We start from the raw sequence: 71,211 nt of genomic DNA, 5'->3' as shown, positions 1-71,211 counted from the left end.
GCACTCCTAAGAAAGTCGTTACTCTGTCTACTCTGTCTACTCTATTTGCTTTATTATAGATCTTGCAGATTATATAGATTATATAAATCACATTACGTAACTCTACTTACTATTCCTTATTATATAGTTCCATAGGTTCCATCCTAGACTATACTTATATTAACTAACTAGCTTCCTCTAACTTCTCTCTAAGTAGTTATAATATTATACTTAAAGCGTTCGTAACACTATCTCCCTCCTCTCTATCTTCGTCCTTAAAGATACCTAGTATCTCTAAGTTATTTACTAAAGGTGTAATATCCATCTGATTAATTTAGTTAATATTGTTATTTATAATACCTAAAGCACCTTCTTCTTCTTTAACTCTTTATTATACGTATATAGTCTCTTTTATACTATCGCTTGGTGAAGTAATGCCATCTCCGTGTTCTTATTGCGCGAAAGAGGGGTTAGTCTATATTACATTGGCGAGTCCTTTATCTTAGCAGCCCTCTTTTTATATAGAGTATACTAAAGCAAACGTTTAATCGTCCTATAATATTCGCTTAATTTCTAACGCTAAGTATACGCGTTTTATAACTCTTAATAGTCTCTAAGTTTCCTAAGTAATTTATTATAGGGTTTTATATTTAATCTACTGCTGTAAAGCTTAATAGTAAGCTGTTTTTAGCGCTACTTGCGGTCTAATATACCTTAGAAGAGTCCGCATATATTCTTAAAGCTTAGCGTCTAGCTTATACCTGTCTTTAGCGTTTAAAACGTGTTTATAAAAAGGTTTATTTAAAGGAGTAAAAACTTATTTAATAAGGTCTATAGGAACTTAGTAATAAAAGAACGGATTCTCTTTTAATAGAGAAGGAAATAACTCTAAGTAGTTCGGTAGTCGCTCTTTCTAGGTCCCCCTTAGGTGACTTATTCTTTAGCGATTCCTCTTTATTAATATTACCTAACCTTTTTTCTTCTAATACTCCTATACCTTTCCTATAGCGTTTTTTAGGTTTTTTAGTAGTTCCTAGGTAGTCTTATTATAGCCTATCTACTTTACTTTATACTATATTTTATTGTCTACATCCTTATAACTAATAATCTTTAAAACTTACTATTTATCTTCCTTTTATCCTCTATATATATCTACTTTATAAACCAATAGCTTAACACTCCTATATACTGGCTTTAGTATTATAATATACTATATAGGGTAGATCTTTATTCTAGCTAGTAGGTTTAACTTAAATATAACCAATAAAATTTTTTATATAATTTTAAAAGGTCCTAGTCTAATATAGTCTAACTTCTTACTTAATCGCCGACTTTTGAAATTTTTATATAGTAGCCATACTTTATCTCCCTCCTTAAGATCTGGTCCCTTAGATCTTTTAGCATTATAGTACTTTTTTATTCTTTACTATACCGTCTTAGCTATTTCCGTAAGGTCTATATAAAGATTTATTAAACTCTTTATTCTTTACTTAGCTATACTACTTATCTTCTTTACTTAACGTAGCAATAATAAGGTTCTTAGCTTATATCCGTAATTCGCCTTAAATAGTAACGTGCCCATTTCTTTTTATGGTGTTATATTATATATAAACTATATAACTAGTAATAGCGATACCTAATTGTTCTATATATAATTAATATAATACCTTAAATATTGTTCTAGTGTTTAATTTAATCTTTCCGTTTAACTGTCTGTCTGTAGATAATATACAGTAAAAGTTACTACTTAAACTCCTTACTCTACTAAGAATACTTCCTAAAATGCTGCTATAAATCTTAGATCTCTATCTAATATAATCTTACTTAGTACTCTATATCTTATAAATACTTCTTTAATATAGATTTTAGTAACATCTTCCGCTAATATTTCTTCTAAACATGCTATAAAGTATCCCTACTTTATAAGCTTGTCTATTATCACTAAGATCGCGTTATAATCTTGTCCGGTAATAGGATCTTTTAATTTTAGTAACTTAATAATAAAGTCCTATAATATAACCTCCTATAGTCTCTCTAGTATTTTAATAGGTTATAGCTTTCTATATAGCTTATACCTTATTAGTTTATTCCTTTAGTAATCTGGATATTCTTTTATAACTTACCTAGCTAGTCCCTAGATTTTATTAATAATATACTCCTCTTAAAGTCTTAATACTAAGCCTGTAGCTCCGTTATGTCCTTAAGTTAATCCTTTATAAAATAACTTAATAAACTCCTTTACAATAGATCTTAGTACGTATATTACTTCTTAATTTTTATACTACTCTAAGTCTAAATCCTCTATTTATATATCTAGGATCTAAGCTAAAAGGAGCTCTTGCTGCACCCGGCCCAAAAAGACCAAAACCAACCAAAAGAACCCTAAAAAACACCTAGAGAATCCCCCTAAGATGCATGCATCGCAGGGGAGGCACACGTCAAACGACGGTGGCTCGCACTCGCGCGCGACCGCTAGAACTACGCCTAGCAATAACCCTCCATAACAAAGACGGGCGAATACTACACCATAAAGCGGAAATATCTCTATTAAGAAGGCATCTAATAAAATATAAAGCCTATTAGACGCGTCTAGTATCTAGAATTATAGGGAAGTAACTATTAGCTATAACAAACTAATATAGCTAGTAGAATGGCTCCGCTAGTCTAGTAAACCTTAAGCGCCCCTTTAGTAAACCCTTAATTAAATCCTCCAACGGCTAAATAAAATTAAAAATAAGTATAACTCCCCTTTATTAGCGAACCGCACCTAGGCCGCTATAGCTGCGCTTTTACAGCATAGGGAACCTACCCCCCTTAAGTTAATAACTGGGTATATAATTATAATATAACTAAACACGGAATAAGTAGAGGGGCTTAAGGGATAATTAGAAACAGAAGTCCTTATAAAGATATATAAAGAGGTCCATAACGCTATTATAGTCCAACACCTTAAGAGCGGAGATATTAAAGTTACCCTAAAGGACCAATAGGTAAAGGAATGAGCCGTAAGGGTAAGGGATAGGCTAGGAGAACGTATTAGCATAAAAGTACTCCGTAAGGATTACCTAGTTAAAGTCCTAGTGGTTCCTATAAGCCTTAGGGTAGAAAAGGGACGCTAGGCGGATAATATAGCAATTATATAGGAGATAGTAAGATAAACGGAACGCCTTATATTAGGACTCGAAATCACTTAAATCTAATGGCTTTAATAGGAAAATGTAAACTAAGCATATAATAAGAATAATAAGAGGATATAAGGGTTGTTGGAGACTTGCTAGGGAGACGCCGGACGAACGTATGGCTCCCTTATTGTTAGCATATATATACTAGGAATATAAAAACTTTTTATCTAAAAAGGAATAATTATAAATGGCCTTATATATAATACAAGGCTCTACAACCACAGACTACGCCTAAAATAATGTTATTGCTATATATAATAGGGATATACCTAATCTATATACGTAGTATAGGTGTGCTGCGGCCACTATATAGGCCCCTATAATACAAGATATTACTTAAATTAAAACTAAATAAAATGCGTAAACTGCTACCGAAGTATATATAAGGCGTAGGAGAGAGAAGACTATATTAAATATAGGAGATAAAAAGTAAGGGCTTAACAGCTACGGGAATAACTGTATACTAGGTTATATGAATAAAAATAATAGGTAATAAGTTAGGGGGATATAGGTACCTTCCTAGCGTTTTCTACCTTTAATACTAGAGGGCTAGGCTAGCTATCCTAAGCCTTAACGGGCTAGAAGTGACGCCGCGCGACATTACCAGACCAATTAGGGACATAAGGGTCACAGGGGACACAAAAAAGAGGATGCCCTATAGGAAGACCCCTATAGACAGTAATAGTAGGCTTAAAACTAGGACAATTAAGAATTAGACTTAATGCGGCAAATATAATATTTATAGCCGACCTATAAAGGGTATATAGCCGACCAGTAAAAATAGGGGAAGAACTAGTAATAATAATAGATTTAGATATAGAAGCGCTAATAGGAATATAAAACACGGGAATAAAAAGCTCTATATAAAATAAGTAGTAACTAGGGTATAGATATAAGAGATAGAAGCTCTAAATATCCTAGAGAAAGTAGAAATAAAAGAAGTAAGGAATAAAAGAGAGTCAAAGGACCCTTGCCGGGGGTCCGCCACCTATCCATTATACAGTATAACTGCGGTAATATAAACCACCGCCTCGCAAGGCCCCTACTAGACAGTCTAAACCTAGAGAAATACTATATCCTTACTATACAAGAGCCGTATTATAATACCTTTATATAATTAATATACTACCCCTAAGGATTTTAGCTCCTATATAAACCAAAAGCAGCTATACGCGTATACTTTATAATTAGTAAGGCTATCAGCCTATCCTTATAGTCATAGCAGGTAGTTAACCTAGATATTATAGTTATAACAATTTAAAATATAGGGGACCGGTATAAATTATTAATGTATATAACCCTAGGGTTAAAGGGGTCCTATAAACAGAGAATATTATATTGGTAATAAGCTTACTAGAAACTAAAGGTATAGAGTCTATCCTATTAGGAGACATAAACCTCTACTATCTGCGGTAGGGGGGTATCTATATTGCTATAAATCAACAGTTAGAGTGCCTACTAAGAGCTATAGATATCTGGGGCCTTAAGCTAGCTACCCCCCTAGGAGTAATTATATAGCAATAAGGCACCGCTAAAAGTATAATTAATCTTATATTTATAGACGAAGGCCTATATTAGAGACTTAAAAGGTACAACCCTAAAGAAGAATAGGCACTTACCCTAGACTATATCCCTATCCAGATATAGCTAGACCTAGATACTAAAGCGCAACTAAATAGAAAAAGATACGTAATAAGGAAGCTTAAGATAGATAGTTTCCTTAATATAGTTAAACAATAACTCTAAGACCTAGAAGAAATCTACCTAATACTAAACAAGCGAGGCTTATTAGCCACCCCTAAGGAAATTGACCGAAGACTAGAAAGGATCTAGGTAGCGATTAAAAATAGGCTAGAAGAGCACTGCCTAATCTTAAAACTGGGCCCCTACGCGCGATACGTATAGTCTATATAATGCGCAGTTCTAGTTACTAGCTAATAATGAGCAAAAAGGAAATATATAAGTAGCTACAACCCTAAAGATAAAAGATAATATAAAGACATAAGAAACCAGCTAAAGAATACCCTAAAAAAAGAAGTAAGGAATAACTGGAGACGGTTTATAAATAAGTATACTTTTAACCCGAGCCTCCCCTATAATAAGGGCCTTTAGGCTATAGTAATATAGGTAAAGAAAAAGGTAGGGCGCCTAGTAGAAGACCTATACCTACTACCCCTATAAAGAGCAGGAGAATTATAGGCTATAAATAACAATAATAAGAAGGCAAAGATCCTTATAGAAGGTTCTTCCCCTAACTAGCTCTAGCAGACCTTAGTAATATCACAGGTAAAACACTAGTGACTTGCCTATGGGTTAACAGCGACATAACAATAGAGGAAATGGCTAGAACTATTAGCCGCCTTTTAAATAATATAGTACTAGGACTAGATAGGATTTTAAATAAGGCCCTAAAAACCTATAGGCTACTTATAGCACCTTAGCTTATAGATGTAGCTAGAGTATGCTTTGCTATAGGCTACTACCCGCGACTTAGAAGATCTATAATAACGGTTATCCTATAAAAAAAAAGGTAAAGTAGATTACTTAATCCTAGGAAGCTACCACCCTATTGCCTTAGAAAACACCCTTAGTAAGATCTTAAAAAGGGTAATAGCGGAACATATAGTAGACACGGTAGAGGAATACGCCCTACTACTATAAAGCTAAATAGGGGTAAGAAAGAACCGCTTAACACTATTAGTACTTACGCTACTTACTACTACCATTAAATCTGCATAGGCGATGCGAAAGGACTTTGTAATATTAATACTTAGCCTAGATATTAGTAGTGCCTATAATAATATACCCTATAAGCGTCTCCTATATATCCTTAGGGTAAAGGGCTTCCTAGAATAGATTATATAATTTGTCTAAGGGTTTATAGGCCAGAAAGAAACATTACTAGTCTTTAGCGGATACTAGAGCCCCCCTATTATAGTTATAACAGGAATACCACAAGGATTACCCCTCTCGCCTATACTCTTCCTTTTTTTTATAAGCAACCTACTTAACTTCTTTAAGGAAGGGGCGACCTAGGGGATAGGCTTTATTAACGATATAAACCTAATTATATATGGGCTAATAGCCGCAAAGAATTGTAGAATACTAGAGAAAGCCTATAACACTTATATAGAATAGGTAAGACGTTATAAAGTCCAATTCTTATTAGAAAAATACTAGCTAATCCATTTTATAAGAAAACGCAACTAATCTGTAGATCTTTAGCATATAATTCATATTTAAAGCTTTAGGGGTTAACTAGTTTAGGGCCTAAGGGTACTAGGAGTATAGGTAAATAGTAAGCTCTGGTAGAGCGTATATACGGCATAAGCGGCCTATAAAGGCCAAGCATAGTTTATTGCTTTATTTAGGATTGTTAATTCTATATAGGGTCTATGCTTTTAGAGGTCACGCCTACTATATATAGCAGTTGTCCGGCCAACTATAATATATAGATTTAGTATTTAGGCCATTAGAGAAACTAAAAAGGGCCCCCTAAAATTACTCCTTAAACTACTTTAAAAGGTTTAAATAGCCTACCTTTAAAGTATTATAGGCGGGTACAAGCAAATGGCCATAGCACTGCTTAAGAAGGAATCCAATATTCCCCCCCTATAGTTATATATTAAAGCCGCTGTAATATAAAAAATGTAAAATAAACGCAACTCTAATGTTATAAAGTATATTAAGACACGCCTAAGTAAACTATAGAGGGACCTTAGGGTGCCCTATAGGAGAACAAACCAACAATCCCAAAGTAGGGAAGAGATATTAGAGAAATAGGTAAAGAAAGCAGAAGAAGAATAGTATTGCTTTAGGGCCTAGGCCTATATAGAGGAGGAAGGGAGGCGTATAAGAGGTTAGTAAAGATAATAGTAAGATAAAGAAAGGAGCTAAAGTAAAATATATAAGAACGCTAGGAAACCATCTACTGTAATATAATACTGGTTGGACTAATGCTAGAGAGGTAAATAGGAGTTAAAGGTATAGAGGCTAACTTAGGCAAGACGAACCTAAGCCATAGTATAGTTAACGCTATAGGGGGTAAATACCTAAGGGCTCTGAGAAGGCCTAATAAAGGCAGAAAATATAATAGCAATACTCTTAAGAATAGGAATAATAGGACTAAAAGATTGGCTTTACTGGGTAGGTGTTCTAGTAAGTAGCCTAAGATATAAATATGGCTAACTAAAATAGATACTAAAACACGTAATACTGCTATGCCCCCTACGCACTAATTAAGAAATAATACTCTTAGTAGCTGGCATAGAGAACTATAATATACTGCTCTTAATATAAAAAGGCCTTAAGGCGGTTACCNAGTGGCTTATTAGTTAAAATGTGCTAAATNAGTTCNGGGTTNTAAGGGAAATGGTAATANAAGGTAAGGGGGNNAGCAGTAGGTGCCCCCTAGTAACTCTATAGTAGTAGAGTAAAAGTTTATAATACTAGCGCGTTTATAGGCTTGTTACGGGAGCAGTAGTTCCTAAGGAGGTTAAATAGTAAGGTAGTAAAGCACTATAGGCGGCTCGTAGGCGCTAAGTAGGCGAGTCCTAAAAGGCGGGGAGATAAATTACGGGGTTTTCTCATTTTTCTTAAATAGAGTTTTCTCCCTATATATAAATAAGGAGTAGTTTATATGGGCCTAATAAGGATCTAAATCGGACGTTAAGTAATGAATTATTATTATTATTATATCTAGGATCTTTTATATCTAATTACTTTTTAGTAATTTATAGGTCTTCTCTTCTTATATTACTGCGATCTTTAGATAATTATACCTAATTTATTTATTTATATCCTTTCGCAACAAAGCCCCTAATGGCTTTTTATTATTTTATAGTTTAGCCTTTCTGCTTAGAGCGTCTGCTTGTGCATTCTCTATTTCTTTAGTATGCTAAATCTTAAAATAGTATTCTATAAGCATCTCCGCCTATCTAACCTATCTATAATTAAGTTCTTTCATTATTAGGAACCCCGTTAGGTTCTTATAATCCGTCTTAACTATAAATAGTTTTTCTATGCCTTATAAGAATAATCTCTATTTTTTTAGTGCTATAATTATACCTAATAACTCCTTATTATAGATATTATAGTTTAGTTCTAGTGGTATTATCTTTTAACTATAGTATGCTACTAGGCGCTATCTATCTTTATATTTTTATAGAAAGTACACTCCTAGTATATAGTCTAATGCATCCGTTTTAACTACTATCTCTAACTATAGTTAATAGATTTTAAGAACTAGCTTCTAGGTAAACAATTATTTAACTTTCTTAAATAGTTCCTTTTATTCCTCTTTTTATGCCTATAGTTCTTTCTTCTTTATTAATTTTATAAGTGGCTTAATATCCTTTAACTATTAAGCTATAAACCTTTTATAGTAGTTGCAGAATCCTAGAAATAACCTTAACTATATTACATTTTTTGGTTCTTGCTAATTTACTATAGCCTCGATCTTCTTTAGATCTATATTAAATTAGCCTAATTTAATAATAAATCTAACAAAATCTATCTTCTTAGTAAAGAATTTGCATTTCTTAATTGCTACTAGCATCTGTTCTTCTTATAGTCTCTTTAAGACCTATTTAATGTATTCTCTATATTCTTCCTTACTTATTGTAACGGAATTCCCCAGAAGGTACATATCAGATGAGACAGAAGGAGGTCTCATCTATGTTCTAGAAGGAGGTCTCATCTATGTTCNAGAAGGAGGTCTTACCTATATTCTATCTACGTCCCAGAAGACACGGTTAGACAGATAAGGGGTAAAGGGTTTTACTGGCGTCTTAGAAAGATTATATAGGGAGCTGGTTCTCCTNTANAGAAGAACNAGCNATTAGTCTNTNAATAGAAGTNGTTAGAAGCATTTNTNCTTTAATANNTNAAACTNATTCTACCTTTAACTTACCTTCTATTTACCTTTAACTTACCTTCTACTTACCAGTAACACTGTTAATTAGATAATTATACGTTCTAGTTAGACTGGCCTCTTATAATTCTAATCACTTATAATCCGTTAGGAATGTACGGCTATTAATTAATAATAACGAACCATACTCCTATACCCTATAAAGTAACGCCCTCACCGTAAGAAGCTTAAAGAGTCTCCCTAGAGGAGCGCATTCCCTCTTCCTATAAAGAAGCTATGGCTAGTCTGTCTAACCTTGCGAGACCCTTAGGAATAATTACCGCTAGGGAGTCATCGGAGCGGTCGCTATATAAGACCCTATAAAAAACAAAGGAGTTAGAGATATAATTAAGATAAGTATATTAAGACTACTAAGAATAATTATAAGGACAATTAGGGGAAGTATAGACACCCTAGATACGAAGCGGACTCGAAGGGGTAACGCTACACTATACTGTGACGTTAGAAAAACCTAAATTCCGTATAAAGGAACCTAATAAGTACTATAGTGATAGTTTTTGGAACTATAATCGTTTTATCCGACAATATGAAACCAAGTTTTGGCTAGATCCGAAATGTTACTTTAATAAGTATAATTAGACACTGATTGCTTCTACCTTCCTACGTAGCACCGTTAAGAGTTCATAGACACGCTATAAGAAGAAACTTACTACACCCCTTAAATTTAGCGAACTTAGGACCTGGTTAGTTAATTAGGTCCAAGACCCTACTAATTAAGGGATAGACTATAACTAGCAATACCATAACGCCAAATAGCGGGATGGTTAGACTATAGTCTAGTTTGTAAACTACTTAGAAGAACTAGAAGATAATATACCCTACTTAAATCTGTGGGATGACGCTATATAACTTCACTAGCTACTTACTAAGCTACGACCTAAGATTTAACAGGCTATATAAGAGAAGGGCGAAATTCCTACCTCTTAAGAAAAGCTTATCTCTGAAGCTACTCGGATTAAGAGTGCTAAAAGAGACTATCTAGGCAAGCGAAAGGAACGAGACGCTAATAATAAAGAGCGTAGGACTAGACCTAGCTTTAATAATAGGGGTAGATTCCGACCTAACTGCTCTATAGAAGGATAACGTAAGCAGGCCTCGCAGCCCTAGAGTAATGCTAGTTAACCCTAAAATAATAATAGGCAGAGACCTAATCCGTAAAAGGGGAACCGGGAGACACGTACCTATTATAACTGCGGCAAGAAGGGCTATATAAGCCGCTTCTACTAGTAAAAGAAGTAAAAGTCGGCCTAATTGGGAAAAGAGACAGCCTAGTGGATTTTTACTCCCTTATACTAGGCTAGTAAAAGAAGGAGGGAGTAAACTGCTGTATGGTTATTCCTGTCTCTATTTAAGTTAATAATAAATGGGTAACGCGAGACTACCTTATAGACAGCGGCGCGAGTATAGGGTTCATTTCTTAATTACTAGTAAAAGAATTAGATTTAGACCTTAGCGGCTTATAAGTGCGCATTATTTAAAGCATTAGAGGCTACCGGATTTTATGCTACGGGGAATAGGCTTTTTCTATGGCCAGCTAGGACCGCGATGGTCTATAGGACACGCAGGAGATGCGCTTCTATGCCGTAGAAATTAAGGGGTATAACCTTATTTTGGGATACCTATGGCTTTACTAAGTTAATTTGGACATTAATTGGCCTTTAGCCTTGTATTAACATCGGAAGTCTTAACTATGTATTATAGTTAAAGATTAAGAGACTTTCTTAAACTATGTGCAAGAAGAAGGGTGGGCATATGCTATATATGCTACTCTTAATACTAAGAACGGGGATATGGGATATTTATTTTTGGATGTCCGGCTATGCGCAGTTAAGGAATTAGAGATTCCATAGGAATATATAGACTTAGAGGATATTTCTAGTAAAGAGGCTGTACAAACCTTACCTAACCCTATGTTAGTTAAGTATAAGATAGATATAGGGGATAAACAACCTCCTTTTAGACCGCTGTATAACCTATTAGAAAATAAGCTAGTGGTACTGCGTTAATATATAGTGGACAATCTTTAGAGAGGATGGATTTGGCCCTTTATAAGCCTGGTAGGGGCGCCAATTATATTTATACCTAAGAAGGACGGGACCCTTTACCTCTGTGTTGACTATTAGGCGCTAAATAAGATTACTGTAAAGAATTACTACCTATTACCCTTAATAGGGGAGCTTATTAATAAGCTGTTGGGCGTAAAGATATTTATAAAATTAGATCTAAAAGATATATACCATTAAATCCAGATTAAAGCCGGCGATAAGTGGAAAACGGCGTTCTGAATATAGTACGGCCACTTTAAGTACTTAGTGATGCCATTTAGGCTTACTAACGCACTAGTGATATTTCAGGCCTATATTAATAAGGCATTATTAGGCCTATTAGACATAATATATGTGGTCTACCTTAATAATATTGTAGTCTACTCTAATAACTATAAAGCATATATGTACCACGTACAAATGGTACTAGAAAGACTGCGGGAATATAAGCTCTATATAAACCTAAAAAAGTGCACGTTCCATGCTACTAGCATTAATTTTTTGGGCTTTATTGTCAGCGTTGACGGAGTATTAATAGAGAAAAGTCGGGTGGACGCTATTAGGGAATAGCCCTACCCCATAATATTTAGAGAAGTATAGGTTTTCTTAGGTACGGCGAACTTCTACCGAACGTTTATTGTTTACTACTTATAAGTAATACTCCTAATTACCGATCTACTAAAAGGATTTAAGAATGGCAGGAAGTCAGGACCCTTTATATTTAGGGAAGCTGCTAAGCAGGCTATGGACTGGTTAAAGGATTTATTTATATCGGCGCCTATTCTAATATACTTCTGCTAGGAGCTATATATATACCTTAAAACGGATGCATCCGGCTTTACCCTAGGGGCAATTATATCTTAATTAAAAGACGGAAAATAGCATCCTATGGCGTTTTGGTTAAAGAAAATAACCCCTATAAAGCAGCGTTATATAACGCACGACTAGGAGCTACTTGCGATAATCGCAGTAATAAAGCACTGGCGACATTATTATATGGGAAGCAATTATCCTATTAAAGTCCTTATAGACTATAATAACCTAGAATACTTTATAACTATAAAGGTGTTAAGTGGTTAATAAGCTAGGTAGGTAGAGGTACTATTGCAGTATAATTTTAAGATTATATACCGCCTAGGAAAGATAAATCCTGCTAATAGGTTATTAAGACGTCCGAATTACGAGATAGGGAGGATCTAGGACAGTATAGGGGAAATAATCCCTATATTGCAAAATTTGCTTAGGAAGAAAGAAGACTCTTTTTTTAGAACTATAGAATTTCGCGGCAGGGCAGAGGTCCTAGTAATGCAGCTATAAAGCGATATAATTATAGAGCCGTAGGATATAGTTATAGACCAGGTTATAGACTAAGCAGACGTTATAAAGTTAGCGTACCCTAGAATTAGCGAGAATTCTGCGGGATATACTAGAGGTGTCACGGCACCTTTAACTTAATAGCGTATTAGCTGCGAGTTCTCGGATCTAAGGGGGATAGGCGAGATGCTTATCCGCAGCGTGGCATACTATATAACGGCAGGAGAATCTGCTGGCACTAATGGTTTAAAACGTCTTATACCATACCTTAAGTCTATAATAGTGGCAGGTAAAATGGAAGTAAGCGATCTATATAAAACCTTTTTGGATCTTCTTCTTTAAGCTTAATAAAGGGACGCCTTCGCCTTTAGGGAGAGGTAGAAAGATATAGTAGAGACCAACTTGGCCGGAGTTATTAAGAAGCTATAGTAGCAAGACTAAAAGGGTCTGTTGCGCTTTAAGGGTGCTATATATATCCTAAAGGACTAAGCAATTTAAGATAAAATTTTAAAGGTCTTCTATAACAACCCTTTTAGGGGTTACTATAGTGCTAATAGAACCCTTAAGGCTATTTAAAGAAAATACTTTTAGGACGGAATGTCTAAAGAGGTTAAGGATTATATATTAAGGTGTAATATATACTAAAGGATATAGATATCTAGGTATCACCTATATAGTGAGTTATTAGTGCTTTCTATTCCGCAGGGACCTATATTAGAATTAATAATAGATTTTATTATAGGCTTACCCCCTACTAAGATAAGAACTAGAGAGGTTGCTAACGCTATCCTAGTAATTGTTGATAGGTATATAAAGTTTTTAGGATACTTTACTGTTATAACAACGATCATAGCAGTAAAACTAGCAGACCTATTTTTGGAATAGTAGCTCTTATTCAGCATGCTAAGGGAAATCGTATCTAATAGAGGCACCGTATTTAATAGTGCATTTTAGTCTTTATTCTGTCTCTTATTAAAAATACAGCAAAGGATAAGCACTGCCTTTTACCCGTAAATAGACGGGCAAACAGAGCGTCTAAATACGTTGTTAGAACACTACCTTCGCTACTATGTTAATTATCAACAGGATAATTAGATATTGTGGTTGGCTTTAGCGTAGCATATATATAATATAAGCATCCACAGCAGCACAAAAATAACCCCTTATAAAGCATTGTTTGGGGTAAAAGTAAATAACCCCTAGAACGTTAAGGACATTGTTCCCGAAAGAGAGGCACTGGCGGCGTCTAAAAGAATTAAGTAAATAAGAATTTGCAGAGAGGAACTTAAAAAGCACTTGCTAGACGCCTAGGCCGCGTAAAAAAGGTACTATAATGAAAAATATATGCTGAAAGAATTCGAGATAGGAGACAAAGTCTTACTATTTATAAAAAATATCCGAACAAAACGCATTAAGAAGAAGCTGGATTACCGGTGGCTTAGACCCTTTAAGATAGTTAAGAAAACTAAAGAAAACCAAGCCTATGAATTGGAATTACTGAAATCTTATCTAATACATCCTATATTTTATATTTCCTTGCTAAAGCTATACTAGAGAAGAGATAGTGCGGAACCGCCTCTACCTAGCGAAATTAATAAGGAACTGGAATGGAATGTAGAAGATATTCTGGACTAAAGATGGCGCTAGAAGAAGCGCGAATTTTTAGTTTATTGGGAAGAATACTTTTAGGCGCATAATAGTTAGGAACTTAAGGAGTACCTTTGGCTGGGATGCGACACCGTAATTAAAACCTTCCTAAGAACTAAAGGTAAAGACTTAGAAATGGTTCCGGATATACTATAGGTAAAGTAATAGGGAAGACCTCGTAAATTAAAACTATAAAATTAAGTATAGGCATTAAGAACAAAAACGTTTCGCTATTATAACAGGGATCCTAGAATCTTATAAGAGGAAGCCTATAGGGATCTATAGGAGAACTACTAGGGATACTGTTTAAAGAAGACGCTATATAAGAAGGAGTAGTAGCACTATAAGAAGTAGCCTCGGGGATTTAGTAAGATCCCCTAGGGATAAAAGGAGAGTATCTGGCCTGGCACTAAAGATATATAGTAGAGTTAATAGTACAAAAAGGAGCAAAAGGACAGCCTATAAAGAATTAGAAATTTTAAGGAATTATAAGGTACCTATAGAAATACCACCCGTTTATTATATATGGGGATTATAGTAGTGTACTGCGTTTATATAGATTGTTACTAAAGCTTAGAATAAAGGCATCCCTAAAGTATAAAGTTAATTCCTAATAATAGGGCATTCTAGAGGTACCTAAGAGGCACTATATAAAGCTATTCTATAAGAAAGAAAGAGCTAGGTAATAACTTAAATACCAGCAGCAGTAATAGGAGCCTCCTCTTCTATCTTAACATTATTATTAACGGTATTATTAGCTCCTTTATCCCTAGAAGCATTAGCACTTCCACTAACATTTTTTTTAGAACGACGGGTACTAGAAGGATTAGCATAGGCGGGAGACTAGCGAGGAGAACGTTTATCTTAACCTTTATTACTATCCTTAGTATTCCTAAGTTCTAAATTGGCGTCCAAGTAGGGATTAGAGAGATATTAGCTAAAGGAGTTAGCATAGTTCCTAAACAAGTTACTAGAGAAACTCACCTAGCTAGAGTAGCCCGCGCAAGAGTATAAATATTATTATTAATAAGAACAAGCTGTTTGCATATACGCTCCTAGATACTGTATGTCTAAGAACGTTACGTCTCTATAGCAGTGGAAACCCTTATAGAATTAAAGAGTCTGTAAGTAAGGGAAGATACCTTCTGTCCCCGCCTATCACTATTAGGATATTAGCGGAAATCTTAGATAGTGCGTTAGAGCCTATAAGTCTTATACGCATAGATAGCGGGGATCTAGCATAATTAGCGAAATCTAGAATAGGATGGAATGGGAAATACTAGGATGTAGGTTTTTCTCCTGCTACAATAATAGGAGTACTTAGATTTGTTTTTGCTAGAGTAAGGCATCTTATAAACGTGGGAAGGATCCTACGTAAGAGCATAAATATAGCGATAATAGCATTTTAGGGAAACTATTATAGGAGCAACAGATACTGTCTAGGGTATTACCAGGAGATTAACAACACTGCCGCCGGTCTGGAAACCACGAGCTATTATAAAAGAATACTTTAAGAAGTTAGTATTGTTATAAGAAGATAAGGTAGGAATTCTATTGCTTATAAATATATTATAAGAAGAGAATAAAGCAGCTATAAAAGAATAGCTAGAGATATGGAAGCTAAAAGCGGAGATATAGAGGAAATAGTCTGCTAAAAGACGAGATGAATGGTATTATTAATAAAAAGACGCGTAAAAGGCGACAGCTTATAAACTAGAAGAAAATTAAAATAAAGACGTCATTATTAGAATCCATTTTAGGTAAATGGGGATAGTAGCTTATAGACGCATTGTATAGGACAACCTCCAAATCAACTTATAATAAACTCTTATAATAAGAAAGGTAAATCCTATCCAATTTTTATTATTATTATTTTAGTTCCATTATAAAGGTATTATAGGGAACTATAGTGGGAAAAGAGTAGAGGAACTAAGGATAAAGTAAGGTTTTACACTAGTAAAAAACTAGCTATAAGCCGCATTATGGAGTACCTTTTCACTAAGAATTTCCTTAGTGGTTTTAGCTAGAACTCTATAAAAGCTTAGTAGAGGCGAAGTCTTAAAGGACTAAGACCCTTAAAGGGGAGGTAATTGTAATAGAATTCCCTAGAAGGTACATATTAGATGAGATAGAAGGAGGTCTTATCTATATTCCAAAAGGAGGTCTTATCTATATTCTAGAAGGAGGTCTTACCTATATTCTATTTATATCTTAAAAGACACGGTTAGACAGATAAGGGGTAAAGGGTTTTACTAGCGTCTTAGAAAGATTATATAGGGAGCTGGTTCTCCTTTAGAGAAGAACTAGTAATTAGTCTCTAAATAGAAGTAGTTAGAAGCATTTGTCCTTTAATATATAAAACTTATTCTACCTTTAACTTACCTTCTATTTACCTTTAACTTACCTTCTATTTACCTTTAACTTACCTTCTATTTACCTTTAACTTACCTTCTACTTACCGGTGACACTATTAATTAGATAATTATACGTTCCGGTCAGGCTGGCCTCTTACACTTATTAAGTAGATAATAATATTATTAAGGTATACTATAATAAATTCATCTAAGTATTCTTTTAATATATTGTTAATACGCTTCTAAAACGTTACTAGTACGTTTATAAGCCTAAATTATATAACTAGTAGTTTATATAGTCCTTCCTTTAACCTAAAGGCTGCCTTCTATTTATCGCCTTCTTTAATTCTAATCTAATAGTACGCCTATCTTAGATCTATCTTTATAAAGATTTACGTATTACTAATCCTATCTTAGATTTTGCTAATTAAGGGTAAAGAATACCTATCCTTCCTAGTAATGCTGTTTAACTATCTATAGTTAATGTATAGTCTAAGTTTTTTATTCTTCTTTAGTATAAATAGTACTAGATATCCCGCTAATGACTATAATAGTCTAATGTATCCTTTTTAAAGATTTTTCTGGATAAACTTCTTAAGTGCCTGTAACTCTTTTTCTATTAACTTATAAGTTAGGTAAAACCTTAAACTTATTCTTAGTTCTAGCTCTATTTTATAGTCCTATACTATATAATCTAATAGCTTTTTACTTTTTAGTAACCATAGCTTCTTATTATACTTATGGTATCTCTTTAGTATATAGCTTAATCCTTAATTAGTCTCCTTATATATTGCTCCGACTTAGTACTATACTAACTTAGTTTATTATTGCATCTTACGTTATTATATATCTCTAATATTAACCTAACCTATAACCCAATTAATCTTTAGATTATATTTCTATAACTAAGGTATTTCTAATACTGCCTTATTATTCCCTAATAGTAATATATTAAAAGATATCTTAACTTATCTTCCTTTAATAGTTATCTAAATTAGTCCTATTTTAAGATTAATAATACCTCCTCCATAGGCTATTAGATCTCCTAAAATTGTTACTAATAAATAAGGGTGCTCTTTTTGCCTATATAGTAGCTCTATCCTTTTAACTGCTGCTAGTAAGATATGGTTTTATATCGCTTTACTATCTACTAACACTTTAAACTGTTAATCTTGCCAATTAATTCTTAGGTTTAGGTATTATCCTTAAATTCCTTTAAGGGTCTAAGGCTCTACTACTAGCTCCCTCTAGTCCTATAGGCCTCTACTTTTCCTAACTATTAGCTACTTAATCCTATTACACTTAGCTTATTCTTTAGCTAATATTTAGTTCGCTTTTTATCTTTAATATACTATAGATAGGTATTCTCTGGATATTCCTACTATTATTATCTATCTAAGCATTCTTCTATAAGGAACCTTCCTGGTTAAAGTATTAAACTTCCTTCCTCTTAGACTTCTGCTAGATACCAGCCGTATATATACTTAGCATTCCTATACTATTATTTATCTATTATCTAGTACATCCTTATAGGGTATTTCTGGTTCTTTTTCTTTAGATTCTTATACATCTTATATATATCGTCTATGTATACAATCCATAATAGCGTATAGTATGCTAGGTATTTTAGGTTAACTCTTAACTTATCTTTATCTTTAAGTTTAAACCTCTATCGCACTAATCTAAACGTTATAACTTTATTTATAGGTACTAAAACGCGCCTTTTATTTCTCCAGTCCTCTAATTGTTCCTCTAGATCCTTTAATATTATAATTAAGGCTCCCTTAATATAATTTATCGCTTTTTCCGTAATTAGGTGGTTTTGGATAACTTTTTTATCTAACTATATATAGAAATCTTCCTACTTATCATTATGTTGTTGCCTATACTACTTTTAGTATAGCTGCTAAAGTATATATAGTCTGTCCGTAAAGAAGTATCTTCTTATTACTACGTTATAACAGCCTTTTATATATCATTTTTTAAACCTAGTAAGAATCCCTAAATCCTTTTTATTTTCTAGTTTAGTAAGCTACTTAGCTCTTAGTATGCCTGTTCTTAGCCTATTAGTAATTCTTTATATAAGTGCTCTATTCCTTATACGACCTAATATACTAAATCTTATATCTAGTTTTTTTTCTTACTATATAATAATTTTTGCTCTAAACTCGTCTATAGTTTCTTATTATTTACGTCTTATAATTAGATCCTTAAAGTTCTCTTACTTCTTAATTACTGTATTAACTTTCTAATCTTTAGGCTAAACACTATATTTACCTAGTAAGTCTTCTAGGTCTATATATCTATCTCCTAGTCTAACTACTATTTATACTATAGATTCCCTAATCTATAGCGAAGTCTCTTACTTCTTTCTTACGGGTATCCCTATTTATACTCTAAATTCTTAACCCCTTAGATTCTTTAACCCTAAGCTTACTTCTTTCTTAAGTTACGCTTTAGCCTTAGTTTAACTAGGCTTTACTAGTATCCTTATCTTATCTTAAGAGTCCTAGATCTTACTTATCTCGTCTTAAGAGTTTTATGCCTTTAGGAAACTTCGTCCTAAGCTTATTCATATATTACTAAACTAAGCTATTGCTCTATTCTATCGGTTTTCGTCTATTATAGGTCCTTAAGCATACCTCATTTTATCTTAAGAATCTTAGTCGTCTCTTATCTCGTCTTAAGAATCTTAAGCCTTTAGCCTTTTACCTTTATTAAGTGGTAAGCTAGCACTAGTAGTCGTCTATTTACTTAATTATCTTTAGATATTACTCCTTTTATCTTATAAAGCAATAGATGCCGTATCTAACGGTATTATAATACCTATTACCAAACCTTGCTTTATAGCGGTCTTAGTCTCTACTTCTATTACGTTATTAAGGTTTAAATACCCCTAGTTAGTTCCTTTACTATCCTCGTCGCTATTAATTAATAAGTACTCTAACTTTATTATTATTATTACTAATTATTATCCGTATATTACTGTAATATCCTAATCTAGCTTATAGAGTCGATCTTATTCTTTATCTAACTCTTTAGTTCCTTTAAGTCCTCTTAACTCTAGTTCTTATAGCTAATAGCTTACACCATACTTAACGTCTTTATAAATTTAGTATACGTTATTATAACAAAACGCAAAACTTCTAATTAAATATTCTTTTATTCCTTATAGCATACTATTATCCCTCTATATATCTATATTATATACTACCGGTCTAGTTCCCTTTACTATATAATAACTCTAACTACTTCTATAGTCTCTGGCGAAATAACCCTATTTTTCGCAATTTATATAAGCTCCCTTTTTAAACTATTGCTTTTATTATAGAGTCCGCTTAAACGTCTTCTATTACTAAGATCCCTAGTTTAGCCTATACTCCTTAGTCCTATAATTACTTAATTCTTAACCTCTAAGTTTCTATAGTTTTTTACTCTATTTCTTATAGGTTTCTTTAGTACTACTTAAGTCTATTAGCTCTGCGCCATACCATATTTTCTAATTTAGCTTAGGTTATTGCGTACTTTATATCTTATATAACTATAGAACTCTATCCTAGCCTTTTTTAGCCTATTCCCTTTAGTAGATCCTATTATTAATCTTTATCGCTTAATCTATTAGTTCCCTTAGGGTATCCGCATCTTTTATTAGAATAATTATGTTTTAGACTTTAGCCTTAAGTCCCTGTTTATATTATACCATAAGCGCCTTATTATTTTACTTAACTTACGTTACTAGCGTTTAGAACTATATAGTATACTTAATTGCTAAGGTTTGTTATATAATATCTTAAAGTTTTCTTTCTACTATAGTTATTGCCTCCGGATCTCTAAACATTTGTATAAGTTACTCTATAAACCCTTCCTAACTTAAGAACATAAACTATACCTCTTAGTTTATTATTGTTATTCTATTTACTTATATCTCTATAAGGTAAGGCTTAAACTATTTAAGTGCTCTTCCTAATAAGAATAATCCTGCGTACGCTACTTAATCCATAGTTATTACTAGCTTTACTTCCTCTTACGCAACCTTAAAGTATATTTGCATAAGGAATCCTTTAAGCTTTAATCTTTCCCCTAAAAATCTTTTAATTAATAGTAACTTAACCTTTGCTGCTCCTATTCTATTAATCCTATTTTTAAGTACTATATTATCTTCCGTTAACTGGTTAACTATTACTTATAACTATCCTACTGTTATAGGTTATTGCGAATTAGTATCTGCTATACTAGTATCGTTACCTAATCCTAACGTAGTTACCGCCGTTAATGGCGTTATAGTGGCTGCTTTTAGTAGTATATTATTTAACTTACTAAAACCGTAACTATAGTAGTAATTATATAATGGGGCCTTATAGTAGGAACTACAGTGGACTTGTTAATGGGCTAGGTATATAGGTATTATAAATAAGTTAATAATATAATAACAACTGGTAGAGTGGTTGCCTAATAGATTAACTCTAATTATATTCTAAGAATTACTATAAGGGAGGAACTATCTAGGTAGGGACTGAGGGTCCTTAAATACACAACCGTACTCCTAAGAAAGTCGTTGCTCTGTCTGCTCTGTCTGCTCTATTCGCTCTATTACAGATCTCGCAGATCATACAGATCACACAGATCACATCACGTGACTCTGCTTACTATTTCTCGTTATATAGTTCCACGGGTTCCATCCTAGACCGTACTTGTATCAACTAACTAGCTTCCTCCGACTCCTCTCTAAGTAGTCGTAACATCGTACTTAAAGCGTTCGTAACAATACCGTTACCTTTACTACTAGCTTATATAAAATTAATCGAATAATTAAAGAAAAGGAAAAAGAGCTTAGTAAATAGGAAGGCGAGCTTATTAGCGAGGAGCTAGTAGAATAGAAACTACCCCCTTAATACTGGAAATTCAAGGACGTATTCTCTAAGGCGGCGTCCGATATACTCCCGCCTTACTAACCGTACGACCACAGGATTGAGATTAAACCAGATAAGGAAGACACCCTTAGCTATAGCCCCCTTCGTTAGTAGTTTACTGCCGAATTATAGGCTATAAAGTAGTACCTTATTAATAACCTAAATAAGGGCTTTATTAAGCCTAGTTAAGCCCCTTTTAACTCGCCTATTCTCTTTACCAAAAAGCCAAATAAAGGACTTTGTTTCTGCATTAACTACTATAAACTTAATAATATAACCCACAAGGACCGCTACCTACTGCCCTTACTTAATAAGACTCTAGCCTAAATAAGTAGAGCTAAGATCTTTACTAAGCTTAATATCTGTTAGGCTTTTTACCGGATTAGAATAAACCCTAGATTAGAAGATCTTACTATATTTTAGACTTGTTACGGAACATATAAATATAAAGTACTTCCTTTTAAACTAACTAACGGACTAGCTACGTACTAGCGATATATAAACGATATACTCTTTAACTACCTTAATAACTTCTATACGGCCTACCTAGATAATATTATAATCTACTCTAAGAATAAGTTAGAACACAAGGAGTATATCTATAAAGTCCTATAACGGCTCCGCGAGGCCAGCCTTTAGGCCAATATTAGGAAATCGGAATTTAGTGTTAAGCGTATAAAGTACCTAGGGTTTATTATTAGTATAAATGGAATCGAGGCAGACCTAGAAAAGACGGCTATAATTAACTAATAGGTACCCCTAAGAACCGTAAAGGGGGTGCAGTTATTCTTAGGGTTCTATAACTTCTACCAACGCTTTATTAAGAACTATAGTAGGATTACCTAGCCCCTAAGCTAACTTACCCGCAAGGACTGGCCCTTTTACTTTAACACCGCATATAGGTAGGCCTTTGACGAGCTTAAGAAACGACTGGTCTCTGCTCCCTTACTCGCCCACTTTAACCTAAAACGGCCCTTAATGCTAGAAACTGATGCCATAGATAGCGTTATAGCTGGTGTTTACTCCCAAAAGTAGACGGACGGAGAATAGCACCCTATTGCTTACTATTTAAAAACTATAGTAAATGCTAAGCTAAACTACCCGATTTATAACAAAGAAATACTGGCTATTATCTCTAGCTTTTAGCACTGGCGAGCCTAACTAGAAGGCACCCCTAAGTCTATCTAGGTAGTTTCCGATTATAAGGCCTTAGAATATTTTATAATAATAAAGGCTTTACGGCCTAATAGGCACGCTAAGCGGACACCCTATCTTAGTTTAACTTCCTAATTATATATAGGCCAGGCGCCACTAACTGTGTAGATGCTCTTATAAGGTATAAACAGGACATAAATAACCAGATAGCCGTAAAGATCTTATTATAGACCTAGGCGCTACTATAACCAAAGTATCTTAACCCCTAGATATGGGTAGAACTAAATATAAACTCTTTAGACGCCAAGATATACTCTATTAACTCCACGGAACTTAACTTTATTAATAAACTACTGCAAGTAAACCGTACAGCCCCTTCCCTATAGGAGTACCGTAAAAAGGCAAAGAATATTACTAGCCCTTAGTCCCTTGAAAATGGACTGCTAAAATACTAGGAACGGCTAGTGGTAGCAGAGAAGCAGAATTTACGGACTTAACTTATTACCGAAGCACATACTCAAGTCTCTACGGCCTACCCTAGAAAGAATAAGACCCGCAAGATTATTAGTGACCGCTACTACTGGCCCGGAATAGTTATAGATATTAACTATTACGTGCGGAATTGCAACGACTGTTATAGGTCTACAATTCCATAAGATAAGACCCTAGGATTATTAAAATCCCTCCTAATACCCAACCGCCCCTAGCAGTATATCTCTATAGACTTTTATAAGCTACCTCTAGACCGTAATAGATACGATATAGTTATAATTCTAGTTAACCGCTTTAGTAAGCGCCCGTTCTTAATCCCCTATTATAAGAATATTAATGCTAAAAAGGCAGCCTAACTATATATCTACTATGTCTACCAAATCTACGGACTACTAGATACTATCGTATCTAATTATAGGCCGCAGTTTATATCAGCTTTCTAAAACAAGTTTACCTAAATCCTAGGTATTAAGCTAAAGCTTTTTATAGCATACTACCCCTAAATAGATAGCCAGACGGAGATTATAAATTAATATTTAGACCAGAGACTCTAGCCTTTTATTAACTACTTTTAGAATAACTAGGCTAAGCTGTTGCCCCTAATAGACTACGCTTAAGCGACCCTACCCTATAACTCTACTGGATTTGCCCCTATTTAACTAGAAATGGGTTACTTACCCCGCACAAGCTTTAACTAGGAAAGACTAGAAGGACCCCAGACTATACGCGAAAAACTATCTTATAAGAAAGCCTAGTAGTACGCTAAGCGCTTAGAAGAAGCCTAGATAGTAGCCCGTATAAATCTAAAAAAGGCTTAGAAATTAATGCAACAGTAGGCGAATAAGCATAGGCGAGAGCCTGACTTCACCGTAGGTAATATAGTTTGGGTTATAACAAAGAACTAGAAGACAGAACGGCCTAGCTATAAGCTAGACTATTAAATAGCAGGACCATATAAGGTCCTTAAGAAGATTGGCAACTTATATAAAGTAAAGCTCCCGGATTCAATTAAGGTCTACCCTATCTTCTTACTAGATAAGTTATAGAAAGCTATAAACGACCCATTGCCTAGACAAAAGAACGAACCTCCCCTACTAATTTAAGTCAATGGTGACAATGAATAGGAAATTAAAGAAATACTAGCCTGTAAACTAGTAAGGAAAACGCTAAAGTACCACGTTAGTTGGAAAGGCTATAACCCAGATTCTACCTAGTACCCTATATGGAACCTTATTAGCAGTCCCTATAAGCTTTAAGAATTCTATAGCCGTTACCCTAACGAACTAGGACCTCTAAAGTACCTAGACAAGTGGATAGAGTGCTAATATAGCAAAGAAGACAAGCTACCGGAAGAGCATGAGGATAAGAACGCCCTATAGGTGTAATACGGATATACAAAGCCTAAGGGCAGGCTTTACTGAGGGGGGGGGTAATATTACGGCACTGGCAGAAAACGGCAGAACTTGGTTAGTAGAACTTGGCAGAACTTTGCGGTCACGTGACTAGAGGACCATATAAAAGAACCCCACTTCAACCGGCGCTGCTCTTCTTCTCCTTTCCTTTCCCTAGCTTTAGATTCTCGTTTATAGATAATCCAATCGTACAGGCTTACGCGTCCCTCATACCGTGCTCGTGCCTCGATTGACTGAGTCGCTAACACAGAGCTCCTCTTACACGGTAGTAAGGACTAAGCCATTACCTTTCTTCGCACTGCTAAGAGCTACGGGATTTTAGGTAATATTGGCTATATATATAGCGATAATTACGGCTTAAACAATAAGATATATTGCTTTATTTCTACAGCCCTTTAGGAAAAAAAGCTCCCTTATTAGGACCTAGTTTACCACTAAATTTAATATAGTGGCTATATTATTAACCTTACCCTCTAGGCCTTCCTCTATATTAAAGATAAAGATATAATTAATAAAGCCCTTTAGCAAGTTTAGCTTAATAAGAACTTAGTAATTAATAAGAAGCTTATATAAAAGATAAAGGAAGTAAAAGCTGTAGGCTAGAAAGAGATTGGTATATTTAGTAGAGTTTATAACCTTATTATACATATTCGCGCGTTAGAGGCTTACTAGAATAAGTTTAAAACCTTAGCCAGACGATTAATTCCTTTAAATAATATTACTTAGTAGAACTTATAGTATACTATACTTAAAGCTATTAAGAGTAAAAAAGTTTAAATAGTAATTAATGTATACTATCGGAATTAGTTTAAGGAAGTAAAAGATAACTGCCTCTTACTAGAGGATTAGAATATTATTAATAAGATATACGCCTTCTTAAAGCCATTCTATAAGGTTATAATAATAAACTAAGGTAACTTCTTATTAATTAACTAGACGCTATATACTATAGATATACTTATTAAACACTATAAGCAGTTAAAGGTAAGCTTTTATAGTTGTAATTAAGGCTTTACTAATTAGTTTATAGGATTAATATCGCCTAAATTAACGCCTCCTCTCTGCCATTCTTATAAGCTGGTATACCTTTAATAAATACTATAAGCTTACTAACGATACTTCTGTATACGCCGCCTTAATTCTCCTTTACCCCTTACGTCGGAAAACCTATATTAAAAGGCACTGGAATAAGAAGTGGTATAAAAAATTGTTTATAGCAGTAAAGAAGCTTTAGGAGGAGCAATATATATATATCGCGAAGTTAAACTAAAAGCCACTTCTACTAATTGCTCTACTGAGCCTTTTAAAACCGAACTCTATATATACATACTTAACGTTATTAGTAGCGTAGAGGACGAGTATAAAGACTTTATTAACTTAAAGCCTATTTTAATTTAAGGCACGGCGCTATAGTAGTGGCTTAATCTAACTTATAGAGCTGATTACCTATAACTTTCTTAAATGGCAATTAATATATTATCTATACCGTTAATATTAGCAGAGGCCGAGCAAGTCTTTTTAGGTATATGGTAAACAATCTTATAGGACCGCATATTACTAGGGAGTACTAATATTAAATATACGGAGTGCTTAAAGAGCTAGCTACTAAGTAATATCACCGCCGGAGGGAGGCTTATAGCGATGAATGTAGTATAAGAGGCTTTAGAGGCCTTGGCAGAATCTAGAGACCAGCTAACATCTACTACACCACGTTAAGGATCACGAAGGTAACGATAGTAGTGAGAGAGCAGTAGCGAGAGAGTAGCTATTTTAAAGCTCTACTAGAGCCTAGGGGCGTATAGAGCCTACTTTTAAATAAAACAATTCAATATCTTTCAATATTAAACTATTATTTAATATCAATATCTGTCTGTACGAGTAGAGGTTACGTGGTCATGTCTCTGATTAGTCATCCTTACGGTGACTCATCAGCCCCCTATTTAGGCACCGCGATCCTTACGATCCTCTGCGAAAGACACGAATGAATCAAAGAACCTGTTACCTTATATTGCAATTGCAGTACCCCCCCGGGTGATACCGACACTAATTAGTTGATATCACAGATCAGAATCCGGTGTTATTACGAAGAGAGATAACACGCGATCGCTCCTACTAAGGCCCGTCAATCGTATCGCGTTTGCTAAGGAGAACCCTTCCTACCAAGGCCCTGGGAACTCAAAGAACCGACTCCTACTAAGGCTTCGTTCGGTTCGCGTCCATCACGCAAATCAACCACTTAATAAGGAGAACCCTTCCTACCAAGGCCCTGGGAACTTAAGAACCGACTCCTACCAAGGCTTCGTTCGGTTCGCGTCTACCACGCAAAATCAACACCTAGTACAACCTCTTTACTGAGCGCCAGTACACCCAGCAGCGTCAGCAGCACCCCTACCTACACCCCTACCTACACCACGACCTACACTACGACCTACACCACAACCTATACCACGATCTACGCCAGTCAATTATGTCCGATACACGAACCTAACGTCTAAACTAGGCTAATGGAATCACCCTAACCAACGAGACTACTGCAGAGGATATCACCAATTACATTTACTTCAAAATCAATGAGTATACTAGCTACAACTTTAAGGATAAAACCCTATGGGATTCATACCAAGAGGACTTCGATAATTTTGAGGTATAAACATTTAAGGACGCTAATAGGTCTGCAATTAAAAGACTTAAACAACTACTCCGACGTAATAGAGTATAGGTCTTTAACAAAAAGAGCAAGTTAGTACCACAAGCACTATACAACGTCGCTCACGAGGACGACCGTACGGAATGGTCAGATGCAGAAATTCAGCTATATATCAACAGCGAAGGACCCTTCAATTCGTATGCTATCAACTATCGTCTCAAATTACGCCCACTTGCCACCACCCCTAGGACACCTCAACCACCTGCTGCGTCTATACCCCAGCAAGCTCCGTCCACACAAGCTTCGTCCGCGCAATCTCCGTCTGCGCAAGCTCCGCCCACGCAAGCCCCATCTGCACAAGCCCCGTCCACGCAAGCTCCGTCTACACAAGCTCCGCCTACACAAGCTCCGTCCGCGCAAGCTCCGCCTACACAAGCCTCGTCCGCACAAGCTCCGTCCGCGCAAGCTCCGCCTACGCAAGCTCCGTCTACAGAAGCTCCGCCTGCGCAAGCTCCGTCCGCACAAGCTCCGCCCGCGCAAGCTCCGCTAGCTTCACTCTCCCCCTTAACTAAAGCCAAGGACCTACGGCAGCCAAGCTCGTACGAACCTCCGCAACCTGCCCGGCAACAGCGCAACTCAGCTCCAGCTGTCTCAAATAACCTTCCTACGGCCGAGCTCCCCTTACCTACAAACGTCACTGTCTGCTGCCTCCCCTGCAGATCTGCCACGTCGAAAATTACGTTAATAGCGCGCCCCAAATGCCAGCGTGCTCCTCCCCCCCCTACGGCCTTTGCAAGCTACGAATACTACGTTAATAAAGTCTATATATTAGTGGTTTTACGCACAAAGAAAGAACTGCCAGTGTTGGAATATATAGATAGAGTCTACCGACTAAACAATTGTACCGTTACGCCTACAGTCCGTCTAAGCTGGCACCGTACTGCTATATACTTCTCCTTTATACTTTCTTACCTTCTTTCCTTTTTATAAATGTCGCCAGTGTCTGTACGAGTAGAGGTTACGTGGTTATGTCTCTGATTAGTCATCCTTACGGTGACTCATCAGCCCCCTATTTAGGCACCGCGATCCTTACGATCCTCTGCGAAAGACACGAATGAATCAAAGAACCTGTTACCTTATATTGCAATTGCAGTACCCCCCCGGGTGATACCGACAATATCAATACGGCCAAATCCTAATATTGAATATTGATAAGAGCACTGTATCTGCCCTTTCCAGAATCAAGGCATATGTATCGTCGATGCTTCAAGGGGGACCGTCGAGCGCTTTCATAATTTGAGAATTGTTGAGCTGAGCGAAGATAAACTCGAGGTGGTGATTTGCGAGCAAAAACCAGATATAATTCCGTTAGGGCCGACTTAGGACCGGTTGTGTTGGGAAGACTTACGTTCCGTCGGTTCTATTAACAATATTCGATATAGCGATACTTTCGTTTTCCTCTGGGAATCTCAGCCATCTCGATCCGCCCGTAATGCGTTCCCTAACCCTATAACTCAATGTCACGGCGGCTTTTCTCCCTAGCTACATCTACTTGAGTAACAGCGAGTCAATCTAGAGGTAGCGTTCGCCAATCGATCTTGTGATTTGGATGGCATCCTGGAATGATTTAGGTAGGGATTGTAGGGAAAATTTCTCTAGACGCTTGGCTAAGTTGGAGGTCGTTGTAGTCATCTTCGCTTTCTGAACAGTAGGAATAGCACACTAACAATGGGATAATGCGGTATAAGAGCTGTAGGAGTCGTGTTGTCTAGATGTTTCTATCAAGCGTACCATGCACGCCCTTTTTGAGTCCCCAACGTCTATGGGGCGAATAGGCGTATGCATGGAAACCTTCTCACAAGAGACATGATTATTAAGACAATTATAAATCCATAATCTAATGAGCTTAGAAGTCTCTTCTGATTCCGGACTCTAGTCAACCGGCCACCGCCGGCGCCGACCCTGGTTCTCTTCTGTAGAGTGGGTATCCCTGGAAGCGCTGTCCTTATCAATTGGTAAATGCTTCTTCTCAATGCTGGTGTTGAAGATGAAAGTGCAATTTGCAATTGCATCACCTTCAGACGGGCCGCTACTATCTCTCTCTTTGCTAAGGGCAGCTGCTCGGCCTCGTAGGCATCTCTTCTACTTTGGCTGAAATCGTCTCCCTCCGGAGTCTTCCACCAGGGCGTAGGTAATTTTATATTAGTACTGTGGCTAAGCTCGAACCCCACTACAAAGATATCCTTGCTTCGTATTGCATCCCGCTCTTCCAAGCCTTTAATACCTATTCCTTGTCCCGGATACCTTGAAGAATTCTCAGAAAAGATGGCTGAGACTTTGAAGAGAAGATTCAATGTTGAACTTGGAACCCCTCTCCTCGATGCCTCACACAAAGATCCTGCATAGGTTACACCCGGCCTTCTGCGGATGATTTAAGGGAATTGAATGAAGAATAATGTGTATAGCAAAAGTGGGGTACCAGGCACAGGTCCAACGGAACGGAGAGACACACAGGACATAAATACATGGCTAGTCTAGCNCATGTCTTTGGCCGTCTGGCGATGTAGGTGGGATAGGACGTTGATTAGGCTTAGGGATGTTGAAACTTGGCTCGCTTGCAGCGCCAGTCACGGCTCTCCACCGCTCACTCTTAACGAATGCGAAGTCAACGAACGCGAAATCAGGTGATTCACAATGAAGCAAAACTTTAAATTTGATGAGGCCTGCTCTCGATATTGAGTGAATTGGCAGTGTTCATTATTCGAACCTACTTGTACCTATCTTCTATTGCGCCTGCAGACGATGCAGGGTACTTTCTTGGTGCTGTCACGAGTTCCGGGTGATCGTCATGGCTGGGGCATTGCAAATTTAGTACGATAGCGTTGAGGATTCCAAAGTCTACTCAAGGGTCCAATTGCGGAATTGAAACAGTAAAACAGCGAATCCGTTGCTTCGAAGGCGTAACATGAAGGAAATGAAGTTTGGTGCCTTTCAATATCAACGAATCATCCAATGATTGCTCGGGGTTCACGAAGGGAGGCCTTTCTGCGTAAGATTAACGGCTAGCTGAAAGTATTCTGCCAAGCCTCCATGTTTCCCGAAGATTAGCGATCTGTTGCCAAAACACCTGACTCCGTGACACCACATCGTTGCCTGCACTAGACGTGGTGATTAATATATCTAGTTGTTGACTCTCCATCAACCCTCCAAACACTTTACCCGTGTAAACAGTTGTGGTGGGGATTTCTACTGTGTTCTTGTTTGAGGATACCGAATTATCTGTCAAAATCACTATGCCCTCGAAATCCGACGAGCAACCCAGGAGAAGTGGCAGGACCACCAGGGTTCCAGAGAGACTGATAGAGGCACCGGCTAACCCTACAAAGCGACGAAGGAGGCTTCCAAAGCTTAAAAAGAGAAAGAATCGACCTACATTATCAACCCTCGAACAGCTCCCACCTGAGCTCCTCCAAGAGATCTGCATCCTTAGCAACAACCATTTCTTCCCGGGCACAAGCCCTGCGCTCACTTCAAAGCTCTCGTGCGAGTATATATACATGCACTTCTGCATCAACAGCTTCTTAAGATTTCCGTGGACTTACCCTCGGCCGTTAAATACAAAGTATCAGTCCTGGATCTTCGCTCGCCGCTGGATGACCTGGCCGATGTTCCAGAAATACGTAAACCGAGCCTACCATGCTTATATAGAAGAGTGGTGTAACGCCAGCATTTTAATAAAAAATTCGTGGGGGCGGCACATTCAGCTACCAATTATGCCACCAAAACTCAACCCATTAGACCACCTCTTCAGGAGCTACCCATATTTAGTCTATATAAGATGCCGGATACCTCCGAAACTGCTCCACGCGCCTTTCACTCCGGAAAATATTACGTTTTTGCGCTTCCTGATCACATTGCGGAACATGCACTTCTCCACTTTAGGCAAGAAGGGTTATAACTATCGCTGGGCATGGAGAGAGGCCCTCCATCTTGGGCATACGGAGATGGTGTCCCTGATGCTCTCTGAGCGGCTGAATTGTGTAGTTCGCCCGGGGCTCGAAGACCTGCAAAAGGTGATCAGGAAATCGCCTTGTCCAAAGGCCATTCTCAAACTGCTCATTACAAGGATGATACGTAGGCAAGCTTTTGGTATCCAGCATGCATATAGAAGCACTTATATGTTCAATTATCCGTCCTTGGTGACGTTTGTGGAGGACGTAGTAAGAAAAGATGGAGAGAACCGCGATTGGCTCTTAGGTTGGATAGCAAGGGCACAAGACTGGCAGAAAGCTGCGCCACTTTCGCCGACTATCACGAGAGCTGGGTATCTGGAGAGGTTTGATCTTGACGGAGGGAGTGAGGACCAGCCTGTTGCTGTTGCACAGCTTGCAGGAAACAAGAGGAAGCGGCATGGCTCGGATACACTAAGCCTCCAACCCTAAAGGCAGATTTGAAGGGCGGGTTCATATGGTGCATCTTGTGGCAATATGGGTATGCCAAGATGAGGGTTAGAAGATAATCTCACTGAGTGGCAAAACGCTCTGCCCTCCGGTTCTATGCGCTGATTCTATATCGGACTTAATGTTCGCCCACGCTTCTTTTTCTCTATCAGGCTGTCTTCCCCAACCTTTCGTCCATTTGGAAGTATCCTCTCCGTTTTTCTGGCTTCCCACAGCAAAAACGGATATAGAAGATCAGCCACCAACCCAACTCCCCACAGAAAAACCGAAAAAGGGGACATGAAGTATTCATGCGCCTTCCTCCAGTGATACCAACCCCAAGCGTGGTTTAAAACAAAGCCCAAAAATGACACCAGCGTTCTTGCCGCCCTATAGCCATGGAAGCAATCAGCAATCAAACCCTCATCTCGCCCATTACCGCACAGCATTCGCCATAGGCGCATAAGTAAATAAAGGGCTTACCAGATCCCCCATCCCACGCCTCCCGAATGCCCTCTCACCATCAGCTGCGCCAAACTCGCAGTACTTAGATATGACTGACAGAACGCTACGCTCCAGTACCCTAGCTCTGTCATATCAGGCCCCACCCGGCCCATATAGAACTTTCCCTCCCTCTTCCCCATATCATTATCAATCCACCACTTTGCAAACGTCCAATGGCCCACCAACGCTCCAGCAACTAACACCGTGAAAATCTTCCCCAAGTTGCGAGCAATGGCAGGGGAGTGTGACCACTCATGTTGGCCATATACAACAACGCAGTAGATCAGTCCGAGATCGAGGATCATTCATATGGTGAAGATGCTACGCTCGAGAGGCGTTTCTGCAACATAGAGCGCGAAGACTACTTCCCAGGCGAAGTTGAAGGCGAGCGCGAGAATGGGCATGCCATAGGAACGCGTGCGGAAGGAGGAGCAGACGAAAAGAATGTAGGTTATTGTCCAAAGAACTCCGCCGGCTTGGAGAAGGCTGTTAGACACGAGCTGGAAGTAGGCGGGGACGTAGGGGGCGGAACATCGTTGGAGCCCATTACAGACAATGAATCAGTCTGAAGAATGGGAGGATCTTTGGAAGGTTAATGTTTGAGGAAGAACTTTAGTGATGGAGAAACATTAGGGGGCCTTATGGGCACAAGAGGCTTTAGCGCTTATATACAGTAGGTTCTGGGGCCGGAGAACTACATATTTTACTCTGCGCCTATGCTGCTGTAGGCTGTTAAACGGTTCAAAGCCCATTGATGTGGATACTCGGTTTATCATGGATACAATTGATGACTTCTCGAATGTGTGGCTTATTCCTGGGGAGCTCTGTGAGACCCTGCCAAGCCACTAAAATATGCAAGGTCCAAGTCACTAGCCATCATGTCAACTTCAATATCGCGACATCGTATTCTCAGCTTCGTTTATATCTGCTTCAGCCATCCGCATGGCCTCTTCGGACGAGGAAGAAGAGATCAGGCGAGCCATTGCCTTATCCCTTCAAGCAAACAGTGAACCAAATTCTCCAACTGCCCCAGCTACCACAGCTTTGGTGTCTATTCAGAAACGGAGTGAAGATGCAGATGCTAGCACCCTCAAGACGCTTAAAGTCGAGCAGCGGGTTTCAATGCAGCCCCTTAAACGCTTGACACAGCAGCAGCACCAAACTCAGATAGGTATTTTTGGCCTCGATCGCAAGAGAATGGAACAAGAGCGTCTAGCAAGATCAAATCGAAAGAGACAGCGATCCATTTCTCCGCCCCCCCTTCGACGAGGTCAGGAGAGGCCAAAGAAGATGGTTGTACGAGAAGTAATCGATCTTGAAGCTGATTCTGAACCATCGCCTTTGCGGAATAGTACATTGAAATCACCATTGAATGATGCCTCTCGAAATATCTTTGAAAACGCTCAAGGAAGAACTACCCTGGTCCAACCGGACAAATTCACCTTTTTGGAATATCCTAAGGGAGCCGTCAAAAAGACCTGGGCTTTTGGGCACCCTAGAGAAAATGACATCAAGATAGAGGAGGTTCTCCAGAAAGATAAATTGAAGGTCGCGGTGCTTAGTGCTTTTGACTGGGACATAGACTGGGTTCTCAGCAAGCTCAATACACAGACGACCAAGATGATTTTCGTCATGCAGGCAAAGGGCAAGGAGGCTGCAAGTCATAAACCAAGGGTGTGGAATACGGATGAAAGCTAAATCTCGAATAGCAAGATCAATACCGCCAGGATGCGGCAGACATTACCAACCTTCGACTGTGCTTTCCTAACATGTCCGGCCAGATCAATTGCATGCACAGTAAATTGTAAGTTGATTGCATTTCATCCCTCTACCTTTTCCAGGGAACGATTGCTTCTTTTTTTCTGGCCCTCCTGGGCCGTTTATTTCTAGCTGCAAGTACCGTGGACACTTGTACAGAGCATGCTGGCTTTCTGTATCTTGCAAAATACTCATTTACGGCCTACGTCCAATCCCGAAAATTCGAAAACCCAATGCTCTACAACCACCCACTAACAACTCCTAGAATGCTTTTGTTTCAGCAGACACATCTACGAATCGTTGTTCCTAGCGCAAATCTTAACAAACACGATTGGGGGGAAACAGGAGTTATGGAAAATGTGAGTCGCTCGGAACCCTATTTTCAATCTAGCTAAGACAAGGTAGTCGGTATTTTTGATCGACTTACCACGACACCCGAATGGTGAACACAGGTTGAGAGATGACCTAACATTCTTCGGGAAAGAGCTCATGCACTTTGTGGAGGCCAAAGGACTGGGACAAGAGGTGCAGACTGGTCTTCTGAAGTTTGATTTCTCGGAGACAAGCCATTTAGCATTCATCCATACAATGTAGGTGCCCTCCTGATCAAGATATGATGTCCTCTTTCCTAAAAATATGCAGTGGCGGATCTCATTTTGGTGACGACTTAAAAAGAACCGGAATCCCCGGTTTGGGCAGAGCAGTACGGGCTCTCAACCTCGAATCAGATGTCGAACTGGAGGTTGACTTTACGGCTTCTTCTATTGGATCCCTAAATGACACGTTCCTCAAAAACCTATACCTTGCTGCAAAGGGAGAGCAACCTCAGAAGATAATTTCCCGCAGCGTTCCAGAGAAACTACACAACAAATTTCGAATATATTTCCCGCTGCACCAAACTGTCTTAGCAAGTGTTGGTGGTCCTCAAGTAAGTATCGTATTTGACAGTTCAATGAGTGTTGTGCAATTCTTAGCTTTCATTGCATACAACGAAGGATACCTACGACATACTGCAACTCTTGGCTGGGCAATTTCAATACTAGATTTACTGATACGCGGATTTCTAGTGTGCCGGTACAAACTGCTTACAAGCAGGCTACTACAATAACGCCAAATTTCCAAAGGATTGTATGCGCGACTACAAATCAACCAGAGTAGGGCTCCTTAGCCATAACAAGGTAATGGTCTCTAGAAAAACTCTTGGTGGTATTAATTTGACCACGGGTATAGATATTATTTGCTCGAGGTCACCACATCTCGAAGGAGACAAACCAGTCGATCCACGTTGCTTGGGCATATGTTGGAAGCGCGAACGTATCTGAAAGCGCATGGGGAAAGCTCCTCACCGACAAAAGCAAGAAAACCGAGAAACTTAACTGTCGGAACTGGGAATGCGGAGTCTTAATCGGCATTCCTCCTAGGCGCATTGATTTCTCCAGGACCCAAGAAGGGGAAACGCTGCCAATGGACGTCTTCAAGGGCTATATCGATGTGCCCTTTCAGTTTCCGGGTGAAGAGTACGGGTCAAAGAGGCCCTGGTTTTTCATGGAGCGGGAATGAATTAGCTGCACCGGCAAAACTTTGATTCTCAGTAGTATTGGGAGCCTTACAAGGCATTTCGATGGGGTTTGGATAGCTGCACTAAAGGCGGCGAAATTACGACACAAATTTCTTATCAATTCAAGACTATTGGCAGGCATACACGAAGCCATTGTATTAGAAGTATTGTCGGTGAGTAATGATAGAACATTGTATAGATAGAAGTACTGTTGAAGCTTCGTACTTCAGACAGTCGTCGGCCTATTTCCGAGGCAAATTCGGTAATTCGAATAGCAATTTTAGTCCTGGCTTACAGCTGTCAGTAATGTGGTGATAGATGCTGAAAGGCTCCAGAATAGGTATTGCGACTATCGCTGTGAAAAAGTTATAAAAAAAGGTATAAAAACTTAGTTTCTCGCAAGCACTTCCCGAATAGATGACGTGTGATGTTAAGTTAACCATGCGCCTATCATGGCACGGGACGACGGGCGGCTGAACCCTTGGAGCGGCTAAGCCAGCATCCGGACTTTGTAGGGCTACTATGCATCTTTGCGAAACATAATAAGAGTCTTACTCTACTGTTGTCGCTTCCTCCCATGAATTCTTGGGCCCTCGACGACTGCCTGTTTCAACAGCCGCCTCCTGGCTTTCATGGCTCATCCAAGCCTACCAGTAACCGTACCGCATAGTATTCTAGCAACCTCTCCCGTTCGCACTCAACCAAGCCTCGCGCAACGCAGGGATGTTCCCCTAAATCTCCTAGCCCTTATTATCTCATATGTGCGTACTTAATCTTCATGCATGAACACCCTTCTGCTCCGCAATTCCGCCCATTCCGAGCAATCGCTAACCCGAGTTTCTCCTAGGTCGATGATGTCGCAGATTTAGCCAGGCTCACGCGGACCTCGCGACTCCTGTATTACATGACCCTTCCGAAACTCTACGAGAACGTTACCCTCCATGCCTACGCGGAACTACGATATATCAATGGCAGGCCTGAAGGTTATGGCAGTGGGAGCCCCTTCTCCATGGGCCTCAACGCCCTAGTATCCAGAAATGTTGCCAACTACGTCCAAAGGTTCGGTCTAGTGGGGGAGTGGAGGGAGTCAGATATTGACGAGTATTCAAAAGGAAGGGTGCCGGATAACAGCATGATGTTGAACATAGCAATCCGCGCCGCGTTGGATAGAATGGAAAATCTCAAATCTTTCGGGTGAGATGAAGGGACCCCGGATCTCATCCTCATACCGTATACTAATACATGGAAGCTGGGAACTAAACACCAAACCCATGCAGACTATCTACCAAAGCCTGACTTCACGACCCTCTTTGGTATCCCTCACACTCCGCTTTCCTAGCAGACGCACCCCGCGACCCACTGTTATTATCCCTACTCTGCAGAATTTAAGGTCCCTCACAGTATACGACATCGATCCGCTCTGTTATCCAGATGATATATCCCTACTACTAGCTACATCTAAGGAGTTAGAAGATTTAAAGTTGCATTGGAGTCCTCGCATGCGCGACATTGGAGAAGAATCGGTGAGCATGATGACGTATTTCGGTCGTTGTCTCACCGCAAGACACACCATTCAGCTCAAACGTCTAGCCTTCTTCAATCTATACACGCGCAACAGTGGAGACTTCAATGCTTGCGTCGGCCACGAAGGACTTAGAGAGGTTACACTGATTAACTGTGTGGGCTCTGGAGATCCGATGACAGTATTTCTGGACGAGACATGGCGTATGAATCAACCTAGCGATATCCCCAAAAAGTTAAAGATGATGCGAAGCGATACGCTCGATCGTGCTAATGTAAGCATGCTGGCACGCTTCGAAGGGCTAGAAAGGATCTATCTAGTCAACGCGAAACGGAATTCACGGTCTAAATCGAACAGTGTAGTGGCCACACCAGCAACACCATCACCATCCTCCTCCTCCTCACCTACCAATTGCCTACAACAAGAGGTCATTAGCCTCGCATCAGATTACCTTGCAGCAATCCAATCGCATCATCGCACTATGCGCCACCTGCTGCTTTCGGATCAGTGGATACTTAGCCGCGACGTAGTACAGCGATTGTTACAGAGCTGCCCGAAACTGGAGCAGTTAGGTGTGGCGATTGCTGTTTCTGAACTTTCATCCATACGCGAAATTATGCCTTTCGCTCCGCACCTCTTCGCCCTTAGGATCTTGGTTCGGCCCAGCTCGGAACTTTGGGAGGAAATCGAGTCCATGGACGATGAAATGCACGCATTTGTTATAAGCCAGGAATTATGGAAACCAGAGTATAAGAACCTGAAGTGGCTAGGTATGGCTGATCTGGTCTTTGAACTGGGAACGGTTGTAAGTATGGGGAAGAAGCGCGCCAAACCTGATGGCGAACCACGACCGATGCGGATTGTGAAACAAGTTCCCCGGGAAATGGTCAAGGATATTGAAATATGGAGTATGGACTCGTTTGACATGTGAGCGTCTTGATGCGATATCTTGGGCATGGCGTTTTTGTCTTAGAGACGGAAATACCAAAACATGGCGTTACTGGAAAATATCCTGTATTATGGGACTGGATTGGGCTCCCACGACCAAAAGAATCGGGCTTACCTACAATAATTGTCCGAAACATCTCAAAATGTTTTTTGCTCTCCATCTCTTACATTGCTAGGCGGTCTAGCGCTCGGACTCGGCACCGTCGATCGTGGCGAAGCCATTTCAGCCCCATCCGTTGATGCATTCTCGGAGAATTTCATAAGGCTACGCCGTCCCGTCCGCCGGACGATTTTAAAACCTATGCGATCCTACTATATAGTGCGCCGTCTGAGGCTCTCCTACCCATCGTGATCCCAGTTGCACATCCCGGCCCATGATGATCGTCAGGCAGGGCGCAGCGAATGGACTTAAATAGAAATGAACGGTGTCGGTGCATGAAAGGGACCAGGAATTTACCTATTTTCAATAGGGTTGGGTAATGTCTTGTGGCTTTGTAGTACATTTACTCCGCTCCGCTCGCTGTTTACCCAGAAGTGCTACAACGATTCCATAATGAAGGTCACGAGTATCGTATGCGCGGCAGGGTTGGCTACCTGTGTGGTGGCACAATCAAAGCAGGCCTGTGAGACCCCAGTTAATATTTTATCCCCGATTTGTTTTTACAGCCAATGTTGATATCGCAGTGGTCCCCTTCATCTTCGACGCACTCCCCCTCGGTTCCATAAAACCGCGCGGATGGCTCCTCGACCAAATGCAGCTCATGGCCGCCGGCCTCGCAGGCCACGAGCACGGCTTCTACCATTACGTTGCCAATTCCAGCTGGCTTGGCGGCGATCAAGAGTATAGCGAGCTGAACGAGGGCTTCCCGTACTGGTTCAACGGCTTGGTGCCTCTAGCTTATGGCGTAGACGACGACTGTCTGAAAACCCAGGTCCAGGGTGCGGCCGACTACGTTCTGGGAGCTCAGGCTACTGACGGCTGGTTGGGGCCGGAGAACGGCACCGCGAGGAATTTCTGGGCCAGGTATCCGCTGTGTTTGGGCTTGATGCAGTTGGCGGAGGTGGATCCAGCGTATGAGGAGCGGGTTATTTCTGCGCTTTGGAAATTTACTGATCTTATGCATTCGATGCTGGCGGATAACTATACCGGATATCTATACCATGATGGCGATAAAGTGAGCCAAGATGACACTCAATGGTACGTACAAAATGACTTCGCATTTCCTTTCCGCGAACTGGGCCCTGATCTTAGTTTAGGGGAAGAGTTAGAGTCCAGGATATGATTATCACGTTGCAGTGGCTTTACGAGAAACATCCACCTCCTAATGCTTCCGTATTGCTGGATAATATGCAGTATCTCATTGACGGCTCTCTTAATTGGGATGAGTGGTATCAGGAAGGCATATATATCACGCAGGACTTGAACACCGTTCCAGTCAGCGAGACTATACCGCTATTTCCCTACGAACATGGAGTTAATGTTGGACAAGGTGGGATACTTCTTGTCTAGCCCCGCGGTCCCTTTTCAACTAAAGGGCAACGGTCATATTTAGTATTTTTATCTTGCATGAGGGGTGTATTTTATTGATAGTTGATTTTGGCAGGCCTTAAAGCACTAGCGGTATTCCGCCGCTTTACACATAACGACTCTCTTCTTGAAACGACAAGAAATGCCGTCAATTGGACTTTTACATATCACGGAGCTGCATCTGGAGCCATCCTAGCCGATGAAAGGCTTGCTGGTCTCGCTCCATATTACGGGTAAGCCCCCTAAGTGCTTAGTGGAAAGAAATGAGTTGACGAATATCAGATCTGAAACTTGCACTTTGGTGGAGACTATGTACAGCTTGGGTTACTTATATCAAGCTGTTGGAGACAACGACTTCGCGGACAAGTGCGAACGAACTGCTTTTAATGCACTACCAGTGCAGCTCACTCCAGATTGGTGGGCAAGGCAATATGGTAAGAAGACTCATATCTGACCATCAAGCTCATCACTCATCTCATCGTAGTCTCCGAACCAAACCAACCGTACTCTGAGGATCTCTCCGACAAGCCATTCTGGAATGTAAACAACTGGGGCCAAACCTATGGTCTAGAAACCGACTACCCATGCTGCACTGTTAATCATCCCCAGGGATATCCGAAGTTCCTCTCCGCATCGTACGTCAAAGTCGGCGATAATGGCCTCGCACACGTTTTGCTAAGCCCGGCGTCCGTATCATCGACTCTAAGCAGCGGGAATGTTATGGTGGACTGTACGACGAACTATCCCTTCGCCAACATCTTCTCCTACACCACCACATCAACCCCCTCTTTCGACTTCTACGTCCATGTACCACAATGGGCCAACCTGGCATCTTCCACCATCGCCACCGGAAACACCACCACACCACTCTCACCAGACCTACACACCGGCCTGCATAAGCTCTCCCTCAGCGCTGGCACCACCTCTGCCACACTCACCCTAAACACCGACATCGCCGTGGAATTGCGCGCCAACGACACCGTCGCCGTACACTACGGCGCCCTAATCTACGCCCTCTCCATCCCTTCTACCAACACCTCCACGCTCCCAAAAGCCTTCAACACGAATCAGGAATTCCCATCCTCTTACGCGCCGCCGCAGTCACGCGACTGGCAACTCACAAACACGTCCGCCTGGAACATCGCCATCGACCCGTCCACGCTAACGCTCAACACCGCGAACCGGTCAGCCGGCGCGCTGCCGAACCCGATTTGGGCGCCGGGAGCCCCACCGACGAGCATGAGTGTGCGGGCGTGCGAGATCGCATGGGGGATCTATAAGGGCGTGCCGGATGTGCCGCCGCCGAAGGCGGAGAGGAAGTGTCTCGGGGATGTATTTGAGGCGCGGTTGGAGCCGTTGGGGGCCGCGAAGCTGCATATGGTTGATTTGCCGTCGATTGATTTGTCGGGGGCGTGAGGGGCGGAGTTAGATCTGACATCTCATTGCCCGGAATCGGCTTCAGCTAGTTCATTTTCCGCAGCCTCGCTATTTTCCCCTAGAATATACACAAACTCCTCGCCTTCCAACTACAACAAGCCTTTATAGTGTTTCCGTGATGCTGCTAGTTTATGGTAGTGCTTGGGGCTCATCGAATATAGTTCTTCGCAGGGCGTGCAAGCAAGTGCCGGTTACTTGACGGCAAGGTAAATTAGTTCACGTTTCTTCACACGCAGCTCCAAGCCAGATACCAGCAATCCAATATTGCATCCCCCGTAAGCATCATTAACACTGATCGGCCGAGATTCGATCTCGGAGGAGAAGCGTTAAGTGGTGTGGAGTCCAGAGCCCTTGCAAAAAGTCCGTAGAGGTTGCACGATTTTCAAAAAGAGCTATTTTTTCGAGTATGAAAACGACACAATGCATATCGACGCTGTCTTCCGCTGCTTCTCCAGTTGAATCCCCTACCCCGGGTAATAGGACCCTTACTCCCGCTCTCTAAATGTCAGAACTCGTGTGAGGGTCAAATTGAAGAGAACCCCCAGCTGTACCCCTGAACTAGGCCCTATTTAGCGTCTGACACCAAAAGTTCAGTATTAATCCCATACAAATAGAACAAAGTCGACCGTCATGATTGTATCCTCCGAATACAGACTCACACTGGCCCATGTTTTCCTGCGGTAATGGATAGCCCTTGTTGAGAACTAGCGAAACAGACTCAGAGTCTGTTATTTCCAGTGTGATTTCCGCCATGCTTGTCGGAAGCTAGAGCTTGTGCTAAGTCGTCGATTGCGAGTCATTATTGTGAAGTAGAGATGACTGCACGTATCGAGAGAGACGGGGGGTGCAGCTTGGGTTCGTGAAATATTATATAAATGATGGCCAGAGAGGATGTTCAATTTGACGACATGTTAGAAGTAGAGCCAGCAACGTTTTCTTTCTGAGAAGGTTTAGGTGGATATGTTTGTGAGATATTAATGGCTTAGCCGGAATTACGTGTAAAGTCCCTCAGTCTGTCTTCTGAAGCAACCAATCGCAGACAAGCAGAATACTTCGAAGCATTGAGCAAGCCAAACGAGGTTTATTTCGACATTAAGAAAAGTGAAATCTGCCTGCTGGTATGGCTCCAAGTCTTGACGGCACTGACATGACCCGTTGGCATGGTAGCAAACAGCTGCAAAAACCTAGTGGTATGCATTCAGAAGCCACCCCCAGTTTCCCATACCCGTACCCTATGCCATCACCTTTGCTGGACTTCAGTACCGCCTCCCAACTTCCACACCTACTCCGTCATCCAGCCCTCCGCCCATGCCCCTTGCCGTAGGGGTCGCTTTACCAGCCCCAATCCCGTTTTCCATCTCCCCTTTATACTCCCATCCTCCGTCCTGCATAAAGAAATCCACCTCATCAATGATATCCCACACTACGTCCTCAGCAATCTGTTCTTTGTATCTTTCCCCTATTGCCCGCAATTTCCTGCCCTCAGGCACTGTCGCCGTGGCATCATTCCCAACCATCTCGACGTCATTTGAAGGATTTGATGCATCCTCGGGCGGACACCAGAAGTCAGGCCCGAAGTTCACTTGCGCAACTCCGCCACAAAATGCCGCAACGGCAGGAAAGTATCCCACCTGACTGTCATCGAAGCCTACCCTAGCTCCGGCCTGCGCAGACGGCGCGCTGGCAGGTGGAAGGAAGGCTAAAAGGTTCTCAAACGCTATACCGATTTCTTTCCCGTTCTTGTAGACCTTTATCGAGGAGTGGGGAAGCGAGCGAAGTGAAGCATCTTCGTGATTTGGGGATGGGGTGATTTTGGGGGTAGGACCTCGGTCTGAGTACGATTCCATGGGTTTGGTCGCTACATACTCGAGTTGTTCAAAATAGAAATTTCCTTTGTATGGAACTGGTATTCGGTCCCGAATAATGTCAATTGGTTTTTCCATATTGAGCGGATCTTTTGACCCTGAGGAAGGGGCCGAGTCAAAGCCGTCGCCGATGTCTACGGCCGGGTTATATATCCCCTCGACAACTTTGCGATGCAGAGATATGGACGGGAGCTGGATCTCTAGCCCTATGACATCCCCTTCGCGGACATCCATGTCTGTGATATACTCCACAGGGGACGGCTTCCCGTGGGGGGGCCGACTTTTCGCATGCTTGCTCTTCGCGCCCTTGGGAAGTGGCTTGTAGATCTTAGATGCCCGCGAGCGATGCATCGTCTCAAATCTTAAATCTGTGATTGCATAGCTGTACCCATCAAATCCAACCGGCGCATCTAGCGGCGCCTCTCTCCTTGCCCAGCCCATGCGAACGTGTGGTTGCGCGCTCCGCTGCCCAGTTTCTGTAAACGTAGGCATTGCAGGTCCATCTTTGGGGATACCCCGCAAGATCTTAACTTCATAGTAGAGTCTACCCTCGCGTGCAACGACATTGCCGCGGCCCATGCGCCAGCCTTTCTCGTTGGTGATTATTGAAGCGCTGTCGTCGAAGTGAAACCATTTGTCGCAGTCTTCATGGCTCATGCGAGGACCGAAGGGGCGAGAGTCAGATTGGCGATAGAATTGTTTGTGACGGAAGTGTGGGTCAGCGACGCAGTGGGTGTAGCGGTAGCCCTTTTTGTTCCAGGCACTGAGTCGGGACGTTAGCTTGGCTGTGGTAATAAAGAACATTCGGGGACGAACTGATCAACAGGCTTCTTGAGCTCTACTTCCCCGTCTGGGGTGAAGATTGGATTCGGCTCGTGGGAGGCGAAGATGCCATCCTTGGGTGCTTCATAATCGGGGAGTTTTGGTTCTGGAATGCTAAATCGCATAGGCGACGGCGCCGAGGGCCGTTCTTGTTTGCCCTTGGGATTTGGAGTATTGCCTCTAGTATTTGCTGAAGCTTCGCGCTTTTTCAGAGTATCTCTCTTTTCCCGTTGCTCGCGTGGTGGGGCCCGAGCGGGACGTGATCGCACTGCTGGGTCAGGATTGGGATTGAGTGGGGAGGAGACCGCAGGCGCATGGTCTTCTTCTAGGGGGCGACGAAGGGGCGGAGCTAAGCTAGGGGTGTTACTCCGTGAGTGGGGTTGTAATTCGGCCATAATTGCTGCTGTTTCTCACTACGGTGGCTGGATTGTTGATTAAAGCTTTGGGTACGAGCGGTGAAGCAGAATTCTGCCGTTCGCGAAAAGCTTCCGCCCACAACTTTTGATGTCCCTCTTTCGCACCACCAACGGCCCCTCTTTATCGAGAAATATACGAAATTACCCATAATGCCGAAGACACCAACATCTCCCGACGCCCGCCAAGCGCGACGACATAACCCTCTCACCGAAGAATACGTACCGTCACACCCATTCAAGCAGAAATCGGCAAAGAGGAAGAAGCTGTCCAAGGAAGATAGAGACGAGGAGCACTTCATCGACTCGAAGGCGTCTCGAAATATTTTAAAAATTGGACAGGAACTAGCGGATGAAGATCAGGAGGAGGCAAATGCTCGACGAAACGCACAAAGACCACTAGTGAACCCCGCTTTCGCGTTCGATTCGAGGTTCGGAGAGGATGAGGTTGAAGAGGACGAGTTGGGAGAGTACGATGATGATGAGGCTTGGGGGGATGAAGAGGAGATAGTCGAGGAGGTAGTTAGTCTATCTATATCTGCATATTCCGAACAGCTGACTTATACGTTCTTTACAGGAAATCGATCCCAGCGACCTTGATACGTTCAATCGCTTCGTACCGACAAACAACAACCCAATAGTATGGCCCGGAGAAGAGGCGGAAACCTCTGGGCCTGGTACAAATCTTGCCGACCTCATACTACAAAAGATAGCGGCGCACGAGGCGGCAGGGCAGACGGCACAGCCACAGATACACGGCTCAGGCGCACCCGATGACGCCGTTGAGATTCCCGCAAAAGTGGTGGAAGTATACTCAAAGTACATCTTCCTAGGCTACTCCCTCTACCCGATCCATTCACAAATTGATCGTGTTAAAATCCCCATACGTACTAATCCTTCCTAGAATCGGCCTCATCCTCTCTCGCCACAAATCCGGCAAACTCCCGAAACCCTTTAAAATTCTCCCTACTATACCCGCCTGGGAAACCCTACTCGCTCTCACTCGCCCTGATTCCTGGACTCCGAACGCCGTCTATGCCGCAACGCGTCTCTTCATATCCTCCACCCCGGCTACAGCCCAGCAATTCCTCACATCTATCCTACTCCCCGCAGTACAAGACGACATACGCGATACCCACAAACTAAATGTTCACCTCTACGCTGCGCTGAAGAAAGCGCTCTACAAACCTTCAGCTTTCTTCAAAGGCATCGTTTTCCCCATGCTCGGCTCCGGAACATGCACGCAGCGGGAAGCCCACATCGTGGCCTCTGTCGTTGCGCGCGTCTCGGTTCCCGTCCTACACTCCGCAGCAGCGCTGCACAGACTCTGCGAAATGGCCGCTGAGCAGATGAGCTCAGATCCCGAGGCTGCCGGTCCGGTCAACATTTTCATCCGGGTGTTGCTGGAGAAGAAGTATGCGTTGCCGTATAAAGTCATTGATGCGCTCGTTTTCCATTTCCTACGTTTCCGCGCAGTCAACGCGCCAATTCCTAGGAATAACTCTGCCGTCGACGCGATGGGAGTTGACTCTGAATCTGGAGCAGGAGGGATAGCGGGAGCGGGAAAACTGCCCGTGATATGGCATCAATGTCTCTTGGCCTTCGCCCAAAGGTACAGAAATGACATCACCGAGGATCAGCGAGAGGCGCTGTTGGATTTATTATTGCTTAGGGGACATAAGGCAATTGGCCCAGAAGTTAGGAGAGAACTGCTTGAGGGTAGGGGTAGAGGAGTAGCGGTGGAGCTAGAAGCTGCGCTAGGCGGAGATGATACTATGATGGCTGTGGATACTTGATGAGACGTTTATGAAAAGAACGCTATGGGAAATGTGATGTGACATGNCATGGGTTGACGGTCTTAGAAGGCTGTATGAGGGTCGGTCTACGGCGTTTCAGGGTGAGTTCTGCATTCTGTGCACATCGAGAACAAGAGCACCTCGAATCAGTTATGGGAGAGTTAAAGACGTGCTTTTGTTCATCAGGAGAGAATTGAATCATAAACAAGGTTCTTTCCTTATTTTCAATTCGGAAAGACAGTACAGAACCCTTTACTCGCTCATCTTGTCCGGTCTCCCACCGCACACCATTGATCAATCCCGGCTTCCATTTTACTTATTCAGACGTGATTTCTACCTTATTTTTGTCTATGATCCTATCAGATTCCATTCGAAGACCAGTGTTCCATCTTTTCGCATTCATCTCGGCGCACGAATTGCGGTACTTACAAAAAGCAACGTAGCCCTCAATGTTCTTCGCCTTATCCTTCGGAGCTGGGTAATACCACGCCGCGTCCTTCAACTCCTTTCCATCAACCGAGATAGTATAGTATGAAGCAGTGCCCTTCCACGGACAAGCGCTGGTGGTCGAGGTCGGTTTGAAGTAGGATTCAGTGATCGAGCTGCGTCAGCTTCAGCTAGTATCACATAGCTTCTAGACTTGGGCTAGAATGGTAAATGGAGAGGGAGGCTTACGAGGGCGGGAACTTTGAGAGATGGCGTTAGCACATTCGACGTCATATCGAATGGACAAAGGCTAGGAAGCACGCTGGGAATTCCGGAACGGTGACTCACGTAGATATTTCCTTCGACAACCTCGTAGTTGTCTGTGTCGGCGATCGTAACCCCGTCGACTTTTGCGGTTGCGTGAGGCATGCCTACTATTGCTGTTATGTTTAAGGTCCTGTAGATGGAATTGAATGCAGTGACTCGAGGTTGATGGGCTCGGTGATGAGTTAGTGAAAGGAATGAGCTCCGCATAAAGTGCTTAGGCCATGTGAATTAAGGCGCGAAGGACGAAGGGAATCCGATAGCCGCATTTAGTGATGCTGACATACTCTGAAGCTCCATCGAAGCTTGCGTGCTCCCCGGTACCCCGCAATATTGGAGCTAATTCCGCCAGGGTTATCGATAAGCTGAGGTGGGGGCGTTTATTAAGCCTCCCGACTTCAACCGCTTCTCAGAGGTAATTCGTCCTATATTTCCATCAATTGCATTACCATCCTATTCTAATCTAAAGGAAGAAGCCCTTCATGGGTATTAACAACCTCGGGGTTTAGGTGATGAAACATTACATAATTACTGATACGGCATCAATCCTTTGGGCTAACAGAGATGAACTGTAGGGAACGGCATCTTTTTAGTTGCCGAAATATGATATTGTTGTTTAGTAGGTCCTGTCAGAATGCCCAAGAAAGACCATATTTGCGTAGACGGCCTAATAATTTGAGATGCCGTGAAAACGTATCCGAGGGATCAGTAAACAGTGGCTGCCAAATACTTTCGGAGCTGGGCTAAGAGACCAGCCACTGCGAACAACAACTTGACCGGGGATTCTTGTATAAAAATGGGAATCTGCGATCAACACTATATTTTCCATAATTTCTTTTCCATTATCAAAGATTCAACATGNCTCTAATAACCGTTCTCGTCATCGGCGGCGCAGGAGCTCAAGGCGTCCCAATTGTGAAAGGTCAGTCCTTTATACATAATCTATGAGAAGCTACGAAAGCTAATAATTGTACTAGCTCTCTCAAATGACGGTAAATACTCCATTCGCGTCTTAACCAGGAATGCGGAATCCCCGACCGCAAAGGAGCTCCTTGAATTACCGAATGTCAGCATAGCCATCGGTGACAGCCAAAACGAATCAGATCTCCGAGCCGCATTCAAAGATGTAGACATGGCATTTGTCAATATCAACAGCTTCGCCCTTGGTATACGAGCTGAGATGTACTGGGGTACCCGCATATTCGAGATCGCCATCGAGAGCGGAGTCCAGCACTACGTCTGGTCGGCGTTAGAACCCGCTCTAAAATTGTCTGGATACAACGAGGACTTCCGCGTCGCTCATTATGAAGGGAAATCCAGAGTAACCGAATGGATGTCTGCACAACCACAAACTCCCATGAAGTGGTCCGTCATTACTACCGGCCCCTACATCGAGATGCTGTCCGAGTTATTGCGACCCGTCAAGGCAGAAGATGGCACCGTGGTCTTTGAGCTCCCGCTGGACGACGGTGCTGTGCCATTCATCCACCTTGACGACATTGGGCTCTACGTGTGCTGGATTCTGAACAACCCTTCCGATTCTGCAGGCTTGAACCTGAAAGTCTCTACCGCGCACGTCACCGGTAATGAACTAGCCTCAGCCTTCACCTCCTTTACAGGCAAGCCTGCGCGCTACTACTCACTGCCGCTTGATGAATGGCATCTGAAGCATCCAGTAGGCCCACCCGGCTACAGATTGGGCTCTGAATACGAAGGTCCTGATGACCCGACTCTGTTAACGATCGAAAAGAGCTTTAGCAACTGGTGGAGGCTTTATCAGCATTCTGCTGGGAACAAAGGGCTGATCAAAACCGATTATGAGTTACTCAACCAGATTTTGCCGGAAAGAGTCAAGAGTGTGGGTGATTGGATGGAAAAGGTAGGATATACGGGAGAGAGGGTCAATGTCGCGAAGAATTATAGGGGACACTAAAGAGGGCCTCCTTTAGCAGATGTAGCAACAGGAAGAAAATAATTTACTTACTCCCGGAATTACACAAAGAACTGTACCGTTCAGGCGTAGACCAATTTGCAGAAACAACTTTGGTATCATCCTGTCAGCTTAATTTCTAGAAACCGGTAGCAAAACTACTTAATTCTGTCTACTATGGCATCTCTCATTCTAGAAATACCAACACCTAGCTTGCGAAGCTTGTAATGTTTGTATCATATCATGGTGGTATGATCTATTTCGGAACCAATATTAATATCGCAAAATATTACGCAACGGAAGCATCACAAGTTCATCATTTTGCATGCATCTAAAGAACATGAGAGTTCCCTTAGCTTACTATTATATGACTTAGCTCCGTTCTTGATTTAAGATACAGTAAGCTAGGAAATTGACTGGGAATCACCAAATGTAGATGTACCTCTCAAGCTTAGAAGTCTGCGCTGATTAAACTTCTAGGCCATGCCTGAATCCAATGACACACTCTACCACGTCAAATCGATAATGGTCGATTTCTACACCGACCCCACTGACGCAATACAGAAAGTAAAGAAAACTGTAGCTATATAAGATCTACTATCTAGCTTAAAAACCAGCTATATTACTTATAATTAACGGCACGGATTATATTGTTAGCCATTTAAAATTAAAGTACGGTATCGTATTAAACCTAAAAAGCTATAGCAGCGTGGTTAGTTGCCCGACGTCTAGATCGTTAAGGTTTAGACGGCCAGATTGGCCAGATTGATAAGGCCCGATTACAAACGTCTACAGACGGCGGATAGGGCTGCATAGCCTAGTTTTAAGCCTTTTTAGGTATGGTTTAGGGGTAACTTAGGGGGAAACAGCGAATGCACGAACTATGCATAACCAAAAACAACGCGAACGCGTCCTTCTACGCCTCTTTTACGCGTATCCAGAGGTACAAAGAGCTCTATTAGTCGGATCCAGTCCGGATTAAGACGGATAACTTCATAGACTCCCTACCGAGTCTCCTACGTCCCTTATACCTTCTCGCTATTCTAGTTATTTTCTTAGTTTATATTTTTTTTATTAAAGCCACTAGATTCGAGTAATCCCTAATCCTAGTATAAGGCGCTCGGTCTACCTCAGCGATGCAACTGGTTTGGATTGGATACAAAAATAAGGCAAAAACCAATCCAGATTTCAAATTAAAGCTTTAAACCGGTTATATAACCGGTTTAACCAATTAGAACCAAATATAAGATATAGATTTAGGGGTGATCTAGTGTACAGAAAGGTAAGAAAGCTAAAAGGAAGCTATGACGTTATTAAGAAAATAGAGAGCCTATAGAGCCTCCGCAAAGTCAGTAAAAAATACCAGTAGTATTAATTATTGTACGTACTATCGCGAGCCTTGGTATGGTATTAAGCCTTAATTAATTCTTAATTAGTGTATATTTTACCTTAGCGTCGCCTTAATTATTATCTTTATCTAAGCTCTTATCTACTCCCTTATATGCTTCCTTAACTACCTCCTCTCCCTCCTCTCCCTCCTCTCCCTCCTACTCATTAATATTAGAATCGTTACCTTTATTAAAGGCTCCGGGCTCCAGACGCCCAAACCACAACTTAAGGCACTTATTCGCTTCAATAATGTCGGCTTTAAGGCAATTACGAGAGTTAGTAATTAGATGCTTTATGAAACTAAATACGCGTTCGCATTCGGCGCTTATTAATAGTATAGCTAATATATTAAGGGCGAATCTAGCAAGATCTGATTATAAGAGGTAGAGGCTATTCCAATAGGCTAGAGAATTAGTAACTTCCTTTAGGTTGCTTTTAATATAAGCTTAATAGGCGTCCGATTTACTATAAGGCACAAATTTAGTCTACTTATAATTTTTTAGGCTATTAAAAGTCTTACCTTATACAAGGCTAATTGGGGTAGGTAGTGTAGCAGTTATAGGAGTATTATACTTATCCTTATACTCCTTTAGCTAGAGCTCCTCTATAAGGCCTTATACGCCGTAATTAATTAAATTCTTAGGATTGCTAGTAAGCTAATACTTTTTATTCTTATCTTAATTAAATTACTAATAAAACCACTACTACTTCTTATTTAGTAAAAGCACCTAAGCTATATAATAAGCAGCGCTGTTATCTACTATATTATAGTACTTTTTACACTTCCCCTAAGATATACAGGTGGCTGCTTTAAGGTAGGTATATTCCTTATAATTACCGTACTATTTACGGTATTCTTTAAAATTAATTTAGGCGTTCTATATGCAATTAAGAAGCTAATCTATTATAGTAAACTAGCGGTAGAGCGTGTGCTTATAGCCTTAGCCGTATATAGTTACTTTATAAAAAGGTTATAGTACGGATAAGAGCTTCTTAAGGAGAAACTAGTAATATAGTATAAGGCAATCGTTCTTAATTCTATTACCACGCTTTAGCATATAGATATTATAAAACTTTTAAATACAAAACTTATAGTTTATTACTTATATAATAGAGGAAAAATAGAAATTCTATTATATGGCGTTGCTTTATATAAGCTATAAAGTAGTAAATAAGAATATTTTAATAAGTTAAATATTATAACCGTAGCCTAGAGTAATATAAAATCCGGCGCTAGCTCTAATTAAACCCCTATCTTATAATATTGGTCTTATAAGGTAATATTACGTAGCTACGGTTCGTAGATAGTATAATAATTATTATTCTATATCTTCTGTCACGGCACTGACCTGACGCGTTGTTATGGCTACGCGTATGCATGAGCACGGACCTGACCCCTGAGCGACGTGTATATATACCACCTCACCTCCTACATAGATCCTCACACGACATCGTTTGTCAATGATATACAGTCACCTCGTACATCGTACCTTGACAGTAGTATAATAATTATTATTCTATATCTTCTTTCTTAAGGAAGGGCAAGGAGCTTAAGGCTCCTTACCACGCTTATACCGCGGCAACACGTAACAGCAACTTACCTTATATAACGGCAACTTGCCTCGCGTAAAGGCAACTTGCCTATATTCCCAATACTAGTAACTCTTCTTTTATAGTTGCTATCTATATATATATACCACTCGACTAGCGTAATAAATATTAATCCTCTTTACTTACTATTACTATTATAATATAAGTGTTGGGAATAAAGGCAAGTGGTCACCATATAAGGCATATTGCCGTCACATATGGCAAGTTACCGTCACGTATCGCCGCGGCACTAGCGTGGCGAGGAGCCTTAAGCTCCTCGCCCTCCCTTATAGAAGATATATAGAATAATTATTATACTATCTACGAACCGTAGCTACGTGATATTACCTTATATAACCAACACTAATTAGTAATTAACTTTACTGTTATACTATAAAATAGCTAGGTATTCCACCAAAAAGAGACAAGCTACTATACTAGTGCTACTTATACTAGAGGAAGCTATCTTTTAAGGTTAAAACTGGTCCTAAACCTTAAATAGAACTCTTCTATAAATCTAAAGATCTAAAGGCTAGAACTAGTCCTAAGCCTTTCTAAGATTATAGATTCTTGCGTCTATTACGCAGAATAATATACTTTATAAGTCTTTACAATTTAAGGCTAGAACTAGTCTTAAGCCTTATAATTATAAATATACGTTATAAACGCGTACTAAATAACAAATATATATTACGAACGCGTACTAAATAATAATCCCTATACTAATAACACTTCCCTCCCTCCGAAAATATGGCTACGCCTACTTTAAGTAGCTAGAAGAGCTCCTTGTTGCTGGGGGTGGCTGGGTATATAGAGCTTGTTGATAGAGGTTGAGACGGGTTCGCCTTTAATATAAAAACTTATACCGCAAAACAAGTTAATAGCTTTCTCCTATACTATATTATATTCTACTAAAATAGATACTATACTAATTTATAACTATGGGAGTACTTTAGGGAGGATTTTATAGGATAGACTGCCGATACCTAGGTACTTAGCAATATTAATATCGTTTAGAATTTTTAAGACTTCCTCTATAAAAATAGGGTATATATTACTAAGAACGGTAACCCAATTACTAGCAATATTTAGGCCGTTATTATTAATATTATTATTCATTGCTTAACGTCCGATTCGGATCCCTATTGGGCCCACGCGGACTACTCCTTATATACATATGGGGAGAAAACTCTATTTGAGAAAACCCCGTGATCTATCTCCCTGCCTTTTGGGACTCGCCTACAAGGCGCCTGCGAGGCGCCTGCGAGTCACCTATAGTGCTCTACTACCTTACTTTTTAACCTTTTTAGGAACCACTGCTGCCGTAATAAGCCTACGGACGCGCTAGTATCGTAAACTTTACTCTACCACTATAGAGTTATTAGGGGGTGCCTATTACTTGCCCCCCCGCCCTTTATTGCCATTTCCTTTATAACTTAGAACTAGTTTAGTATATTTTAGCTAATAAGCCACTAGGTAACCGCCTTAAGGCCTTTTTATATTAAGAGTAGTATATTATAGTTCTCTATGCCAGCTACTAAGAGTATTACTTCTTAGTTGGTGCGTAAGGGGCATAACAGTATTACGTGTTTTAGTATCTATCTTAGCCAGCTACATTTGCATCTTAGGCTACCTACTAAAATACCCACCTAGTAGAGCTAGTCTTTTAGTCCTATTATTCCTATTCTTAAGAGTGTTACTATTATATTTTCTACCTTTATTAGGCCTTCTTAGAGCCCTTAAGTATTTACCCCCTATAGCGTTAACTATGCTACGGCTTAGGTTCCTCTTACCTTAGTTAGCCTCTATACCTTTAACTCCTATACGCCTCTCCAGCGTTAGTCCAGCCAGTATTATATTACGGTAGATGGTTTCCTAGCATTCTTTTATACTCTACTTTTGCTCCTTTCTCTCTCTTACTATTGTCTTTACTAGCCTCTTACGCGTCTCCCTTCCTCCTCTATATAGGCCTAGGCCCTAAAGCAGCACTATTCTTCTTCTGCTTTCTTTACCTATTTTTCTAATATATCTTCCCTACTTTAGGGTTATTAGTTTATTCTCCTATAGGGCGCCCTAGGGTCCCTCTATAGTTTATTTAGGCGTGTCTTAATATACTTTATAACATTAAAGTTACGTTTATTTTACGCCCTTTATATTACAGCGGCTTTAATATATAGTTATAGGGGGGGAATATTAGCTTCCTTTTTAAGTAGTGCTATAGCCGTTCGCTTATATCCGCCTATTATACTCTAGAGGTAGGCTATTTAGACCTTTTAGAGTAGTTTAAGGAGCGATTTAGGGGGGCCTTTCTTAGATTCTTTAATGGCCTAAATACTAGACCTATACGTCATGGTTAGCCGGACAACTACTATATATAGTAGGCGTGACCTCTAAAAGCATAGACCCTATATAGAATTAACGATCCTAGATAATATAATATACTATACTTGGCCCTTACGGGCCGCTTATACCGTATATATACTCTACTAGAGCTTACTGTCTACCTATACTCCTAATACCCTTAGACCCTAAACTGGTTAACCCCTAAAGCCTTAAATATAAATTATATGCTAGAGATCTATAAATTGGTTACATTTTCTTATAAAGTGGATTAGCTGGTATTTCTCTAATAAGAATTGGACTCTATATTATCTTACCTATTCTATATAGGTATTATAAGCTTTCTCTAGTGTTCTACAATTTTCTGCAGCTGTTGGCCTGTATATAATTAGGTTTATATTATTAATAAAGCCTATCCCCTAAGTCGCCCCTTCCTTAAAGGAGTTAAGCAGGTTACTTATAAAGAAAAGGAAGAGTATAGGCGAGAGGGGTAATCCTTATAGTATTCCTGTTGCAACTATAATAGGGGGGCTTTAGTATCCGCTAAAGACTAGTAATATTTCTTTCTAACCTATAAACCCTTAAACAAATTATATAATCCATTCTAGGAAGCCTTTTACCCTAAGGATATATAGGAGACGCTCGTAGGGTACGTTATTATAGGCGCCGCTAATATCTAGGCTAAGCATTAATACTATAAAGTCCCTTCGCATCGCCTATACGGATTTAATGGTGGCAGCGAGTAGCGTAAGTGCTGATAGTGTTAAGCGGTTCTTTCTTGCCCCTATTTAGCTTTNTNGTAGTANGNNNTNTTNCTNNNCNNTNTCTGCNATNNNNTNCGCTATTACCNTTTNTAANATCTTNCTAAGGGTGTTTTCTAAGGNAATAGGGCGGTAGCTTCCTAGGATTAAGTAATCTGCTTTACCTTCTTTCTATAAAACAACCGTCGTTATAGCTCTTCTAAGTCGCGGGTAGTAGCCTATAGTAAAGTATACCCTAGCTATATCTGTAAGCTAGGGTGCTATAAGTAGTCTATAGGTTTTTAAGGCCTTATTTGGAATTCTATCTGGTCCTAGTACTATATTATTTAAAAGGCGGCTAATAATTCTAGCCATTTCCTTAGTTATTATGTCGCTGTTAACCCTCAGGTAAGTCACCGGTGTTTTACCTATGATATTACTAAGGTCTACTGGAGCTAGTTAGGGGAAGAACCTTTCTATAAGGATCTTTACCTTCTTATTATTGTTATTAGTGGCCTATAATTCCCCTGCTCTTTATAGGGGTGGTAGGTATAGGTCTTCTGCTAGGCGCCCTGCCTTTTTCTTTACCTATTTTGCTATAGCCCAAAGGCCCTTGTTATAGGGGAGGCTTAGGTTAGAAGTGTGCTCGTTTATAAACCGTCTCCAGTTATTCCTTACTTCTTTCTTTAGGGTATTCTTTAACTGGTTTCTCGTGTCTTTGTATTATCTCTCGTCTTCGGGGTTATAGCTACTTATGTATTTCCTTCTTACTTGTCGTTGGCTGGTAATAAGAACCGCGCATTATACGGACCATGCGTGTCGCGTGTAGGGGCCCGGTTTTAAGACCGGGCAGTACTCTTCTAGCCCGTTTTTAATCGCTGCCTAGATTATTATTAATATAAAAGAACTAATATAGACGGAAGCTAAGATTATATATTAACTATAGAAACCTAAAAATAACCTATATTCTTTAGAAGGCAACTTTAATTTATATTAAAACCCCTAAAATGCTAACCCCCTACTTAGAGCTACTCTCCTACCTAAAGGTACTTTCCTACTTAGAGTTACTTCGCCTCTACCTCCTCCACTCTAGCTAACCAGTAAGCCTTTACTATAAAAAGTTACAAATTTAATAAAGGTATATTTAGATAAAGAGAAGAAGTTTAAAGGAGAACTGTATAATATACTTAAAGCAAAACTATAGGTCTTTTATAACTATTATAATAAGGTTAGAATTTAACGCCATTAATACTATTACACTTTCTCTGTTATATTAAAGAGATAGGTAATAATATTTTATTACAACTATATTACGGGTAAAAACTTAAACTATAACTTTAATATAATACTTTAGCTTACTAGAGCCCACTTTAAGACTAATAAGAATTACTAACTTTATATATCTAAATGGCGGGAGACTATATTCTAAAGAGTTATTACTTTTAACCTAATAAAGACTTATTTAGAGTGCCTTTAACTACTCTTTAATAAACTCTAGAAAATCTAATATAGCCTTACTAAAACTTACTAAAATAAGAATAGTTTAAGGGACTAAGTTATTTTAGCCTACTATAGCGTTCCTAAGTGCAATTTAGCGCTATATAAACCTATAGATATATTTAAAGGAGTATATACTAAACTACGTTCCGCTATAGGTACTATAATATAAATATAAGAACCTTAATAGTTCTATACTAAAAACCTTACCTAACTAAGTATTCCTAATTAATATAATTATAACTAGACTAACTAAATATATAGTAGCCGTAGTAGGGAATACGGTAAAGGGTATAATTAACGTTAACTATAAGGCAATTATAGAAGTCCTTATAGAGGTTTATTTTAAAGTAATTACTAAAAGAAGTGCTATATTTATAAGAAGCCAAATTGCTAATTAACTAGATACTCCCTTAATAAGCAAAAGGAGGTATATAATAAGTTCTGTTAGAGTATAAAAAACGTTAGAAATTATAAAGTTATTATAGCCTACTTTTAAAGCTTCCTAGTTTAATATAAAGGCGCAAAAAATCTTAAGGGTAAGGTTAATAAGACTAAATAGCTCCTTATAGATATAGAAATTAAGGACTACTTTCCTAACTAATACTTTACTAAGTATAGTAAGGTAGATAGTATATAAACTATCACCGTTCTTAATAATTAATCTACGCTCCATTCTATTATAAAATTAGATATCTTTAATAAGCTAAAGGAGAGTTCTACGTTTTCCTTTAATAATAAATACTTGGCGTGTGTCTTTTATAGTATTATATTAGATATAGGAGCTATAGGAGTATCTATAGTAGGAGAACTTTAAGTTTAAGCTCTTTAGTAGCTTAATAGCTTTATTTAGATTAACTAATTAACGGCAGGCTAATATATGATTTACTTTAGTAAAGGTACTATAATCTCTCTTAGTATAATTAGGGTCCAAACCCCCTTAAGATATATTACTTTCCATATTATTCCTATAAATACTCCGTTTTTATTTTACATTAAAGATATAAATAAGTTAGGTGTTAGGCTTAATAACCTTAAGAATATACTTATTTAAGGAGATAATTAGGTGCCTATTATACGCAAATAGGGTTACCCCTAGTTGCTCCTTTATTAACTAAAAAAGAGTATTACTTAGAGCTACTTAACTAAATTAGAATTACACTAACTACACCGCTATTTTGGCCACCTATCCGTTTATTAATTACTTAGGGTTCTTTAGCAAGTAGGCTATAAAGTTAAGGTTAAGGTAATTAAGCATCTTATAAAGTATTACTATTACTACTAAATAAACCAGAAGTCCCCTAGCCAATTTAAGTTTACCCTTAAGGATAACTATAACTTTAACTTTTATATTATTATTAACGTTATATATCTTAGCGGTAAACTAGTGCTTTAAGTTATTAACTTCTTAACCTTTCTCCAAGCCGCGCGTTTCTTAAAATATATATTAGCTAAAAACGTATAAGATACCCTTTAGTTATACTAAATTAATATCTATTTAGGACCCCCTAATTAAATTATCTATAATATAAAAAAGAATTTCTTATTTATAGAGTTTTAATAATAGATAAAGGTAATAATAATAATTTATTGCTTAACGTCCGATTCGGATCCCTATTGGGCCCACGCGGACTACTCCTTATTTATATATAGGGAGAAAACTCTATTTAAGAAAAATAAGAAAACCCCGTAATCTATCTCCCCGCCTTTTAGAACTCGCCTACTTAGCGCCTACGAGTCGCCTATAGTGCTCTACTACCTTACTATTTAACCTCCTTAGGAACCACTACTGCCGTAACAAGCCTACGGACGCGCTAGTATTACAAACTATTACTCTACTACTGTAGAGTTACTAGGGGGCACCTACTACTCGCCCCCTTACCTTCTATTACCATTTCCCTTGCAACCTAGAACTAATTTAGCACATTTTAACTAATAAGCCACTGGGTAACCGCCTTAAGGCCTTTTTATATTAAGAGCAGTGTATTATAGTTCTCTATGCTAGCTGCTAAGAGTATTACTTCTTAATTGGTGCGTAGGGGGTATAGCAGTATTACGTGTTTTGGTGTCTGTCTTAGCCAGCCATATTCGCATCTTAGGCTACCTACTAGGATACCTACCTAGTAAAGCCAATCTTTTAGTCCTATTATTCCTATTCTTAAGAGTGTTGCTATTATGTTTTTTGCCTTTATTAGGCCTTCTTAGAGCCCTTAGGTATTTACCCCCTATAGCGTTAACCATACTATAGCTTAGGTTCGTCTTACCTAAGTTAACCTCTATACCTTTAACTCCTATTTACCTCTCTAGCGTTAGTCCAACTAGTATTATATTGCGGTAGATAGTTTCCTAGCGTTTTTACGTGTTCTACTTTAGCTCCTTTCTCTGTTTTACTATTATTTTTGCTAACCTCTTACGCGTCTCCCTTTCTCCTTTATATAGGCCTAGGCCCTAAAGCGGCACTATTCTTCTTCTACTTTCTTTACCTATTTCTCTAATATCTCTTCCCTACTTTGGGGTTATTGGTTTATTCTCCTATAGGGCACCCTAAGGTCCCTTTATAGTTTACTTAGGCGTGTCTTAATATACTTTATAATATTAGAGTTACGTTTATTTTGCGTCCTTTATATTATAGCGGCTTTAATATATAACTATAGGGGGGGAATATTGGATTTCTTCTTAAGTAGTACTATAGCCGTTCGCTTATACCTGCCTATAATACTCCAAAGGTAGGCTATCTAAACCTTTTAAAGTAGTTTAAGGAGTAATTTAGGGGGGCCCTTCTTAGTTTCTCCAATGGCCTAAATACTAGATCTATATATCATAGTTAGCCGGACAACTGCTGTATATAGTAGGCGTAACCTCTAGAAGCATAGACCCTATATAGAATTAACAATCCTAGATAAAGTAATAAACTGTGCTTAGCCTTTATAGGCCGCTTACGCCGTATATACACTCTATTAGAGCTTACTGTCTACCTATACTCCTAATACCCTTAGGCCCTAAACTAGTTAACCCTTAAAGCCTTAGATGCGAATTATATACTAGAGATTTATAAATTAGTTGCGTTTTCTTATAAAATGGATTAGCTGGTATTTCTCTAGTAAGAATTGAACTCTATAACGTTTTGCCTATTCTATATAAGTATTATAGGCTTTTTCTAGTGTTCTGCAATTCTTTGCGGCTATTAGCCCGTATATAATTAGGTTTATATTATTAACGAAGCCTATCCCCTAGGTTGCCCCTTTCTTAAAGGAGTTAAGCAGGTTGCTTATAAAGAAAAGGAAGAGTATAGGTAAGAGGGGTAATCCTTATAGTATTCCTGTTGCAACTGCGATAGGGGGGCTTTAGTATCCGCTAAAGACTAGTAATGTTTCTTTCTGGCCTATAAACCCTTAGATAAATTATATAATCTATTTTAAAAAGCCCTTTACCCTAAGGATATATAGGAGACGCTCGTAGGGTATATTATTGTAGGTACCACTAATGTCTAGGCTAAGCATTAATACTATAAAGTCCTTTCGCATCGCCTATGCAGATTTAATAGTGGCAGTAAGTAGCGTAAGTGCTAATAGTATTAAGCGGTTCTTTCTTGCCCCTATTTAGCTTTATAGTAGTAGGGCGTATTCCTCTACTATATCTACTATGCGTTTCGCTATTACCCTTTCTAAGATCTTATTAAGGGTATTTTTTAAGGCAATAGGGCGGTAGCTTTCTAGGATTAAGTAATTTACTTTACCTTCTTTTTATAGAATAACTGTTATTATAGATCTTCTAAGTTGTGGGTAGTAGCCTATAGCAAAGTATACTCTAGCTATATCTACAAGCTAAGGTGCTATAAGTAGCCCATAGGTTTTTAGGGCCTTATTTAGAATCCTATCTAGTCCTAATACTATATTATTTAAAAGGCGGCTAATAGTTCTAGCCATTTCCTCTATTATTATGTCGCTGTTAACCCATAGGTAAGTTACCGGTGTTTCGCCTATAATATTACTAAGGTCTGCTAAAGCTGGTTAGGGGAAGAACCTTTCTATAAGGATCTTTACCTTCTTATTGTTGTTGTTTATAGCCTATAATTCTCCTGCTCTTTATAGGGGTAGTAGGTATAAATCTTCTGCTAGGCGCCCTACCTTTTTTTTTATACTTATTTTACTATAGCCCAAAGGCCCTTATTATGGGGGAGGCTTAGGTTAGAAGTATACTCGTTTATAAACCGTCTCTAGTTATTCCTTACTTCTTTTTTTAGGGTATTCTTTAACTGGTTTCTTATGTCTTTATATTATCTCTTATCTTTAGGGTTATAGCTACTTATATATTTCCTTCTTACTTATCGTTAGCTGGTAATTAGAACTGCGCATTATATAAACTATACGTGTCGCGCATAGGGGCCCGGTTTTAAGATCGGGCAGTGCTCTTTTAGCCTATTTTTAATCGCTGCCTAAATCCTTTCTAGTCTTCGGTTAATTTCCTTAGGGGTGGCTAATAAGCCTCGCTCGTTTGGTATTAGGTGGATTTCTTCTAGGTTTTAGAGTTATTATTTAACTACATTAAGGAAACTGTCTGTCTTAAGCTTCCTTATTGCGTATCTTTTTCTATTTAATTACGCTTTAGTATCTAGGTCTAGCTATATCTAGATAAAAATATAGTCTAGGGTAAGTGCCTATTCTTCTTTAGGGTTACACCTTTTAAGTCTTTGGTATAGGCCTTCGTCCATAAATATAAGGTTAATTGTGCTTCTAGTGGTGCCTTATTACCATATAATTACTCCTAGGGGGGTAGCTAGCTTAAGGCCCCAGATATTTATAGCTCTTAGTAGGCACTCTAACTATTAATCTATAGTAATATGGATACCCTCCCACCGCGGGTAGTGGAGGTTTATGTCTCCTAGTAGAATAAACTCTATACCTTCGGTTTCTAGTAAGCTTATTACCAATATAATATTCTCTATTTGTAGGACCCCTTTAACCCTAGGGTTATATACATTAATAATTTGTACCGGTCCCCTATATATTTAGATTATTATAACTATAATATTTAGGTTAACTGCCTGCTATAACTATAAGGATAGGCTAATAGCCTTGCTGATTATAAAGTATACGCGTATAGCTGCTTTTAGTTTGTATAGGAGCTGAAATCCTTAGGGGCAGTATATTAATTGTGTAAAGGTATTGTAATATGGTTCTTGTATAGTAAGGATATAGTATTTCTCTAGGTCTAAACTGTCTAGTAGGGGCCTTATAAGGTGGTGGTTTGTGTTGCCGTAGTTATACTATATAATGGATAGGTGGCGGACCCCTAGCGAGGGTCCTTTAACTCTCCTTTATTCCTCGCTTCTTTTATTTCCACTTTCTTTAGGATATTTAGAGCTTTTGTCTCTTATGTCTACACCCTAGTTACTACTTATTTTGTATAGAGTTTTTTATTCCCGTATTTTATGTTCCTATTAGCGCTTTTATATTTAAATCTGTTATTATTACTAGTTTTTTCCCTATTCTTACTAGTCGGCTATATACCCTTTATAGGTCGGCTATAAATATTATATTTGCCGCATTAAGTTTAATTCTTAATTGTCCTGGTCTTAAGCCTATTGTCGCTGTCTATAGGGGTCTTTCTACGGGGCGTCCTCTTCCTTGTGTCCCCTATAACCCTTATATCCCTAATTAGTCTAGTGATGTTATACGGTATCGCTTCTAGCCTATTAAGGCTTAGGTAGGTAGTTATATATTAGTTAGTAATATAGTAAAGTTTAATATACCTACTTATTTAGGCCTCTACCCTAGTTTTCTAGTGCTTTAATCCCAATCTATAAGTAGTTAGCTGCTACTACTAATTATAGGGAGTTTTACTAGTTCTTTTGGATATCTTATAACGGTATTACCTAAGTACCAATTTGCCCCCTAGTAGTCTATATAAGAGTTTCCTCCTAGAGTTAATACGCTTTCGCACGGCTTAGGAGCCTTCTATAGCCTCTAGTTTCACACCTTTTTTTATTATTTCCGCCGGCGTGGGTATAAGCTACTGTTTCTAGGGGTTGTAACTCCTATCTTTGCGCCTACTAACGTAATCCTACGGGGGCGTTATAGCTGCATCCTGTAATATAGTTGGGTATACCTTTTATAAATAGGGCCGAGCTACTGCCTTTCCCGCCTAAGTAACTCCTGTTTGCTCCTTAAGTATATCTTACTAGCAAGCCGCCCTAGAGGCGAACAGTTCCGTCTATTAATATACTAATATACGCATCTATTCTCTTAAGCTACGTAGTAATCTCTCTAGCTAGGGTATAATCCTACCTGCCTATTAGGTGCACTAAAGGTTAGAGTTTAGTTAAGGGGTAAGGTCTTTAGAGCCAGTAGTAGCTATTATATACTACGCTTTATAGGAAGCTAGTAGTAATATAGGGGTATAACACCCTATATACTACTAGTTCCTATTTCGCGTTGCCTATAAGAGTCTCCTTATAATAGGCCGACCGTGTCTTATAGGAGGGGGGCCGTAGAGATACTAGGTCCCGCACCAGATAACCTACTCTTCCCCCTCCTACTAACTAAGCTTATATCCCCCCTTTTTATAAGCTGGCCTATGTCTCTAACTGTTAAGTCCTTGTCTAACTAGCCTATGTTTCCCCTATAGCCTCCCCTATATATATGTATTAGGTTATATATACTACGCCTATTAAGACTCTCCTATAAGTCGCCTTATATATATACGCATTAGGTTGCGTATACTACGCCTATTAAGACCCTCCTGTGAGTTACCTATGAGTTAACCGTGAGGTGACCGTAAGTTAACTGTAAGTTGGACGCTATGGGGCCGTTAAAGCTGGCCTATGTTTCCGCTACCTAGAACTTTGCCCGTGTTTCCACCTTATTAAGCCGTCTGGTCGCCGTCGCGTTACTATTACATCGCCGTCGCGTTGCTGTTACTGTATTAGGTCGCGTGTACTATGCCTATTAAGACCCTCTTCTAAGTTACCTAGGTGTAACCGGATACCAGATAGGCCCTTATAGAGGGGCCTTAATGAGTTCTCTAGGTAGGGCCTTAACAAGTTCTTCGCGGTGGCCTTAGGGCCTTAATAAGTTTCGTATAAAGTATCTATAACGCGTTAACCTTAATAAGTTCTTATAAAAAGAGGATCTCTACGCCCTTATCGCGTATATTTTACGATCTTAGAGCTAGTGCAAGTCTAAGGGTGTCCTATTATACGCCTAGGACGCGTCTACGTTAACTGGCTAGATAAGGCTAGTTTCGGGCCTAGCTGCAAGCCAGGTAGTTATATATTGGGCGGTTTTCGTATTCCAGTTTCCCTTAATAGGCCTCCCTAGATGGTAGAACAGGAGCTCTAAGCGGAGGCAGTAAGGCTCCTGGTATTGTTAAGGGCGATGCTTTACACGCGTCGCGGGCTCATTACCATAGAGTCGAGCGACAGCGCTGCACGCGCTGCGATGGCTCTCTACCATCGCCTCTGCACTTGGCCATTAAGAGGAATAGGATTCCAGATGATGTTTCCACCCGCGGCGACGTGGACGCGTGTAGTAGGGCTTCGCGGGCAGATAAAGGTAATAGCAATTAAGGTTAAGGAAGTCCCTATTAAGGCATATAATAATATTAAAAAAGTGGAGCGATATTACGCGCTATTATACCGCGTATATAAGATTATCTCTTTAAAACTAAAGGACGCTAGTAAAAAACTTACCTTATAAATAGCTATTAAAGCTATTAATAATTCCGCTAGCCTAGATAGACTTATACCTATATTACTAGTCTTTAGCGCCTACCCTTAAATAACTAATAATTCTTTACTATCTCCCTCTATTATATAATAAGCTAAGGCTATTTATAAGGTAATAAAGGAGGTGCGATATCTTTATACTATACGCCAGGTTAATAATATACTAGGAATAAAAAATAGCCTAAATACCTTAACTACGGTTAATCTGCCACTTTAGTCTAAAGTATATATATAGCGTAAAAAGGGAGAATAGTTAGGCCTACACCAACTTATTATAATTAATAGTTAAATTTATACTATTTAGATGCCTTATAAACCCACTTAATTCCGTTTAACTATTATTAAACCCTATTATAAAGATAACAATTTTAAGCCTTTATAGGATACCCTAGAAGATACCCTAAAGGAGAACTATAATTAATATACTCTAGAAGGCAACTACAATCCCAATATAATTATAGTAGATACGCTATAACTATGACGCAGTAGAGGTTACCTAAAGGGATTATAAAATCGCTAATATTTTATTAACTTTAAAGAACAATTTATTACCGCTATTAAGAATAGAGTTAAGTTATTAATAGCCTTTATAACAGCTAAGGAGAAGGCTAACTTTAAGCTTATAAAATAGCTCTAAAAGGAAGGCTATATTATAACCCTAGAAGTTCCTTTCTAAGCATCTAATAAGTAGGAGATCGACGGTCTTATTATAAGAGGAGTCTTTAAATTTAAGAAGTATAACCCTACTAAATTTGGTAGGGTTTGTATTTTTAAGTTAAAAATAGTTAATAAGATTAAGGGCAAAGCTACTAACGCCCTATTTAAGAAATTAAGGCTTATTATCTAAGGTTACAACGATAATAGTAAAGAGATAATTTTTATACAATCTCCTATAATTTAACGAGCTAGTTAGTAAGTTATTATTATACTAGCTCCCTCCTTAATAAAGAATAGAATAGCAGTTTATTTATAAGATATTACTTAAGCCTATACCTAATTAGAGACGTACCTTTAGCGCTTAATATTAGCATACCTTCTAGAGTAANTTCGCCACCAGTATCCTAAAGATATAATTATAGTTATACTTAAGCCATTATATAGAATTGTAGAGGTAGGAACTTACTAGTGGACTACCTATAGTAAGCACTATAAAGAGAAGCTTTTAATAACTACTTCTATATTTAATCCCTACTTTCTTATTATAACTATAGGAACCCTATTTAGAATTATTGGTATATAAACTAATAATATAATTATCTTAAGAGGCGACTAATTTTTAGCTCTTAAAGAGGATAAGCTAGTAAAGGCAAATTTTATAGTAAAGCTAAAAGAAAAGCTTAATTTAATAACACTATTACTCTTTAATAAATGCATCCTCTCCCTAAATAAGGATTTTATTGCTTTACGCTAGAAGGGTTAAGGTAAAAAGATTAACGTTATTAACGTTAATTCTCTAAAGTAAGGATATATAGAGTAACGTGCTTATAAAGCTTATATTACTTCTATCTATTAACCTAAGGCTTTATTTAATCTCTTTATTATAGCTTAACACTAGAAACTAACTAAGGATAATATCCTTACCCGAAATAAGCGTCTTTCCTAGTAAATAAACTATCTTAATTAGGGACTACTCTACGTGCCTATTAATCTTCCTACTGCTAAGCTCTTTATATTTATTAATAGATCGTTTATAAATAATAAAGATTTTAGCTCCTAACTAAGATATAAGATTATTATTATAAACGAATCTATTAGAGAGAATAACTTTATAATTTATAGCAATCTTATCTATTAGAGCTTAACTAAGAGTAAGCGCGTTACTTAAAGCGTTTTAGTGTTAGAGATATACGGAATAGTTAGTGGAGTTAATATAATAATTATAATTGGAATTACCCTAAAGATAATTATAGATCGACTTAAACTTCCTATTATCCCTATAATTATATACACCAATTTATACTCCCTCTATAAGTGCCTAGTTAAGCTTAATACTATAAAGGAAAAGCGCCTTATAATTAATATTATGGTACTTTAGTAATCCTATAAACGGCAAGAACTCTTTAAGATTTAATAAATTAATGGCTAAAACAACCTAGTAGATATAATAACGAAGGCGAACCTAAATAAGGCACTAGAGATATTTGTTAATATAAATACTCTATATATATAAGTTAAAGGTTAGGTTAAAAGGGAGTCCTTAGAAATTTCTTAGTTATATAAGGTCTTAAGATATCTAGGAACTTCGACTAGTAGTTAAAGTTGTTTAATTAGTTAGATTCTCTTACTAAGACTTTTTTTTTAGAAGGGGGAGTATAATATTTTGCAGACCCTAACTTAACCTAGCTAATTAGGATTTTCTATCCCTGGAATAGAAAATCGCTATTAGCTCGCTTACCGCTAGCGCCTTAGCGGCCCTACTAATAAGATACCTACCTATAACTTATAAGTAAGAAAGCACTATATACTAAGAGGCGAATTTTAGGACAGTGAGACTTATATTATAATAGTAATAGTAAGTAAAAAGGATTAATATTTGTTCCGCTAGTGAAGCGGTATTTATATATAGATAGCAACCATAAAAGAAGAGTTGCTAGTGTTAGGAATAAAGGTAAGTGGTTACTATATAAGGTATATTACCGTTATATATAGTAAGTTACCGTTACGTGCAGCAAGTTACCGTTACGTATCGCCGCGGCACTAGCGTGGCGAGGAGCCTTAAGCTCCTTGCCCTCCCTTATAAAAGACATATAGAATAATTATCATACTATCTATAAACCGTAGCTACGTAATATCACCTTATATAACCAACAATAAGTCTTACTATTCTAAAAATTGCCCCTTAGCACGTAGAGTTATAGGTAGATATCTTATTAGGAGGGCCGTTAAGACGCTAGTAGTAAGTAAGCTAATAGTGATTTTCTATCCTAGGAATAGAAAATCCTAATTAGCTAGTTTAAGTTAGGGTCTATAGAATATTATACTCCTACTCCCTTTTAACTTAACCTTTAACTTATATATATAGAGTATTTATATTAATAAATATCTCTAGTACCTTATTTAGGTTCGCCTTTATTATTATATTTACTAGGTTATTTTAGCTATTAATTTATTAAATTTTAAAGAGTTCTTAACGCTTATAGAATTATTAAAGTGCTATAATATTAATTATAAGGCGCTTTTTTTTATAGTACTAAGCTTAACTAAATACTTATAAAGGGAATATAAGTTAGTATATACAATTATAGGGATAATAGGAAGTTTAAATTAATCTATAATTATCTTTAGGGTAGTTTTAATTATAATTACTATATTAACTCTACTAACTATTTTATATAATAATAATTCATTACTTAACGTCCGATTCGGATCCCTATTGGGCCCACGCGGACTACTCCTTATTTATATATAGGGAGAAAACTCAAATTAAGAAAGACTTAACTTAAGAAAACCCCATAATCCATCTCCCCGCCTTTTGGGACTTACCTATAAGGCGCCTACAAGGCGCCTATAAGTCACCTATAGTGCTCCTACTACCTTACTTTTTGACCTCCTTAGGAACCACTGCTGCTATAACAAGCCTACGGACGCGCTAGTATTGTATACTTTACTTTACTACTATAGAGTTATTAGGGGGCGCCCATTGCTCGCCCCCCCGCCTTCTATTATTATTTCCTTTACAACCTAGAACTGGTTTAGTACATTTTAGCTAATAAGCCACTGGGTTACCGCCTTAAGGCCTTTTTATATTAAGAGCAGTATTTTATAGTTCTCTGTGCTAGCCACTAAGAGTATTACTTCTTAGTTAGTGCGTAAGGGGCATAATAGTATTACGTATTTTAGTATCTGTCTTAGCCAGCTATATTTATATTTTAGGCTACCTACTAGGACACCCACCTAGTAGAGCTAGTCTTTTAGTCCTATTATTCCTGTTCTTAAGAGTGTTGCTATTATATTTTCTACCTTTATTAGGCCTTCTTAGAGCCCTAAAGTATTTACCCCCTATAGCGTTAACTATGCTACGGCTTAGGTTTTTCTTGCCTTAGTCAGCCTTTATACCTTTAACTCCTATATACCTTTCTAGCGTTAGTCTAGCTAGTATTGCATTACGGTAGATGGTTTCCTAGCGTTCTTTTATACTTTACTTTAACTCCTTTCTTTCTCTTACTGTTATCCTTGCTAGCCTCTTATACGTTTCCCTTCCTCCTCTATATAGGCCTGGGCCCTAAAGCAGTACTATTCTTTTTCTGCTTTCTTTACTTGTTTCTTTAATATATCTTCCCTACTTTAGGGTTATTAGTTTGTTCTCCTATANGGCGCCCTANGGTCCCTCNATAGTTTATTTAGGCNNNTCTTAATATACTTTATAANATTAGAGTTNCGTTTNTTTTANGCCCTTTATATTACAGCGGCTTTAATATATAGTTGTAGGGGGGGAATATTAGCTTCCTTCTTAAGCAGTGCTGTGGCCGTTCGCTTATATCCGCCTATAATACTCTAAAGGCAGGCTATTTAGACCTTTTAGAGTAGTTTAGGGAGTGATTTAGGGGGGCCTTTCTTAGATTCTCTAATGGCCCAGATACTAGACCTATATGTTATAGTTAGCCGGATAACTGCTATATATAGTAGGCGTAACCTTTAGAAGTATAGTCCCTATATAAAATTGACGATCCTAGATAATATAATATACTATACTTAGCCCTTATAGGCCGCTTATGCCGTATATACGCTCTACTAGAGCTTACTGTTTACCTATACTCCTAGTACTCTTAGGCCCTAAACTAGTTAACCCCTAAAGCCTTAGATGTAAATTATATGCTAGAGATCTATAGATTAGTTACGTTTTCTTATAAAATAGATTAGCTAGTATTTCTCTGGTAAGAATTGGACTCTATATTGTCTTGCCTATTCTATATAGGTATTATATACTTTCTCTAGTGTTCTATAATTCTCTACGGCTGTTGGCCCGTATATAATTAGGTTTATATTATTAACGAAGCCTATTCCCTAGGTTACCCCTTTTTTAAAGGAGTTAAGCAGGTTGCTTATAAAGAAAAGGAAGAGTATAGGCGAGAGGGGTAATTCTTATAGTATTTCTGTTATAACTATAATAGGGGAGCTTTAGTATCCGCTAAAGACTAGTAATATTTTTTTTTAACCTATAAACCCTTAAATAAATTATATAATCTATTCTGGGAAGCCTTTTGCCCTAAGGATATATAGGAGACGCTCGTAGGGTATATTATTGTAGGCGCTACTAATATTTAGGCTGAGTATTAATACTATAAAGTTCCTTCGCATTGCCCATGTAGATTTAATAGTGGTAGTAAGTAGCGTAAGTGCTAATAGTATTAAGCGGTTCTTTTTTGCCCCTATTTAGCTTTATAGTAGTAGGGTATATTCCTTAGCCGTATCTGCTATACGGTCCGCTATTACCCTTTCTAAGATCTTACTTAGGGTATTCTCTAAGGCAATAGGGCGGTAGCTCCCTAGGAATAAGTAGTCTGCTTTACCTTCTTTACATAGGATAAACATTATTATAGCTCTTCTAAGTCTTGGGTAGTAGCCTATTATAAAGTATACTTTAGCTATATCCGCAAGCTAAGGTGCTATTAGTAGTCCACAGGTCTTTAGGGCTTTATTTAGGATTCTATCTAGTCCTAGTGCTATATTATTTAAAAGGCGGCTAATAGTTCTGGCTATTTCTTCGGTTATTATATCGCTGTTAACCCTTAGGTAAGTTACCGGTGCTTCGCCCGTGATATTACTAAGGTCTACTAAAGCTGGTTAAGGGAAAAATCTTTCTATAAGGATCTTTACCTTCTTATTATTGTTACTTATAGCTAGTAATTTACCTAGTCTTCGCAGGGGTAGAAGGTATGGGTCTTCTACTAGACATCCCGCCTTTCTCTTTACCTATTTCGCTATCTTTTAAAGACCTTTGTTATAGGGGAGGCTTAGGTTAATAGTATGCTTATTTATAAACTATCTCCAGCTATTCCTTACTTCTTTTTTTAGGGTATTCTTTAGCTGGTTTCTTATATCTTTGTATTATCTCTCGTCTTTGGGATTATAGCTATTTATATATTTTCTTTTTACTCGTCGTTAGCTGGTAATAAGAATTGCGTATTATACGGACTATGCGTGTCGCGTATAGGGGCCCGGTTTTAAGACTGGGTAGTACTCTTTTAGCCTATTTTTAATTGCTACCTAGATCCTTTCTAGTCTTCGGTTGATTTCCTTAGGGGTAGCTAATAAGCCTCGCTTGTTTAGTATTAGGTAGATTTCTTCTAGGTCTTAAAGTTATTATTTAACTATGCTAAGGAAGCTATTTATCTTAAGCTTTCTTATTACATATCTTTTACTATTTAGTTGCGCCTTAATATCTAGATCTAGCTATATCTAAATAGGGATATGGTCTAAGGCGAGTGCCCATTTTTCTTTAGGGTTATACCTTTCAAGTCTCTAGTATAGGCCTTCGTCTATAAATGTAAGGTTAATTATACTTCTAGCGGTGCCTTATTGCTATATAATTGCTCCTAGGGGGGTAGCTAGCTTAAGGCTCTAAGTATCTATAGCTCTTAATAGGCACTCTGCCTATTATTTAGCAGCAATATAGATACCCCCCTACCGTAGGTAGTAGAGGTTTATATCTCCTAATAGGATAAACTCTATACCTTCGGTTTCTAGTAAGCTTATTACCGATATAATATTCTTTATTTATAGGACCCCTTCGACCCTAGGGTTATATACATTAATAATCTATACTAGTCCCCTATATATCTAGATTATTATAACTATAATATCTAGGTTAACTGCCTGCTATAACTATAAGGATAAGCTAATAGCCTTACTAATTATAAAGCATACGCGTATAGCTGCTTTTGGTTTATATAGGAGCTAGAATCCTTAGGGGCAGTATGTTAATTATATGTAGGCATTATAATACGGCTCTTGTATAGTAAGGATATAGTATTTCTCTAGGTCTAGGCTATCTAGTAAGGGCCTTATAAGACGGTGGTTTGTATTGCCGCAGTTATACTATATAATAGATAGGTAGCGGACCCCCGGCGAGGGTTCTTCGCCTCTCCTTTATTCCTCGCTTTTTCTATTTCCACCTTCTCTAAAATATTTAGAACTTCTATCTCTTATATCTACACCCTAGTTACTACTTATTTTATATAGAGCTTTCTATTCCTATATCTTGTGTTCCTACTAGCGCTTCTATATTTAAATCTATTATTGTCTTTAGTTCTTCCCCTATTCTTACTAATTAGCTATATACCCTTTAAGAGTTAGCTATAAATATTATGTTTATCGCGTTAAGTCTAATTCTTAATTGTCCTGGTCTTAAGCTTACTATAGCTGTCTATAAGGGTCTTCCTATAGGGCGTCCTCTCCCTTATATTCCCTGTAACCCTTATATCCCTATATAGTCTAGTAATATTACGCGGCGTCACTTCTGGCCCGTTAAGGCTTGGGATGGCTAGCCTAGCCCCCTAGTATTAAAGGTAGGAAACGCTAGAAAGGTACCTGCGCCCCCCTAGCTTATCGCCTGTTATTTCCATTTATATAACCTAGCGTATAGTTATT

General features: G+C 39.1%; 9 protein-coding genes across 9 annotated transcripts; 6 read left to right on the top strand and 3 right to left on the bottom strand.

The window, feature by feature from the left end:
* The first annotated feature begins 30,130 nt into the window (after positions 1-30,130).
* On the top strand, positions 30,131-31,574 carry K441DRAFT_237303 (uncharacterized protein). Its single transcript, XM_067640687.1, has one exon. It carries the CDS (start codon positions 30,363-30,365, stop codon positions 31,509-31,511), a length of 1,149 nt encoding a protein of 382 aa, XP_067500093.1. The 5' UTR covers positions 30,131-30,362; the 3' UTR covers positions 31,512-31,574.
* On the bottom strand, positions 31,422-32,715 carry K441DRAFT_237307 (uncharacterized protein). Its single transcript, XM_067640688.1, has 2 exons — positions 31,992-32,715; positions 31,422-31,898 (listed from the first exon to the last, which is right to left on the bottom strand). The coding sequence occupies exons 1-2, from the start codon at positions 32,315-32,317 to the stop codon at positions 31,637-31,639; spliced, it is 588 nt and encodes a 195-aa protein (XP_067500092.1). The 5' UTR covers positions 32,318-32,715; the 3' UTR covers positions 31,422-31,636.
* A 199-nt stretch (positions 32,716-32,914) lies between these two features.
* Positions 32,915-35,627, top strand: K441DRAFT_665879 (phospholipase D/nuclease). Its single transcript, XM_067649565.1, has 7 exons — positions 32,915-33,668; positions 33,722-33,816; positions 34,036-34,129; positions 34,176-34,360; positions 34,413-34,698; positions 34,838-34,948; positions 35,001-35,627. Exons 1-7 carry the CDS (start codon positions 32,955-32,957, stop codon positions 35,328-35,330), a joined length of 1,815 nt encoding a protein of 604 aa, XP_067500091.1. The 5' UTR covers positions 32,915-32,954; the 3' UTR covers positions 35,331-35,627.
* A 333-nt stretch (positions 35,628-35,960) lies between these two features.
* K441DRAFT_579011 (uncharacterized protein) lies at positions 35,961-37,781 on the top strand (the record flags this gene model as incomplete). Its single annotated transcript, XM_067644317.1, has 3 exons — positions 35,961-36,089; positions 36,176-36,522; positions 36,578-37,781. 3 exons carry the CDS (start codon positions 35,961-35,963, stop codon positions 37,779-37,781), a joined length of 1,680 nt encoding a protein of 559 aa, XP_067500090.1.
* Positions 37,782-38,066: 285 nt separating this feature from the next.
* K441DRAFT_237240 (uncharacterized protein) lies at positions 38,067-41,032 on the top strand. Its single transcript, XM_067640686.1, has 6 exons — positions 38,067-38,421; positions 38,483-38,996; positions 39,056-39,288; positions 39,403-39,559; positions 39,609-39,760; positions 39,811-41,032. The coding sequence occupies exons 1-6, from the start codon at positions 38,352-38,354 to the stop codon at positions 40,740-40,742; spliced, it is 2,058 nt and encodes a 685-aa protein (XP_067500089.1). The 5' UTR covers positions 38,067-38,351; the 3' UTR covers positions 40,743-41,032.
* Positions 41,033-42,019: 987 nt separating this feature from the next.
* K441DRAFT_578698 (Ash2-trithorax family protein) lies at positions 42,020-43,845 on the bottom strand (the record flags this gene model as incomplete). Its single annotated transcript, XM_067644302.1, has 2 exons — positions 42,020-43,391; positions 43,445-43,845. The coding sequence occupies 2 exons, from the start codon at positions 43,843-43,845 to the stop codon at positions 42,020-42,022; spliced, it is 1,773 nt and encodes a 590-aa protein (XP_067500088.1).
* Positions 43,846-43,950: 105 nt separating this feature from the next.
* Positions 43,951-45,970, top strand: K441DRAFT_617519 (bystin). Its single transcript, XM_067645801.1, has 3 exons — positions 43,951-44,385; positions 44,441-44,682; positions 44,768-45,970. The coding sequence occupies exons 1-3, from the start codon at positions 44,017-44,019 to the stop codon at positions 45,657-45,659; spliced, it is 1,503 nt and encodes a 500-aa protein (XP_067500087.1). The 5' UTR covers positions 43,951-44,016; the 3' UTR covers positions 45,660-45,970.
* K441DRAFT_731786 (DUF427-domain-containing protein) lies at positions 45,671-46,514 on the bottom strand (the record flags this gene model as incomplete). The annotated part of the gene is made up of 3 exons (XM_067654237.1): positions 45,671-46,261; positions 46,335-46,345; positions 46,434-46,514. The coding sequence occupies 3 exons, from the start codon at positions 46,512-46,514 to the stop codon at positions 45,976-45,978; spliced, it is 378 nt and encodes a 125-aa protein (XP_067500086.1). The 3' UTR covers positions 45,671-45,975.
* Positions 46,515-46,834: 320 nt separating this feature from the next.
* Positions 46,835-48,639, top strand: K441DRAFT_707634 (NmrA family protein). Its single transcript, XM_067653735.1, has 2 exons — positions 46,835-47,331; positions 47,387-48,639. The coding sequence occupies exons 1-2, from the start codon at positions 47,268-47,270 to the stop codon at positions 48,340-48,342; spliced, it is 1,020 nt and encodes a 339-aa protein (XP_067500085.1). The 5' UTR covers positions 46,835-47,267; the 3' UTR covers positions 48,343-48,639.
* Positions 48,640-71,211: the final 22,572 nt, after the last annotated feature.

Source organism: Cenococcum geophilum, assembly GCF_001692895.1.
Source record: "Cenococcum geophilum 1.58 unplaced genomic scaffold K441scaffold_46, whole genome shotgun sequence".
NCBI lineage: Eukaryota > Fungi > Ascomycota > Dothideomycetes > Gloniales > Gloniaceae > Cenococcum > Cenococcum geophilum.
This window is presented reverse-complemented; position numbering and strand designations above follow the sequence as displayed.

Excerpts from the sequence above, each read along its gene's own strand:
- K441DRAFT_665879 (XM_067649565.1), top strand. The coding sequence starts at position 32,955 with ATGGCCTCTTCGGACGAGGAAGAAGAGATCAGGCGAGCCATTGCCTTA. Across the intron at positions 33,669-33,721 it reads AGGCAAAGGGCAAGGAGGCT|CAAGATCAATACCGCCAGGA; the intron begins GCAAGTCATAAA and ends AATCTCGAATAG. Across the intron at positions 33,817-34,035 it reads AATTGCATGCACAGTAAATT|AATGCTTTTGTTTCAGCAGA; the intron begins GTAAGTTGATTG and ends AACAACTCCTAG.
- K441DRAFT_617519 (XM_067645801.1), top strand. The coding sequence starts at position 44,017 with ATGCCGAAGACACCAACATCTCCCGACGCCCGCCAAGCGCGACGACAT. Across the intron at positions 44,386-44,440 it reads AGGAGATAGTCGAGGAGGTA|GAAATCGATCCCAGCGACCT; the intron begins GTTAGTCTATCT and ends CGTTCTTTACAG. Across the intron at positions 44,683-44,767 it reads GTGGTGGAAGTATACTCAAA|AATCGGCCTCATCCTCTCTC; the intron begins GTACATCTTCCT and ends AATCCTTCCTAG.
- K441DRAFT_237303 (XM_067640687.1), top strand. The coding sequence starts at position 30,363 with ATGCCCTCGAAATCCGACGAGCAACCCAGGAGAAGTGGCAGGACCACC.
- K441DRAFT_237307 (XM_067640688.1), bottom strand. The coding sequence starts at position 32,317 with ATGATCCTCGATCTCGGACTGATCTACTGCGTTGTTGTATATGGCCAA. Across the intron at positions 31,899-31,991 it reads GGCGTGGGATGGGGGATCTG|GGCGGCAAGAACGCTGGTGT; the intron begins GTAAGCCCTTTA and ends CCATGGCTATAG.
- K441DRAFT_237240 (XM_067640686.1), top strand. The coding sequence starts at position 38,352 with ATGAAGGTCACGAGTATCGTATGCGCGGCAGGGTTGGCTACCTGTGTG. Across the intron at positions 38,422-38,482 it reads GGCACAATCAAAGCAGGCCT|TGGTCCCCTTCATCTTCGAC; the intron begins GTGAGACCCCAG and ends TTGATATCGCAG. Across the intron at positions 39,761-39,810 it reads TTGGTGGGCAAGGCAATATG|TCTCCGAACCAAACCAACCG; the intron begins GTAAGAAGACTC and ends ATCTCATCGTAG.